Genomic DNA, 60,948 nt, shown 5'->3' on the forward strand with positions numbered 1-60,948 from the left:
CTCAGTGACCCTCCTCCTTTTTACGGGGGTCTTCCTTTCAGGACTGGCCTTTCTTTTAGCCATCCTGTTCTTAGAGTCTGTCAACAACAACAACAACACAGTAGTAAAAAAGAGTGCTCGACATCAGGACTGGAAGGATTTTGATGGCATTCTAATAAGTTTATCCTTTTGATAAAAACAGAGCAACACCAGTCCATACTAGGTCTACTAAGTCTTAGATCTTCATGACACTTGTTGGTCTGTTTTTACTGCTGAGTCCAAGAATAAACTTGTCCCGTTATTTTACCAAAGACAAAGTGCCCCAGTAACCTTTCTTTGATTAGACATGTTGTATTTCTGCTATTTTCACTCAAACACAGGATTCAAATGATTCATTTTTACACAGAGTGTCAACATTTTTAGAAATGTAGATTCTGTTATTTGGGGGATTTTACACAGATTTGATGTATTTGTTTACTTACTTTGATCTCCTGGATCTTTCTTATCTGCTGGACTTGTACTTTTTCTCGTTTCCTTGTTCATCTTAATTTTTAAAATGTTTGAAACAGGAAAACGTAGTGAATATTTCTTCAAATGTGTGTGCTGGTCCTTTCTAAGCTGTTTAAGCGAGTTCTGTAAGTGAGCTTTCAAAATAAACTCAGGAGACTATGGCAACAGAATCTTGCCTTTCAGTGACATCACCGACTGCCAGTAAAAGTGTTCCCAAGTAGTTTAAAGAAAAACACTGTGGCACACGAAGCCATAACATTTCATATAATTGAATAAGTCGTCGATATATCCAGCTATAACAGTTCTTTTTAAATTTTGCATTTATTCTTTATATAGTGAAACTACTAGACCTTATTTCTCTTTTTAAATCTAGAGGCAACCACGCTTTTGAGGTTGTATCACCTTCCATTTTTATATTAAAGTACATTAATTCATGTGTACGGACTATTTTCTAAAATAAAAACATCATAGTTACCCAACACCCAGTTGTTGTGTGAATTGCTAAGGTTAACTAGCTATTGGTGTTAATTTACTGATTAACTTACAAAACACGTACAAAACTCAACTTACTGAAAAAGTTCCACAGTGGCTTCCATCCTTATGTTGATTAGTCCAGTTTAAGGCCTAACACCTCAAACTTGGGGCCCCATGTCACCCCTACTTGCTGCCTGTATATTTAAGTGAAGAAATATAAAGCAATTTGGCGCTTGAAGTTCCTTTTTTGTTAGCGAGGATTTATTTGTTGTTGAGTCCAATGTTAAAATATGTTCTTTAAAAAGCATAAACAAATATATTTAATATATCTTTTTTAACCCATGTGAAATACAGGAAATTATCAAAGTATTAATTCAACAAATCTAAATCTTCCAAAAAGGAAGCAAAATAAGTAGCCTTTTTCTTTTTAATCAAAGTCAAGGATTTAATAAACAGGTTTAAGTCGTTCTTCCAGTGAACTAAGGTTGGTTTGGTCTTAAAAAAAATTGACATTCATGTATATACTCCTTACATAAGATTAAATGTATTGGGTTGTTTTTATTAAAGCTATATTGGCTTTATTTAAAACCAATATAGCTTTAAATAAAATTTCCCTTAAGTCTTCCCTGAAAAATTGAAGAAATTAACTTTAAGCCCATCTGGACCAGGGGATTTATTAAACGCCATTTTCTTAACAGATGCATCTAACTCTTCAATTCTAAAATCAGATTCACAAAATTCCTTAAATGATTCATCAATTTGAGGGATTAAATTATTTATTTGATCAAATCAGACATCACAGTCTGCTTGGGAGAACTGTGAGGAATATAGATTGGAATAGAATGTATAAACTTCATCTTGCAAAATTTTAGGCTCCTCACATTCAATGCCATCAATTAAGAAGGAAGATATAAAATTTATTTTTGCCTACTCTTTTCCAAATTAAAAAAATATATATATCAAATTGCCGTTTTTCTTTAAGCAGCTGTTCATTCGCATTTTCTAGTTTAGCAACTTTAATTTTACAATTGACCATCTATGCAGTGTTAAACTCTACAGCCTTAGCCAAACTGGCGACCATAGCTGCACTCTGTCTGTTTTGCTCTCCTATATCTTCCAGTTGTGTTTCAAATTTCTTCTCAAGTCCCAGAAAGGCTTCAAAGATTGTTTTATTGGAGATACCATCTTCCTCTGAAGATTTTGTTCTTTTCTCCTCTGGCGGTTGTTTGGACAGAGTTGGCGGCGTTGAGTCTGCTCCGCTTTCTTGTTTGTTTAGGCCCACATTAGCCGCTTCGATGTTAGCATAGCCATGATCACTGACTTTAGCATGTGAAGACGTCTTAGCATTACAGTTTGATGGTACAAAATGCAGCTTTGTATGTTTAATAATCTTGTGGGCATATTCAACTGGAAGGAGAATAAACTTACTTAGCAAATTGTGCGCTCTTTCGGTGCTCCTGAAAAAACACACGACCGTTAAAGCCGCCATCTTGATGCCACCCCCTGGCGGTCAAGTGTACTTTCAACAAAGTATGCAGTGCTGCAAAGCAGTTAATGAGACCTTTTTTTTTTTTTTTTTTTACACATAACAGTGCTAATAAGCTGCTCTTTTATTAGGCCCCCGAACTCTGACCCCAGAGGGAATAACATCTGTGGAGTTATTTGTGTTGGAAAATCTCGGTGAGTCACTCGCTTTCGTTAGCTACCTGTTAAGTTTAGATAATGTATTTTACTGGCCGATTAAGCTCAAAAACATTTGGAAAAAAATAATCGGGAGCTATGAGAATGTAGTGTGTTGTTTTACTTTTCTTGTTGTTCCTTACAGTGTGGTATAAGTGTTGAATGTTACAAGCTACAGATGTTACTGCCGATGCTAGGCTAGGTGTGAGCCTAGCCTAGCATGTTAAGAACCCAAGATGGAATGGAAATCCATTGTTCCACTGTATTTCATTCAGCTGGATTATACATAATATATTTAATGTAGGCTCTAGTGCATTATTAATATTTCATATAAAAAAAATCCTCCTGTCTGTGTCAAACAATGCTGTCCAAAGTATCCCTGTTGTAGGTTAAACTTTCCCATTTAACAAACACTCCTGACTTTAATGGTCTTTGCAGCTTACAAAGATTTGGCTTACGTAAGCTGTATCCTTCAAATTATGCAGTTGTTTGAAATAAGTTCATACCACCTGTTTGAGTAGTGTGTGGTATTACTTGACAAATACAAAAATATTTTATGTTTAAAGTCAAAATGTCAGTAGAAGCAGTTGCATTCACGAAAAATGTTCCCATTTGGAGTTGCAACACAACAGGGTTACAGAGGGTATTTGATTGATATAGCACAAAATCACAACAACGGTTGCCTCAAGGCACCTTATATTGAAAGGTAAAAACCTAACAATAATGCAAAGGAAAGAAAGACAGGAACCCCCATGTCACAGACTGGAAATGAGAGTGCAGTTGGACCAAAGAGCAGACGCAATCGCTTGAACTTTTTACAAGATTTATTAATGAGCGGAGTCAACTTAAACAAGAGCACGGTCATAAACAGAAACTCTGCACAGGTGCCGTGGGAAACCTGAGTTAAGTGGTACTTGTGGAGAGTTTGTACTTACTGGTAAATGCAGGCCAGTAGTTATACTTTAACCTGATTCATTTTCAGTTTTCTTCTTTTTTGGGTAAAAAACAATCCTTGAAATGGTAATAAAAGAGTATTCTCACCAAAGTTGAATTTAACAAGTTTTATTTTGATGGAAATTAAATGTTCAGACTTTTACTAAATTTTATTTGATTACATTAAAGTATTTTATTACATTTAACTAATCAAATTAGGCCAATTTTGATGGAGCTCCTGACCCAGCCCAAGCTCTCTATGAAGACGAGGAAAAACTCCCCGGGGGGCCAGATCGATGGGAAGAAACCTCGGGAAAGCCCATTCAAAGAGAGATCCCCTTTCCTGGGACGGCTGGGGGGGGGTTACAGGAACTCCAGGACAACAAAATTTAGAATAGGCCAAAAAAACTAAAAACAATTTTTTCCTGTAAAAAAGACAAAAAAAAAAAAAAAAAAAAAAGACAAAGAAAAGAAAGTTAGGTAATGTATCACACTTATATGACAATATATGAAGTGTGTGTCTGTGTGTGAGAGAGACGGGTTTATCTGAGCCAGGGGTGAAGCTGGAGGTCCCCCAGCGTTGGGCGCTTCTCCGGGACGTTGGTTAAACATGCGTCCAAGAAGTTCCGGCAGTCTGGAGAGAAAGAAAGGAGGAAAAAGATGAAGATGATAGTTCCAGTGATCCAAGCCATCAGTGAATGTTGAAGCGTGACGTTTTCTTACGTGGCGACAGATCCTTGTTGAATTTCAGTTCCTTTTGGAGGAACGTCATGGTATTAAAGTCCCCCACATGAAGCGCTTCATACAGCACCACTCCCATTTGCCACACCGTGGTGGGTCCAGCCCTGTATTTTTTGCGGCCGTAACATTCGGGAGGGGTGTGAATAGGTGTACCTAATAAACAGACACAATGACAATTTCTTGTAAAACAAAAGGCACAAATTGCTACATGTGTGAAGAGCAGGAGCTGAATATGTTACCATAGAAGAGGCGGTACACCGATCGCTCCTTAGCAAAGCAGCTCAGTCCAAAGTCGATGATGCGAACACGAGGCACATCTGAGCCGGTCTCAATCAGAATGTTCTCACTCTTGATGTCCCGGTGAAAGATGTGTTTATCCTCCAGGTGCTTCGCTGCATCAACCAGCTGCTTCAGAATGACCTGGAAAAGATGAAAAAGACAGTAATGAGTCAATGGGTTGACGCTTCTCTGATACTCTGTGCTTTGATTGAATGCTGTACAGTCTAAGGCTCTTCCAGTCAACTTACCTTGGCCTTTTCCTCTGGTAAACATCCTCCATTTGCTGTTATGTAATCATGCAGGTCCACAGCGGGGACGGGTCTCTCCAGCACCAGGATCAGCTCTGTGCCGAGGTCAAACCAGTCCAGCAGAGACACGGGTGCTGACGCTCCCACTGGTCCATCCGCTTCAGCTGCAAGCTTCAGCATAATGGCCACTTCCACCGAGACCCGCTTCCCGTTTTCACCCTGATATATTCCAACAAAGTGGATGATGAGGAAGAGACGTTCCACAGGTGAACGCTGCACTCAGTCCAGGAATGTAAAAACAGTTCAAGTGTTGCACACTTACCGTCACTTTGATGGGGATTCTGTCCTTTGGAATGTGTTTGATGGCTACCTAAAAGACACAGAGCATTGGTGAGCATTTCCTCCGTATGACATCACTAAAGGTGTGAAACAGCACACGTCTCAGCTTACGATATTATCCGTTATCTGCGTTACTGCCTGTCTTACTCCCACCATCTGAACACTTACTGGGCAACGATCCGTTATCCGGTAGCCAGCAAACACTGCTCCACAGCCGCCTCCTCCAAGATGGTGCTCCTCCACGTATCTGGCCTGGAATTCACCTGAAAAGACAAACACACGTGTTGTTTTACTACAGCTGTGACACAAATGACTCTCTGCTGTAGCCTAAATGTTCATTTTGCTCTTCACCAGAGTATAAAAGCCAAGCTGCTTGCTACTTACGTCTCTGGTCAGCTGCTGAAGTTTGGGCGCTGTGTTTGGTTTTGTCCCCTTTCTTTCTCTTGGGTGGCTCTTTGCTGTCTCCTGCAGACTTCCTCCTGCCATCTTTCATGCACCCGTGCTTTGTGCTTTGACTGCAGTCTGCAGATGTGGAAAACACCAAAAGCACATCAGCTCATTAGATCATAGACACAAATATCTCCTTCATCTCCTTAATCTACCCCTCACTCAACTAATTAGTCTACCTTTACCAGCGTCCAAGGAGGAAGACGCTTGCTCCTTGTCACCGCTCGTAGGCTCAGCAAGTTTAGGCTTCTTTGCTGGACTGGTTGTGCCCGCTGCATCTTGCTGGACCTTACGCTTCACTCCTTTGACCTCATGAGCGTCTGAGCTGGTGGAAGGAGCAGCCTGCTCAGTGACCCTCCTCCTTTTTACGGGGGTCTTCCTTTCAGGACTGGCCTTTCTTTTAGCCATCCTGTTCTTAGAGTCTGTACACAACAACAACAACACAGTAGTAAAAAAGAGTGCTCGACATCAGGACTGGAAGGATTTTGATGGCATTCTAATAAGTTTATCCTTTTGATAAAAACAGAGCAACACCAGTCCATACTAGGTCTACTAAGTCTTAGATCTTCATGACACTTGTTGGTCTGTTTTTACTGCTGAGTCCAAGAATAAACTTGTCCCGTTATTTTACCAAAGACAAAGTGCCCCAGTAACCTTTCTTTGATTAGACATGTTGTATTTCTGCTATTTTCACTCAAACACAGGATTCAAATGATTCATTTTTACACAGAGTGTCAACATTTTTAGAAATGTAGATTCTGTTATTTGGGGGATTTTACACAGATTTGATGTATTTGTTTACTTACTTTGATCTCCTGGATCTTTCTTATCTGCTGGACTTGTACTTTTTCTCGTTTCCTTGTTCATCTTAATTTTTAAAATGTTTGAAACAGGAAAACGTAGTGAATATTTCTTCAAATGTGTGTGCTGGTCCTTTCTAAGCTGTTTAAGCGAGTTCTGTAAGTGAGCTTTCAAAATAAACTCAGGAGACTATGGCAACAGAATCTTGCCTTTCAGTGACATCACCGACTGCCAGTAAAAGTGTTCCCAAGTAGTTTAAAGAAAAACACTGTGGCACACGAAGCCATAACATTTCATATAATTGAATAAGTCGTCGATATATCCAGCTATAACAGTTCTTTTTAAATTTTGCATTTATTCTTTATATAGTGAAACTACTAGACCTTATTTCTCTTTTTAAATCTAGAGGCAACCACGCTTTTGAGGTTGTATCACCTTCCATTTTTATATTAAAGTACATTAATTCATGTGTACGGACTATTTTCTAAAATAAAAACATCATAGTTACCCAACACCCAGTTGTTGTGTGAATTGCTAAGGTTAACTAGCTATTGGTGTTAATTTACTGATTAACTTACAAAACACGTACAAAACTCAACTTACTGAAAAAGTTCCACAGTGGCTTCCATCCTTATGTTGATTAGTCCAGTTTAAGGCCTAACACCTCAAACTTGGGGCCCCATGTCACCCCTACTTGCTGCCTGTATATTTAAGTGAAGAAATATAAAGCAATTTGGCGCTTGAAGTTCCTTTTTTGTTAGCGAGGATTTATTTGTTGTTGAGTCCAATGTTAAAATATGTTCTTTAAAAAGCATAAACAAATATATTTAATATATCTTTTTTAACCCATGTGAAATACAGGAAATTATCAAAGTATTAATTCAACAAATCTAAATCTTCCAAAAAGGAAGCAAAATATGTAGCCTTTTTCTTTTTAATCAAAGTCACGGATTTAATAAACAGGTTTAAGTCGTTCTTCCAGTGAACCAAGGTTGGTTTGGTCTTAAAAAAAATTGACATTCATGTATATACTCCTTACATAAGATTAAATGTATTGGGTTGTTTTTATTAAAGCTATATTGGCTTTATTTAAAACCAATATAGCTTTAAATAAAATTTCCCTTAAGTCTTCCCTGAAAAATTGAAGAAATTAACTTTAAGCCCATCTGGACCAGGGGATTTATTAAACGCCATTTTCTTAACAGATGCATCTAACTCTTCAATTCTAAAATCAGATTCACAAAATTCCTTAAATGATTCATCAATTTGAGGGATTAAATTATTTATTTGATCAAAACAGACATCACAGTCTGCTTGGGAGAACTGTGAGGAATATAGATTGGAATAGAATGTATAAACTTCATCTTGCAAAATTTTAGGCTCGTCATATTCAATGCCATCAATTAAGAAGGAAGATATAAAATTTATTTTTGCCTACTCTTTTCCAAATTAAAAAAATATATATATCAAATTGCCGTTTTTCTTTAAGCAGCTGTTCATTCGCATTTTCTAGTTTAGCAACTTTAATTTTACAATCGACCATCTATGCAGTGTTAAACTCTACAGCCTTAGCCAAACTGGTGACCATAGCTGCACTCTGTCTGTTTTGCTCTCTGATATCTTCCAGTTGTGTTTCAAATTTCTTCTCAAGTCCCAGAATGGCTTCAAAGATTGTTTTATTGGAGATACCATCTTCCTCTGAAGATTTTGTTCTTTTCTCCTCTGGCGGTTGTTTGGACAGAGTTGGCGGCGTTGAGTCTGCTCCGCTTTCTTGTTTGTTTAGGCCCACATTAGCCGCTTCGATGTTAGCATAGCCATGATCACTGACTTTAGCATGTGAAGACGTCTTAGCATTACAGTTTGATGGTACAAAATGCAGCTTTGTATGTTTAATAATCTTGTGGGCATATTCAACTGGAAGGAGAATAAACTTACTTAGCAAATTGTGCGCTCTTTCGGTGCTCCTGAAAAAACACACGACCGTTAAAGCCGCCATCTTGATGCCACCCCCTGGCGGTCAAGTGTACTTTCAACAAAGTATGCAGTGCTGCAAAGCAGTTAATGAGACCTTTTTTTTTTTTTTTTTTTTTTACACATAACAGTGCTAATAAGCTGCTCTTTTATTAGGCCCCCGAACTCTGACCCCAGAGGGAATAACATCTGTGGAGTTATTTGTGTTGGAAAATCTCGGTGAGTCACTCGCTTTCGTTAGCTACCTGTTAAGTTTAGATAATGTATTTTACTGGCCGATTAAGCTCAAAAACATTTGGAAAAAAATAATTGGGAGCTATGAGAATGTAGTGTGTTGTTTTACTTTTCTTGTTGTTCCTTACAGTGTGGTATAAGTGTTGAATGTTACAAGCTACAGATGTTACTGCCGATGCTAGGCTAGGTGTGAGCCTAGCCTAGCATGTTAAGAACCCAAGATGGAATGGAAATCCATTGTTCCACTGTATTTCATTCAGCTGGATTATACATAATATATTTAATGTAGGCTCTAGTGCATTATTAATATTTTATATAAAAAAAATCCTCCTGTCTGTGTCAAACAATGCTGTCCAAAGTATCCCTGTTGTAGGTTAAACTTTCCCATTTAACAAACACTCCTGACTTTAATGGTCTTTGCAGCTTACAAAGATTTGGCTTACGTAAGCTGTATCCTTCAAATTATGCAGTTGTTTGAAATAAGTTCATACCACCTGTTTGAGTAGTGTGTGGTATTACTTGACAAATACAAAAATATTTTATGTTTAAAGTCAAAATGTCAGTAGAAGCAGTTGCATTCACGAAAAATGTTCCCATTTGGAGTTGCAACACAACAGGGTTACAGAGGGTATTTGATTGATATAGCACAAAATCACAACAACGGTTGCCTCAAGGCACCTTATATTGAAAGGTAAAAACCTAACAATAATGCAAAGGAAAGAAAGACAGGAACCCCCATGTCACAGACTGGAAATGAGAGTGCAGTTGGACCAAAGAGCAGACGCAATCGCTTGAACTTTTTACAAGATTTATTAATGAGCGGAGTCAACTTAAACAAGAGCACGGTCATAAACAGAAACTCTGCACAGGTGCCGTGGGAAACCTGAGTTAAGTGGTACTTGTGGAGAGTTTGTACTTACTGGTAAATGCAGGCCAGTAGTTATACTTTAACCTGATTCATTTTCAGTTTTCTTCTTTTTTGGGTAAAAAACAATCCTTGAAATGGTAATAAAAGAGTATTCTCACCAAAGTTGAATTTAACAAGTTTTATTTTGATGGAAATTAAATGTTCAGACTTTTACTAAATTTTATTTGATTACATTAAAGTATTTTATTACATTTAACTAATCAAATTAGGCCAATTTTGATGGAGCTCCTGACCCAGCCCAAGCTCTCTATGAAGACGAGGAAAAACTCCCCGGGGGGCCAGATCGATGGGAAGAAACCTCGGGAAAGCCCATTCAAAGAGAGATCCCCTTTCCTGGGACGGCTGGGGGGGGGGTTACAGGAACTCCAGGACAACAAAATTTAGAATAGGCCAAAAAAACTAAAAACAATTTTTTCCTGTAAAAAAGACAAAAAAAAAAAAAAAAAAAAGACAAAGAAAAGAAAGTTAGGTAATGTATCACACTTATATGACAATATATGAAGTGTGTGTCTGTGTGTGAGAGAGACGGGTTTATCTGAGCCAGGGGTGAAGCTGGAGGTCCCCCAGCGTTGGGCGCTTCTCCGGGACGTTGGTTAAACATGCGTCCAAGAAGTTCCGGCAGTCTGGAGAGAAAGAAAGGAGGAAAAAGATGAAGATGATAGTTCCAGTGATCCAAGCCATCAGTGAATGTTGAAGCGTGACGTTTTCTTACGTGGCGACAGATCCTTGTTGAATTTCAGTTCCTTTTGGAGGAACGTCATGGTATTAAAGTCCCCCACATGAAGCGCTTCATACAGCACCACTCCCATTTGCCACACCGTGGTGGGTCCAGCCCTGTATTTTTTGCGGCCGTAACATTCGGGAGGGGTGTGAATAGGTGTACCTAATAAACAGACACAATGACAATTTCTTGTAAAACAAAAGGCACAAATTGCTACATGTGTGAAGAGCAGGAGCTGAATATGTTACCATAGAAGAGGCGGTACACCGATCGCTCCTTAGCAAAGCAGCTCAGTCCAAAGTCGATGATGCGAACACGAGGCACATCTGAGCCGGTCTCAATCAGAATGTTCTCACTCTTGATGTCCCGGTGAAAGATGTGTTTATCCTCCAGGTGCTTTGCTGCATCAACCAGCTGCTTCAGAATGACCTGGAAAAGATGAAAAAGACAGTAATGAGTCAATGGGTTGACGCTTCTCTGATACTCTGTGCTTTGATTGAATGCTGTACAGTCTAAGGCTCTTCCAGTCAACTTACCTTGGCCTTTTCCTCTGGTAAACATCCTCCATTTGCTGTTATGTAATCATGCAGGTCCACAGCGGGGATGGGTCTCTCCAGCACCAGGATCAGCTCTGTGCCGAGGTCAAACCAGTCCAGCAGAGACACGGGTGCTGACGCTCCCACTGGTCCATCCGCTTCAGCTGCAAGCTTCAGCATAATGGCCACTTCCACCGAGACCCGCTTCCCGTTTTCACCCTGATATATTCCAACAAAGTGGATGATGAGGAAGAGACGTTCCACAGGTGAACGCTGCACTCAGTCCAGGAATGTAAAAACAGTTCAAGTGTTGCACACTTACCGTCACTTTGATGGGGATTCTGTCCTTTGGAATGTGTTTGATGGCTACCTAAAAGACACAGAGCATTGGTGAGCATTTCCTCCGTATGACATCACTAAAGGTGTGAAACAGCACACGTCTCAGCTTACGATATTATCCGTTATCTGCGTTACTGCCTGTCTTACTCCCACCATCTGAACACTTACTGGGCAACGATCCGTTATCCGGTAGCCAGCAAACACTGCTCCACAGCCGCCTCCTCCAAGATGGTGCTCCTCCACGTATCTGGCCTGGAATTCACCTGAAAAGACAAACACACGTGTTGTTTTACTACAGCTGTGACACAAATGACTCTCTGCTGTAGCCTAAATGTTCATTTTGCTCTTCACCAGAGTATAAAAGCCAAGCTGCTTGCTACTTACGTCTCTGGTCAGCTGCTGAAGTTTGGGCGCTGTGTTTGGTTTTGTCCCCTTTCTTTCTCTTGGGTGGCTCTTTGCTGTCTCCTGCAGACTTCCTCCTGCCATCTTTCATGCACCCGTGCTTTGTGCTTTGACTGCAGTCTGCAGATGTGGAAAACACCAAAAGCACATCAGCTCATTAGATCATAGACACAAATATCTCCTTCATCTCCTTAATCTACCCCTCACTCAACTAATTAGTCTACCTTTACCAGCGTCCAAGGAGGAAGACGCTTGCTCCTTGTCACCGCTCGTAGGCTCAGCAAGTTTAGGCTTCTTTGCTGGACTGGTTGTGCCCGCTGCATCTTGCTGGACCTTACGCTTCACTCCTTTGACCTCATGAGCGTCTGAGCTGGTGGAAGGAGCAGCCTGCTCAGTGACCCTCCTCCTTTTTACGGGGGTCTTCCTTTCAGGACTGGCCTTTCTTTTAGCCATCCTGTTCTTAGAGTCTGTACACAACAACAACAACACAGTAGTAAAAAAGAGTGCTCGACATCAGGACTGGAAGGATTTTGATGGCATTCTAATAAGTTTATCCTTTTGATAAAAACAGAGCAACACCAGTCCATACTAGGTCTACTAAGTCTTAGATCTTCATGACACTTGTTGGTCTGTTTTTACTGCTGAGTCCAAGAATAAACTTGTCCCGTTATTTTACCAAAGACAAAGTGCCCCAGTAACCTTTCTTTGATTAGACATGTTGTATTTCTGCTATTTTCACTCAAACACAGGATTCAAATGATTCATTTTTACACAGAGTGTCAACATTTTTAGAAATGTAGATTCTGTTATTTGGGGGATTTTACACAGATTTGATGTATTTGTTTACTTACTTTGATCTCCTGGATCTTTCTTATCTGCTGGACTTGTACTTTTTCTCGTTTCCTTGTTCATCTTAATTTTTAAAATGTTTGAAACAGGAAAACGTAGTGAATATTTCTTCAAATGTGTGTGCTGGTCCTTTCTAAGCTGTTTAAGCGAGTTCTGTAAGTGAGCTTTCAAAATAAACTCAGGAGACTATGGCAACAGAATCTTGCCTTTCAGTGACATCACCGACTGCCAGTAAAAGTGTTCCCAAGTAGTTTAAAGAAAAACACTGTGGCACACGAAGCCATAACATTTCATATAATTGAATAAGTCGTCGATATATCCAGCTATAACAGTTCTTTTTAAATTTTGCATTTATTCTTTATATAGTGAAACTACTAGACCTTATTTCTCTTTTTAAATCTAGAGGCAACCACGCTTTTGAGGTTGTATCACCTTCCATTTTTATATTAAAGTACATTAATTCATGTGTACGGACTATTTTCTAAAATAAAAACATCATAGTTACCCAACACCCAGTTGTTGTGTGAATTGCTAAGGTTAACTAGCTATTGGTGTTAATTTACTGATTAACTTACAAAACACGTACAAAACTCAACTTACTGAAAAAGTTCCACAGTGGCTTCCATCCTTATGTTGATTAGTCCAGTTTAAGGCCTAACACCTCAAACTTGGGGCCCCATGTCACCCCTACTTGCTGCCTGTATATTTAAGTGAAGAAATATAAAGCAATTTGGCGCTTGAAGTTCCTTTTTTGTTAGCGAGGATTTATTTGTTGTTGAGTCCAATGTTAAAATATGTTCTTTAAAAAGCATAAACAAATATATTTAATATATCTTTTTTAACCCATGTGAAATACAGGAAATTATCAAAGTATTAATTCAACAAATCTAAATCTTCCAAAAAGGAAGCAAAATATGTAGCCTTTTTCTTTTTAATCAAAGTCACGGATTTAATAAACAGGTTTAAGTCGTTCTTCCAGTGAACCAAGGTTGGTTTGGTCTTAAAAAAAATTGACATTCATGTATATACTCCTTACATAAGATTAAATGTATTGGGTTGTTTTTATTAAAGCTATATTGGCTTTATTTAAAACCAATATAGCTTTAAATAAAATTTCCCTTAAGTCTTCCCTGAAAAATTGAAGAAATTAACTTTAAGCCCATCTGGACCAGGGGATTTATTAAACGCCATTTTCTTAACAGATGCATCTAACTCTTCAATTCTAAAATCAGATTCACAAAATTCCTTAAATGATTCATCAATTTGAGGGATTAAATTATTTATTTGATCAAAACAGACATCACAGTCTGCTTGGGAGAACTGTGAGGAATATAGATTGGAATAGAATGTATAAACTTCATCTTGCAAAATTTTAGGCTCGTCATATTCAATGCCATCAATTAAGAAGGAAGATATAAAATTTATTTTTGCCTACTCTTTTCCAAATTAAAAAAATATATATATCAAATTGCCGTTTTTCTTTAAGCAGCTGTTCATTCGCATTTTCTAGTTTAGCAACTTTAATTTTACAATCGACCATCTATGCAGTGTTAAACTCTACAGCCTTAGCCAAACTGGCGACCATAGCTGCACTCTGTCTGTTTTGCTCTCTGATATCTTCCAGTTGTGTTTCAAATTTCTTCTCAAGTCCCAGAATGGCTTCAAAGATTGTTTTATTGGAGATACCATCTTCCTCTGAAGATTTTGTTCTTTTCTCCTCTGGCGGTTGTTTGGACAGAGTTGGCGGCGTTGAGTCTGCTCCGCTTTCTTGTTTGTTTAGGCCCACATTAGCCGCTTCGATGTTAGCATAGCCATGATCACTGACTTTAGCATGTGAAGACGTCTTAGCATTACAGTTTGATGGTACAAAATGCAGCTTTGTATGTTTAATAATCTTGTGGGCATATTCAACTGGAAGGAGAATAAACTTACTTAGCAAATTGTGCGCTCTTTCGGTGCTCCTGAAAAAACACACGACCGTTAAAGCCGCCATCTTGATGCCACCCCCTGGCGGTCAAGTGTACTTTCAACAAAGTATGCAGTGCTGCAAAGCAGTTAATGAGACCTTTTTTTTTTTTTTTTTTTTTACACATAACAGTGCTAATAAGCTGCTCTTTTATTAGGCCCCCGAACTCTGACCCCAGAGGGAATAACATCTGTGGAGTTATTTGTGTTGGAAAATCTCGGTGAGTCACTCGCTTTCGTTAGCTACCTGTTAAGTTTAGATAATGTATTTTACTGGCCGATTAAGCTCAAAAACATTTGGAAAAAAATAATCGGGAGCTATGAGAATGTAGTGTGTTGTTTTACTTTTCTTGTTGTTCCTTACAGTGTGGTATAAGTGTTGAATGTTACAAGCTACAGATGTTACTGCCGATGCTAGGCTAGGTGTGAGCCTAGCCTAGCATGTTAAGAACCCAAGATGGAATGGAAATCCATTGTTCCACTGTATTTCATTCAGCTGGATTATACATAATATATTTAATGTAGGCTCTAGTGCATTATTAATATTTCATATAAAAAAAATCCTCCTGTCTGTGTCAAACAATGCTGTCCAAAGTATCCCTGTTGTAGGTTAAACTTTCCCATTTAACAAACACTCCTGACTTTAATGGTCTTTGCAGCTTACAAAGATTTGGCTTACGTAAGCTGTATCCTTCAAATTATGCAGTTGTTTGAAATAAGTTCATACCACCTGTTTGAGTAGTGTGTGGTATTACTTGACAAATACAAAAATATTTTATGTTTAAAGTCAAAATGTCAGTAGAAGCAGTTGCATTCACGAAAAATGTTCCCATTTGGAGTTGCAACACAACAGGGTTACAGAGGGTATTTGATTGATATAGCACAAAATCACAACAACGGTTGCCTCAAGGCACCTTATATTGAAAGGTAAAAACCTAACAATAATGCAAAGGAAAGAAAGACAGGAACCCCCATGTCACAGACTGGAAATGAGAGTGCAGTTGGACCAAAGAGCAGACGCAATCGCTTGAACTTTTTACAAGATTTATTAATGAGCGGAGTCAACTTAAACAAGAGCACGGTCATAAACAGAAACTCTGCACAGGTGCCGTGGGAAACCTGAGTTAAGTGGTACTTGTGGAGAGTTTGTACTTACTGGTAAATGCAGGCCAGTAGTTATACTTTAACCTGATTCATTTTCAGTTTTCTTCTTTTTTGGGTAAAAAACAATCCTTGAAATGGTAATAAAAGAGTATTCTCACCAAAGTTGAATTTAACAAGTTTTATTTTGATGGAAATTAAATGTTCAGACTTTTACTAAATTTTATTTGATTACATTAAAGTATTTTATTACATTTAACTAATCAAATTAGGCCAATTTTGATGGAGCTCCTGACCCAGCCCAAGCTCTCTATGAAGACGAGGAAAAACTCCCCGGGGGGCCAGATCGATGGGAAGAAACCTCGGGAAAGCCCATTCAAAGAGAGATCCCCTTTCCTGGGACGGCTGGGGGGGGGGTTACAGGAACTCCAGGACAACAAAATTTAGAATAGGCCAAAAAAACTAAAAACAATTTTTTCCTGTAAAAAAGACAAAAAAAAAAAAAAAAAAAAGACAAAGAAAAGAAAGTTAGGTAATGTATCACACTTATATGACAATATATGAAGTGTGTGTCTGTGTGTGAGAGAGACGGGTTTATCTGAGCCAGGGGTGAAGCTGGAGGTCCCCCAGCGTTGGGCGCTTCTCCGGGACGTTGGTTAAACATGCGTCCAAGAAGTTCCGGCAGTCTGGAGAGAAAGAAAGGAGGAAAAAGATGAAGATGATAGTTCCAGTGATCCAAGCCATCAGTGAATGTTGAAGCGTGACGTTTTCTTACGTGGCGACAGATCCTTGTTGAATTTCAGTTCCTTTTGGAGGAATGTCATGGTATTAAAGTCCCCCACATGAAGCGCTTCATACAGCACCACTCCCATTTGCCACACCGTGGTGGGTCCAGCCCTGTATTTTTTGCGGCCGTAACATTCGGGAGGGGTGTGAATAGGTGTACCTAATAAACAGACACAATGACAATTTCTTGTAAAACAAAAGGCACAAATTGCTACATGTGTGAAGAGCAGGAGCTGAATATGTTACCATAGAAGAGGCGGTACACCGATCGCTCCTTAGCAAAGCAGCTCAGTCCAAAGTCGATGATGCGAACACGAGGCACATCTGAGCCGGTCTCAATCAGAATGTTCTCACTCTTGATGTCCCGGTGAAAGATGTGTTTATCCTCCAGGTGCTTTGCTGCATCAACCAGCTGCTTCAGAATGACCTGGAAAAGATGAAAAAGACAGTAATGAGTCAATGGGTTGACGCTTCTCTGATACTCTGTGCTTTGATTGAATGCTGTACAGTCTAAGGCTCTTCCAGTCAACTTACCTTGGCCTTTTCCTCTGGTAAACATCCTCCATTTGCTGTTATGTAATCATGCAGGTCCACAGCGGGGATGGGTCTCTCCAGCACCAGGATCAGCTCTGTGCCGAGGTCAAACCAGTCCAGCAGAGACACGGGTGCTGACGCTCCCACTGGTCCATCCGCTTCAGCTGCAAGCTTCAGCATAATGGCCACTTCCACCGAGACCCGCTTCCCGTTTTCACCCTGATATATTCCAACAAAGTGGATGATGAGGAAGAGACGTTCCACAGGTGAACGCTGCACTCAGTCCAGGAATGTAAAAACAGTTCAAGTGTTGCACACTTACCGTCACTTTGATGGGGATTCTGTCCTTTGGAATGTGTTTGATGGCTACCTAAAAGACACAGAGCATTGGTGAGCATTTCCTCCGTATGACATCACTAAAGGTGTGAAACAGCACACGTCTCAGCTTACGATATTATCCGTTATCTGCGTTACTGCCTGTCTTACTCCCACCATCTGAACACTTACTGGGCAACGATCCGTTATCCGGTAGCCAGCAAACACTGCTCCACAGCCGCCTCCTCCAAGATGGTGCTCCTCCACGTATCTGGCCTGGAATTCACCTGAAAAGACAAACACACGTGTTGTTTTACTACAGCTGTGACACAAATGACTCTCTGCTGTAGCCTAAATGTTCATTTTACTCTTCACCAGAGTATAAAAGCCAAGCTGCTTGCTACTTACGTCTCTGGTCAGCTGCTGAAGTTTGGGCGCTGTGTTTGGTTTTGTCCCCTTTCTTTCTCTTGGGTGGCTCTTTGCTGTCTCCTGCAGACTTCCTCCTGCCATCTTTCATGCACCCGTGCTTTGTGCTTTGACTGCAGTCTGCAGATGTGGAAAACACCAAAAGCACATCAGCTCATTAGATCATAGACACAAATATCTCCTTCATCTCCTTAATCTACCCCTCACTCAACTAATTAGTCTACCTTTACCAGCGTCCAAGGAGGAAGACGCTTGCTCCTTGTCACCGCTCGTAGGCTCAGCAAGTTTAGGCTTCTTTGCTGGACTGGTTGTGCCCGCTGCATCTTGCTGGACCTTACGCTTCACTCCTTTGACCTCATGAGCGTCTGAGCTGGTGGAAGGAGCAGCCTGCTCAGTGACCCTCCTCCTTTTTACGGGGGTCTTCCTTTCAGGACTGGCCTTTCTTTTAGCCATCCTGTTCTTAGAGTCTGTACACAACAACAACAACACAGTAGTAAAAAAGAGTGCTCGACATCAGGACTGGAAGGATTTTGATGGCATTCTAATAAGTTTATCCTTTTGATAAAAACAGAGCAACACCAGTCCATACTAGGTCTACTAAGTCTTAGATCTTCATGACACTTGTTGGTCTGTTTTTACTGCTGAGTCCAAGAATAAACTTGTCCCGTTATTTTACCAAAGACAAAGTGCCCCAGTAACCTTTCTTTGATTAGACATGTTGTATTTCTGCTATTTTCACTCAAACACAGGATTCAAATGATTCATTTTTACACAGAGTGTCAACATTTTTAGAAATGTAGATTCTGTTATTTGGGGGATTTTACACAGATTTGATGTATTTGTTTACTTACTTTGATCTCCTGGATCTTTCTTATCTGCTGGACTTGTACTTTTTCTCGTTTCCTTGTTCATCTTAATTTTTAAAATGTTTGAAACAGGAAAACGTAGTGAATATTTCTTCAAATGTGTGTGCTGGTCCTTTCTAAGCTGTTTAAGCGAGTTCTGTAAGTGAGCTTTCAAAATAAACTCAGGAGACTATGGCAACAGAATCTTGCCTTTCAGTGACATCACCGACTGCCAGTAAAAGTGTTCCCAAGTAGTTTAAAGAAAAACACTGTGGCACACGAAGCCATAACATTTCATATAATTGAATAAGTCGTCGATATATCCAGCTATAACAGTTCTTTTTAAATTTTGCATTTATTCTTTATATAGTGAAACTACTAGACCTTATTTCTCTTTTTAAATCTAGAGGCAACCACGCTTTTGAGGTTGTATCACCTTCCATTTTTATATTAAAGTACATTAATTCATGTGTACGGACTATTTTCTAAAATAAAAACATCATAGTTACCCAACACCCAGTTGTTGTGTGAATTGCTAAGGTTAACTAGCTATTGGTGTTAATTTACTGATTAACTTACAAAACACGTACAAAACTCAACTTACTGAAAAAGTTCCACAGTGGCTTCCATCCTTATGTTGATTAGTCCAGTTTAAGGCCTAACACCTCAAACTTGGGGCCCCATGTCACCCCTACTTGCTGCCTGTATATTTAAGTGAAGAAATATAAAGCAATTTGGCGCTTGAAGTTCCTTTTTTGTTAGCGAGGATTTATTTGTTGTTGAGTCCAATGTTAAAATATGTTCTTTAAAAAGCATAAACAAATATATTTAATATATCTTTTTTAACCCATGTGAAATACAGGAAATTATCAAAGTATTAATTCAACAAATCTAAATCTTCCAAAAAGGAAGCAAAATATGTAGCCTTTTTCTTTTTAATCAAAGTCACGGATTTAATAAACAGGTTTAAGTCGTTCTTCCAGTGAACCAAGGTTGGTTTGGTCTTAAAAAAAATTGACATTCATGTATATACTGCTTACATAAGATTAAATGTATTGGGTTGTTTTTATTAAAGCTATATTGGCTTTATTTAAAACCAATATAGCTTTAAATAAAATTTCCCTTAAGTCTTCCCTGAAAAATTGAAGAAATTAACTTTAAGCCCATCTGGACCAGGGGATTTATTAAACGCCATTTTCTTAACAGATGCATCTAACTCTTCAATTCTAAAATCAGATTCACAAAGTTCCTTAAATGATTCATCAGTTTGAGGGATTAAATTATTTATTTGATCAAAACAGACATCACAGTCTGCTTGGGAGAACTGTGAGGAATATAGATTGGAATAGAATGTATAAACTTCATCTTGCAAAATTTTAGGCTCCTCACATTCAATGCCATCAATTAAGAAGGAAGATATAAAATTTATTTTTGCCTACTCTTTTCCAAATTAAAAAAATATATATATCAAATTGCCGTTTTTCTTTAAGCAGCTGTTCATTCGCATTTTCTAGTTTAGCAACTTTAATTTTACAATCGACCATCTATGCAGTGTTAAACTCTACAGCAGGGGTGTCCAATCCCAGTCCTCGAGAGCTACCGTCCTGCAGGTTTTAGATGCATCCTTGTTTTGACACACCTGAATCAAATGAATGGCTTGTTATCAGGCCTTTGCCAAACTTGATGGCATGCTGAAGAGGTAATCAAACCATTAGGGATGCATCTAAAAACTGCAGGACAGTAGCTCTCGAGGACTAGGATTGGGCACCCCTGCTCTACAGCCTTAGCCAAACTGGCGACCATAGCTGCACTCTGTCTGTTTTGTTCTCTGATATCTTCCAGTTGTGTTTCAAATTTCTTCTCAAGTCCCAGAATGGCTTCAAAGATTGTTTTATTGGAGATGCCATCTTCCTCTGAAGATTTTGTTCTTTTCTCCTCTGGCGGTTGTTTGGACAGAGTTGGCGGCGTTGAGTCTGCTCCGTTCCCTTTCAGTCGATTCACTCGGTACAACACATAAGTATGGGATATCACGCCCTCGCGTGTCCCGGCTGAAGAAACCTTTAATCACGCCTTTAAGGCAGATGACGTGTGATGACACGCGCACGGCCCCGCCTGCACATATAGCCGCTGTCATCACAGTCATCCCTCAGTTCTTACGCTCTTCACCTCGCTGAGAACACCTCTGCCGAGTTGGGCTAGCTAGCTGCTGCTAGTTAGCTCCGTTGTCTGCCGACTTGAACTTAGCTTAACTGCCCCTGTTGGTGTTAGCTTCCACCGCGCAGTTGGTGTGTAGGCTGCCCGCGGAGCGCTAATTTCAAGTTTTCCCGTGCAGCGTTTTGCTTTGTGTTTTGGAATGGACTCCAAACCGAAGCGAGCAAAGCAGAAATCTTCTGTTCGCCCCTGTCCTCAGGGATGCGGTTTCTCTTTGCACGACAGCGACCAGCACGATGCCTGCCCTGTCTGCCTGGGGATCGTCCACGCTAGGAGAGCGTTGACGGAGCCCGAAGCCTGTGCGTTTTGTCGCCAGCTCCGGCGCTCGACCCTGGAAAGACGGATGACGTTTGTGGAAAAAGTGCTGGGACGCTCGGCTGTCGCACGGCATGACCCTCTCCTTTCCGAGTCTGGAGCCCCGGCTTCGTCCGAGTCCGAAGACGAGGATTTTCCGGTCGATGTCCCTGCAATTAGCTGGGCTGACCACATGGAATATGTTGACGGGTTAGCCGATGACGAGCCGGAACCATGCAGGAGCGCTGACGGGCTTCAGCCTGGGTTGAAGCCCGCCAGCGCTCCCCAGGACGACGATGACGTGCTGGACATCGGCCTGGACATCCATGGTTTGTCGGAGGATGAGCAGGAGAGCTCATTGTTGGCCCAATGTACCGCCGCTGCTGCGCCGGTCGGCCACGACGACACCTCTCTTTTCTCTCTGTTTCGCCGTGCTGCTGAGAAGCTGCAGGTGGACTGGCCCTCTCCTCCGCCAGCTCAGGAGCCGTCGCGGTTCACGGGGTTTTTCCTCCCACCGGAGCGCGCAACGGACAAAAACTGCCTTCCCATGTTCCCAGACTTTCTCTGCGAGCTAACAGCATCATGGGACAAACCTCTGTCTACCCGCGTCACTGTGCCCGGCTATGGACAGTACATGGAATTGGACGGCGCCGAGGGGGCTGGCTTAGCTAACCCACCCCCTATGGAGCCGTCTCTGGCTGCTTATCTGGCCCCGTCCCATAACCATGGTGTCGGCGGCCCCGCAACTCTGCCGTCCAAGCACTGCAGATTCTCTGCTTCGCAGCTGGAGAAAATTTATAGAGCTCAGGCCGGCACTGTTCGTGCCATGAGCTCTGTCACCATGCTCCAGACGTACCAGGCAATGTGCCTGGCGGAGCTCGGATCGCTGGTTCCTGATGACAGCCCGCTGGCACCTCTTCTTAACGAGGTCAGAGTCGCCACAGATTACATCCTCCGTGCGTCTCGCTGTGCAGCGCTCTCCCTGGGCAGAGGGATGGCTTCGACAGTAGTGGCGCAGAGGCACCTGTGGCTGACCCTCTCTGATGTCCCGGATAGGGACAGAGCTGTATATCTGGACGCACCAGTGTCTGCGGCTGGGTTATTCGGACATTCACTTGAAGCCATTCAGGCTAGATTCGATCTGAGGAAGAAGCAGACGGAAGCTCTGCGCGACATCATCCCCAGACGTCAGCCCAAGCCCAAGCCCGCAGCTAGCTCTCACAGGCCCGCCGCTCCTCTGCCGACTGGCAAGAGACCGGCGCCCACTGCTGAAGTGGGTGTGCCGCCAGCGAGAGCACATCCTCCGGCCCGAGCTCCACGCCAGTCGGCCTGGAGCAAAGGCCCACCCTCGGGCCCCCGGCGGGACCCGACGCCCAGGAGGAAGAAGCCTCAGCCCTCCTAGCTGTGGTTTCGAGTGGAGAGGGGGTCCAGCAGCAGGGAGACGCTGTTTTTACCCCTCTGTTGCCGCACAAGAGGTGCCGCTTAAGTTCTGTTCAGGTTGTCAGCCCCAGAAGGCGCTGCACTTTCCTAACACTGTCTCCCAAGCACAAAACCCCTGCACACAAAATGCCTCAGGTAACTCCCTGTTCAGGTGTGTTAAATGTTCAGGTGACCACATCGGGTGTTCCCGCTGTTTTTCATTGTTGTGCCCCAGAAAAGGTGCCTCCAACAAAATGTATAAATGTACATGTTTCCATGTTACAATCAATAAAGAGTGTTGTTTATTCTCAAACAATCACAAATGCTCAGCCTGCAGGCAGAATGAGCCAGGTCAGGCAGGTGATGCAGTCCCCCGCAGACACACTGGGGGGCGACAACGCCCCGTCGACGGTGCTGCAGGTCAGCCGGCTGGCTGCTCACTTCCCTCAGTGGCGCGCTTGCGCCCCCTCTCCGTGGGTGCTGCGAACCGTTGCCATGGGTTACCGGTTGCAGTTCCGGGTCAAGCCGCCTCGTTTCCAAAGAGTCGTAAACACGACTGTCAACACCGAGGCGGCCATGATACTCAGAGAGGAAATAAAGGCGCTATTGCAGAAAAGAGCAATACGAGTGGTCCCCGCTTCGGAGACAAAGGTTGGTACAGCCGTTATTTTGTTGTTCCGAAAAAAGGGGGAGGGCCTCGTCCCATCCTCGACCTGCGAGTCTTGAACACGTATCTACGAACGTACAGGTTCAAGATGCTAACACTCAGACAGCTCTTGAATGCGGTCGGCCCGGGAGATTGGTTTGCAACAATCGATCTAACAGATGTTTATTTTCATGTGGTTATACACCCGAAACACAGGCAGTTTCTGAGGTTTGCATTCGAGGGCGTAGCCTACGAATACCTAGTGCTGCCGTTCGGGCTGTCGCTCGCTCCTCGCACCTTTACGAAATGTGCCGAGGCAGCGCTAGCGCCCCTCAGAGAGAGAGGAATCTGCATCTTAGCCTACCTAGACGACTGGGCTCTCGTACCTTGCTCCAGAGAGCAGGTGGAGACACAGCTGTCGCTGGTTCTGTCACACATTCAGACACTGGGGTTCTCTGTGAACTTTCAAAAGAGCTCGCTAATCCCGAGTCAGCAGATTACTTTTCTCGGTTTGGAAATATGCTCGCTTTCCAGCCGCGCACGTTTGTCAGAGCACAGAGTGGCCGCGTTTCATCGCTGCCTCGCTCAGTTTCAGTTGGGACGCAGACTGTGTTTCCAGACGATATTAAGCTTGTTGGGCATGATGGCATCTATGATCGCCGTAGTGCCACTTGGACTGTTAAAAATGAGAGCGTTTCAACGCTGGACTCTCTCTCACCGTTTGTGTGCATCGCGTCACCTCCGGAGGAGGCTGCCAGTAACCGCGTCTTGCATGCTAGCTCTCGGTCCTTGGAGGGAGCCCGGGCTGCTCCTGTCTCGCTCTCTGCTGTTATGGTGCAGTGTTCATTTTCTGTCTCTAAGAGCCACCCATGTCCCGGGCCACCTGACCCTGGGGCCGGACCTTCTCTCCAGAGGGGATCCTCTGGTGAGAGAATGGAGGTTACACCCTTTAATAGTGGCTCAGATTTGGGACCTATTTGGCAAGGCGCAAATAGATCTTTTTGCTTCCAGGGTAAATACTCACTGCCCCCTGTTCTTCTCCATAATTGACCACGATGCACCCTTGGGCTTGGACGCGCTAGCGCACCAATGGCCAGACGTGCTCCTGTATGCATTTCCCCCAGTGGAAATGATATCTCCAGTTCTAGAGAGAGTGCATCGGCATTCCCTCTCTCTGATTCTAGTGGCCCCTTGGTGGCCCACAAGGTCGTGGTATGCAGAGATAATCAGCCTGCTAGCAGCGAGTCCTTGGCAGCTTCCTCTCCGCAGGGATCTCCTCTCTCAGGCGGGAGGAGAATTGTTTCATCCGCGCCCAGATCTGTGGCGCCTTCATGCTTACCTGCTGAGAGGTTAAACTTGATTGCTAAGGGTTTGCCACCTAGTGTGATAGCGACAATTCAGAGCGCTAGGGCCTCATCTACTAGAGGCTTGTACGCTTACAAATGGCGAGCCTTCGAGCAATGGTGCCAGGACCGCCACACTCTCCCATTTCAGTGCTCTATTGTGGATGTTTTGACATTCCTGCAGGAGCTGCTGGATAAGGGCCTTTCATTTTCGACATTTAAGGTTTATTTGGCAGCTATATCTGCTTGTCATATTGGCTTTGACGGGGTGACACTAGGTGCGCATCCCCTCGCCATACGTTTTCTGAAAGGAGTTCGCCGGCTGAGGCCCGTGCTTAAGTCCAGTGTCCCTGCTTGGGACTTGTCTTTGGTGCTGGAGGCCCTTTGTAGCCCCCCGTTTGAACCCATTGAGTCTGTGGATATGAAATTTCTTTCATATAAGACTGCATTACTTCTCGCTTTGGCTTCGGCAAAGCGAGTGGGTGACCTTCATGCGCTCTCTGTGCATCCCTCCTGCACGCAGTTCTCTTCTGATGGCCACAAGGTCGTATTGCGTCCAAATGCTGCCTATTTTCCCAAGATCATGCCTGCATCTTCTAGCTCAATGGAGTTTGAGTTGCTGAGTTTTTGCTCCCCTCCTTTTGCATCTGAGGAGCAGAGGAGAATGCATTCTCTTTGTCCAGTGCGTGTGCTATGCACCTACATTGAGCGCACTCAGGATGTGCGTTTATGTGACCAGCTGTTTGTCTGCTTCGCTAATCCGAATAGAGGTAGAGCTCTGTCGAAACAGAGGCTGTCCCACTGGATTATAGAAGCTATCTCACTGGCATACGGCACCAGTGGTCTTGCTTTGCCCCATGGGGTGGGAGCTCATTCCACCAGAGGGATGGCAACCTCATGGGCTCTTTTTAAAGGGGTGCCTGTAGCTGATATTTGTGCGGCAGCTAGTTGGGCATCACCGCACACTTTTGTGCGGTTTTATCGGTTGGACGTTACAGCCCCTTCGGAGGCTCATGCTGTCCTTTCTGCTGGGTCTACCACTCACTAAGGATGTGGTGGTCCGATTCCGGTTCGGTGGCTGCTCTGTGGGGCGTGTATATATGTCCCATACTTATGTGTTGTACCGAGTGAATCGACTGAAAGGGAACGAATAATTATGTCTATAACTTCTGTTCCCTGAAGGAGAGGAACGAGGTACAACACAAGGTGGCCCCACTGAGCAGTTTGGCTCGGTGAAGAGCGGCTATCGAACTGAGGGATGACTGTGATGACAGCGGCTATATGTGCAGGCGGGGCCGTGCGCGTGTCATCACACGTCATCTGCCTTAAAGGCGTGATTAAAGGTTTCTTCAGCCAGGACACGCGAGGGCGTGATATCCCATACTTATGTGTTGTACCTCGTTCCTCTCCTTCAGGGAACAGAAGTTATAGACATAACTATTCGCTTTCTTGTTTGTTTAGGCCCACATTAGCCGCTTCGATGTTAGCATAGCCATGATCACTGACTTTAGCATGTGAAGACGTCTTAGCATTACAGTTTGATGGTACAAAATGCAGCTTTGTATGTTTAATAATCTTGTGGGCATATTCAACTGGAAGGAGAATAAACTTACTTAGCAAATTGTGCGCTCTTTCGGTGCTCCTGAAAAAACACACAACCGTTAAAGCCGCCATCTTGATGCCACCCCCTGGCGGTCAAGTGTACTTTCAACAAAGTATGCAGTGCTGCAAAGCAGTTAATGAGACCTTTTTTTTTTTTTTTTTTTTACACATAACAGTGCTAATAAGCTGCTCTTTTATTAGGCCCCCGAACTCTGACCCCAGAGGGAATAACATCTGTGGAGTTATTTGTGTTGGAAAATCTCGGTGAGTCACTCGCTTTCGTTAGCTACCTGTTAAGTTTAGATAATGTATTTTACTGGCCGATTAAGCTCAAAAACATTTGGAAAAAAATAATCGGGAGCTATGAGAATGTAGTGTGTTGTTTTACTTTTCTTGTTGTTCCTTACAGTGTGGTATAAGTGTTGAATGTTACAAGCTACAGATGTTACTGCCGCTAGGTGTGAGCCTAGCCTAGCATGTTAAGAACCCAAGATGGAATGGAAATCCATTGTTCCACTGTATTTCATTCAGCTGGATTATACATAATATATTTAATGTAGGCTCTAGTGCATTATTAATATTTTATATAAAAAAAATCCTCCTATCTGTGTCAAACAATGCTGTCCAAAGTATCCCTGTTGTAGGTTAAACTTTCCCATTTAACAAACACTCCTGACTTTAATGGTCTTTGCAGCTTACAAAGATTTGGCTTACGTAAGCTGTATCCTTCAAATTATGCAGTTGTTTGAAATAAGTTCATACCACCTGTTTGAGTAGTGTGTGGTATTACTTGACAAATACAAAAATATTTTATGTTTAAAGTCAAAATGTCAGTAGAAGCAGTTGCATTCACGAAAAATGTTCCCATTTGGAGTTGCAACACAACAGGGTTACAGAGGGTATTTGATTGATATAGCACAAAATCACAACAACGGTTGCCTCAAGGCACCTTATATTGAAAGGTAAAAACCTAACAATAATGCAAAGGAAAGAAAGACAGGAACCCCCATGTCACAGACTGGAAATGAGAGTGCAGTTGGACCAAAGAGCAGACGCAATCGCTTGAACTTTTTACAAGATTTATTAATGAGCGGAGTCAACTTAAACAAGAGCACGGTCATAAACAGAAACTCTGCACAGGTGCTGTGGGAAACCTGAGTTAAGTGGTACTTGTGGAGAGTTTGTACTTACTGGTAAATGAAGGCCAGTAGTTATACTTTAACCTGATTCATTTTCAGTTTTCTTCTTTTTTGGGTAAAAAACAATCCTTGAAATGGTAATAAAAGAGTATTCTCACCAAAGTTGAATTTAACAAGTTTTATTTTGATGGAAATTAAATGTTCAGACTTTTACTAAATTTTATTTGATTACATTAAAGTATTTTATTACATTTAACTAATCAAATTAGGCCAATTTTGATGGAGCTCCTGACCCAGCCCAAGCTCTCTATGAAGACGAGGAAAAACTCCCCGGGGGGCCAGATCGATGGGAAGAAACCTCGGGAAAGCCCATTCAAAGAGAGATCCCCTTTCCTGGGACGGCTGGGGGGGGGTTACAGGAACTCCAGGACAACAAAATTTAGAATAGGCCAAAAAAACTAAAAACAATTTTTTCCTGTAAAAAAGACAAAAAAAAAAAAAAGACAAAGAAAAGAAAGTTAGGTAATGTATCACACTTATATGACAATATATGAAGTGTGTGTCTGTGTGTGAGAGAGACGGGTTTATCTGAGCCAGGGGTGAAGCTGGAGGTCCCCCAGCGTTGGGCGCTTCTCCGGGACGTTGGTTAAACATGCGTCCAAGAAGTTCCGGCAGTCTGGAGAGAAAGAAAGGAGGAAAAAGATGAAGATGATAGTTCCAGTGATCCAAGCCATCAGTGAATGTTGAAGCGTGACGTTTTCTTACGTGGCGACAGATCCTTGTTGAATTTCAGTTCCTTTTGGAGGAACGTCATGGTATTAAAGTCCCCCACATGAAGCGCTTCATACAGCACCACTCCCATTTGCCACACCGTGGTGGGTCCAGCCCTGTATTTTTTGCGGCCGTAACATTCGGGAGGGGTGTGAATAGGTGTACCTAATAAACAGACACAATGACAATTTCTTGTAAAACAAAAGGCACAAATTGCTACATGTGTGAAGAGCAGGAGCTGAATATGTTACCATAGAAGAGGCGGTACACCGATCGCTCCTTAGCAAAGCAGCTCAGTCCAAAGTCGATGATACGAACACGAGGCACATCTGAGCCGGTCTCAATCAGAATGTTCTCACTCTTGATGTCCCGGTGAAAGATGTGTTTATCCTCCAGGTGCTTCGCTGCATCAACCAGCTGCTTCAGAATGACCTGGAAAAGATGAAAAAGACAGTAATGAGTCAATGGGTTGACGCTTCTCTGATACTCTGTGCTTTGATTGAATGCTGTACAGTCTAAGGCTCTTCCAGTCAACTTACCTTGGCCTTTTCCTCTGGTAAACATCCTCCATTTGCTGTTATGTAATCATGCAGGTCCACAGCGGGGATGGGTCTCTCCAGCACCAGGATCAGCTCTGTGCCGAGGTCAAACCAGTCCAGCAGAGACACGGGTGCTGACGCTCCCACTGGTCCATCCGCTTCAGCTGCAAGCTTCAGCATAATGGCCACTTCCACCGAGACCCGCTTCCCGTTTTCACCCTGATATATTCCAACAAAGTGGATGATGAGGAAGAGACGTTCCACAGGTGAACGCTGCACTCAGTCCAGGAATGTAAAAACAGTTCAAGTGTTGCACACTTACCGTCACTTTAATGGGGATTCTGTCCTTTGGAATGTGTTTGATGGCTACCTAAAAGACACAGAGCATTGGTGAGCATTTCCTCCGTATGACATCACTAAAGGTGTGAAACAGCACACGTCTCAGCTTACGATATTATCCGTTATCTGCGTTACTGCCTGTCTTACTCCCACCATCTGAACACTTACTGGGCAACGATCCGTTATCCGGTAGCCAGCAAACACTGCTCCACAGCCGCCTCCTCCAAGATGGTGCTCCTCCACGTATCTGGCCTGGAATTCACCTGAAAAGACAAACACACGTGTTGTTTTACTACAGCTGTGACACAAATGACTCTCTGCTGTAGCCTAAATGTTCATTTTGCTCTTCACCAGAGTATAAAAGCCAAGCTGCTTGCTACTTACGTCTCTGGTCAGCTGCTGAAGTTTGGGCGCTGTGTTTGGTTTTGTCCCCTTTCTTTCTCTTGGGTGGCTCTTTGCTGTCTCCTGCAGACTTCCTCCTGCCATCTTTCATGCACCCGTGCTTTGTGCTTTGACTGCAGTCTGCAGATGTGGAAAACACCAAAAGCACATCAGCTCATTAGATCATAGACACAAATATCTCCTTCATCTCCTTAATCTACCCCTCACTCAACTAATTAGTCTACCTTTACCAGCGTCCAAGGAGGAAGACGCTTGCTCCTTGTCACCGCTCGTAGGCTCAGCAAGTTTAGGCTTCTTTGCTGGACTGGTTGTGCCCGCTGCATCTTGCTGGACCTTACACTTCACTCCTTTGACCTCATGAGCGTCTGAGCTGGTGGAAGGAGCAGCCTGCTCAGTGACCCTCCTCCTTTTTACGGGGGTCTTCCTTTCAGGACTGGCCTTTCTTTTAGCCATCCTGTTCTTAGAGTCTGTACACAACAACAACAACAACACAGTAGTGAAAAAGAGTGCTCGACATCAGGACTGGAAGGATTTTGATGGCATTCTAATAAGTTTATCCTTTTGATAAAAACAGAGCAACACCAGTCCATACTAGGTCTACTAAGTCTTAGATCTTCATGACACTTGTTGGTCTGTTTTTACTGCTGAGTCCAAGAATAAACTTGTCCCGTTATTTTACCAAAGACAAAGTGCCCCAGTAACCTTTCTTTGATTAGACATGTTGTATTTCTGCTATTTTCACTCAAACACAGGATTCAAATGATTCATTTTTACACAGAGTGTCAACATTTTTAGAAATGTAGATTCTGTTATTTGGGGGATTTTACACAGATTTGATGTATTTGTTTACTTACTTTGATCTCCTGGATCTTTCTTATCTGCTGGACTTGTACTTTTTCTCGTTTCCTTGTTCATCTTAATTTTTAAAATGTTTGAAACAGGAAAACGTAGTGAATATTTCTTCAAATGTGTGTGCTGGTCCTTTCTAAGCTGTTTAAGCGAGTTCTGTAAGTGAGCTTTCAAAATAAACTCAGGAGACTATGGCAACAGAATCTTGCCTTTCAGTGACATCACCGACTGCCAGTAAAAGTGTTCCCAAGTAGTTTAAAGAAAAACACTGTGGCACACGAAGCCATAACATTTCATATAATTGAATAAGTCGTCGATATATCCAGCTATAACAGTTCTTTTTAAATTTTGCATTTATTCTTTATATAGTGAAACTACTAGACCTTATTTCTCTTTTTAAATCTAGAGGCAACCACGCTTTTGAGGTTGTATCACCTTCCATTTTTATATTAAAGTACATTAATTCATGTGTACGGACTATTTTCTAAAATAACAACATCATAGTTACCCAACACCCAGTTGTTGTGTGAATTGCTAAGGTTAACTAGCTATTGGTGTTAATTTACTGATTAACTTACAAAACACGTACAAAACTCAACTTACTGAAAAAGTTCCACAGTGGCTTCCATCCTTATGTTGATTAGTCCAGTTTAAGGCCTAACACCTCAAACTTGGGGCCCCATGTCACCCCTACTTGCTGCCTGTATATTTAAGTGAAGAAATATAAAGCAATTTGGCGCTTGAAGTTCCTTTTTTGTTAGCGAGGATTTATTTGTTGTTGAGTCCAATGTTAAAATATGTTCTTTAAAAAGCATAAACAAATATATTTAATATATCTTTTTTAACCCATGTGAAATACAGGAAATTATCAAAGTATTAATTCAACAAATCTAAATCTTCCAAAAAGGAAGCAAAATATGTAGCCTTTTTCTTTTTAATCAAAGTCAAGGATTTAATAAACAGGTTTAAGTCGTTCTTCCAGTGAACTAAGGTTGGTTTGGTCTTAAAAAAAATTGACATTCATGTATATACTGCTTACATAAGATTAAATGTATTGGGTTGTTTTTATTAAAGCTATATTGGCTTTATTTAAAACCAATATAGCTTTAAATAAAATTTCCCTTAAGTCTTCCCTGAAAAATTGAAGAAATTAACTTTAAGCCCATCTGGACCAGGGGATTTATTAAACGCCATTTTCTTAACAGATGCATCTAACTCTTCAATTCTAAAATCAGATTCACAAAATTCCTTAAATGATTCATCAATTTGAGGGATTAAATTATTTATTTGATCAAAACAGACATCACAGTCTGCTTGGGAGAACTGTGAGGAATATAGATTGGAATAGAATGTATAAACTTCATCTTGCAAAATTTTAGGCTCCTCACATTCAATGCCATCAATTAAGAAGGAAGATATAAAATTTATTTTTGCCTACTCTTTTCCAAATTAAAGAAATATATATATCAAATTGCCGTTTTTCTTTAAGCAGCTGTTCATTCGCATTTTCTAGTTTAGCAACTTTAATTTTACAATCGACCATCTATGCAGTGTTAAACTCTACAGCCTTAGCCAAACTGGCGACCATAGCTGCACTCTGTCTGTTTTGTTCTCTGATATCTTCCAGTTGTGTTTCAAATTTCTTCTCAAGTCCCAGAATGGCTTCAAAGATTGTTTTATTGGAGATACCATCTTCCTCTGAAGATTTTGTTCTTTTCTCCTCTGGCGGTTGTTTGGACAGAGTTGGCGGCGTTGAGTCTGCTCCGCTTTCTTGTTTGTTTAGGCCCACATTAGCCGCTTCGATGTTAGCATAGCCATGATCGCTGACTTTAGCATGTGAAGACGTCTTAGCATTACAGTTTGATGGTACAAAATGCAGCTTTGTATGTTTAATAATCTTGTGGGCATATTCAACTGGAAGGAGAATAAACTTACTTAGCAAATTGTGCGCTCTTTCGGTGCTCCTGAAAAAACACACGACCGTTAAAGCCGCCATCTTGATGCCACCCCCTGGCGGTCAAGTGTACTTTCAACAAAGTATGCAGTGCTGCAAAGCAGTTAATGAGACCTTTTTTTTTTTTTTTTTTTACACATAACAGTGCTAATAAGCTGCTCTTTTATTAGGCCCCCGAACTCTGACCCCAGAGGGAATAACATCTGTGGAGTTATTTGTGTTGGAAAATCTCGGTGAGTGACTCGCTTTCGTTAGCTACCTGTTAAGTTTAGATAATGTATTTTACTGGCCGATTAAGCTCAAAAACATTTGGAAAAAAATAATCGGGAGCTATGAGAATGTAGTGTGTTGTTTTACTTTTCTTGTTGTTCCTTACAGTGTGGTATAAGTGTTGAATGTTACAAGCTACAGATGTTACTGCCGATGCTAGGCTAGGTGTGAGCCTAGCCTAGCATGTTAAGAACCCAAGATGGAATGGAAATCCATTGTTCCACTGTATTTCATTCAGCTGGATTATACATAATATATTTAATGTAGGCTCTAGTGCATTATTAATATTTTATATAAAAAAAATCCTCCTGTCTGTGTCAAACAATGCTGTCCAAAGTATCCCTGTTGTAGGTTAAACTTTCCCATTTAACAAACACTCCTGACTTTAATGGTCTTTGCAGCTTACAAAGATTTGGCTTACGTAAGCTGTATCCTTCAAATTATGCAGTTGTTTGAAATAAGTTCATACCACCTGTCTGAGTAGTGTGTGGTATTACTTGACAAATACAAAAATATTTTATGTTTAAAGTCAAAATGTCAGTAGAAGCAGTTGCATTCACGAAAAATGTTCCCATTTGGAGTTGCAACACAACAGGGTTACAGAGGGTATTTGATTGATATAGCACAAAATCACAACAACGGTTGCCTCAAGGCACCTTATATTGAAAGGTAAAAACCTAACAATAATGCAAAGGAAAGAAAGACAGGAACCCCCATGTCACAGACTGGAAATGAGAGTGCAGTTGGACCAAAGAGCAGACGCAATCGCTTGAACTTTTTACAAGATTTATTAATGAGCGGAGTCAACTTAAACAAGAGCACGGTCATAAACAGAAACTCTGCACAGGTGCCGTGGGAAACCTGAGTTAAGTGGTACTTGTGGAGAGTTTGTACTTACTGGTAAATGCAGGCCAGTAGTTATACTTTAACCTGATTCATTTTCAGTTTTCTTCTTTTTTGGGTAAAAAACAATCCTTGAAATGGTAATAAAAGAGTATTCTCACCAAAGTTGAATTTAACAAGTTTTATTTTGATGGAAATTAAATGTTCAGACTTTTACTAAATTTTATTTGATTACATTAAAGTATTTTATTACATTTAACTAATCAAATTAGGCCAATTTTGATGGAGCTCCTGACCCAGCCCAAGCTCTCTATGAAGACGAGGAAAAACTCCCCGGGGGGCCAGATCGATGGGAAGAAACCTCGGGAAAGCCCATTCAAAGAGAGATCCCCTTTCCTGGGACGGCTGGGGGGGGGGTTACAGGAACTCCAGGACAACAAAATTTAGAATAGGCCAAAAAAACTAAAAACAATTTTTTCCTGTAAAAAAGACAAAAAAAAAAAAAGACAAAGAAAAGAAAGTTAGGTAATGTATCACACTTATATGACAATATATGAAGTGTGTGTCTGTGTGTGAGAGAGACGGGTTTATCTGAGCCAGGGGTGAAGCTGGAGGTCCTCCAGCGTTGGGCGCTTCTCCGGGACGTTGGTTAAACATGCGTCCAAGAAGTTCCGGCAGTCTGGAGAGAAAGAAAGGAGGAAAAAGATGAAGATGATAGTTCCAGTGATCCAAGCCATCAGTGAATGTTGAAGCGTGACGTTTTCTTACGTGGCGACAGATCCTTGTTGAATTTCAGTTCCTTTTGGAGGAACGTCATGGTATTAAAGTCCCCCACATGAAGCGCTTCATACAGCACCACTCCCATTTGCCACACCGTGGTGGGTCCAGCCCTGTATTTTTTGCGGCCGTAACATTCGGGAGGGGTGTGAATAGGTGTACCTAATAAACAGACACAATGACAATTTCTTGTAAAACAAAAGGCAAAAATTGCTACATGTGTGAAGAGCAGGAGCTGAATATGTTACCATAGAAGAGGCGGTACACCGATCGCTCCTTAGCAAAGCAGCTCAGTCCAAAGTCGATGATGCGAACACGAGGCACATCTGAGCCGGTCTCAATCAGAATGTTCTCACTCTTGATGTCCCGGTGAAAGATGTGTTTATCCTCCAGGTGCTTCGCTGCATCAACCAGCTGCTTCAGAATGACCTGGAAAAGATGAAAAAGACAGTAATGAGTCAATGGGTTGACGCTTCTCTGATACTCTGTGCTTTGATTGAATGCTGTACAGTCTAAGGCTCTTCCAGTCAACTTACCTTGGCCTTTTCCTCTGGTAAACATCCTCCATTTGCTGTTATGTAATCATGCAGGTCCACAGCGGGGATGGGTCTCTCCAGCACCAGGATCAGCTCTGTGCCGAGGTCAAACCAGTCCAGCAGAGACACGGGTGCTGACGCTCCCACTGGTCCATCCGCTTCAGCTGCAAGCTTCAGCATAATGGCCACTTCCACCGAGACCCGCTTCCCGTTTTCACCCTGATATATTCCAACAAAGTGGATGATGAGGAAGAGACGTTCCACAGGTGAACGCTGCACTCAGTCCAGGAATGTAAAAACAGTTCAAGTGTTGCACACTTACCGTCACTTTGATGGGGATTCTGTCCTTTGGAATGTGTTTGATGGCTACCTAAAAGACACAGAGCATTGGTGAGCATTTCCTCCGTATGACATCACTAAAGGTGTGAAACAGCACACGTCTCAGCTTACGATATTATCCGTTATCTGCGTTACTGCCTGTCTTACTCCCACCATCTGAACACTTACTGGGCAACGATCCGTTATCCGGTAGCCAGCAAACACTGCTCCACAGCCGCCTCCTCCAAGATGGTGCTCCTCCACGTATCTGGCCTGGAATTCACCTGAAAAGACAAACACACGTGTTGTTTTACTACAGCTGTGACACAAATGACTCTCTGCTGTAGCCTAAATATTCATTTTGCTCTTCACCAGAGTATAAAAGCCAAGCTGCTTGCTACTTACGTCTCTGGTCAGCTGCTGAAGTTTGGGCGCTGTGTTTGGTTTTGTCCCCTTTCTTTCTCTTGGGTGGCTCTTTGCTGTCTCCTGCAGACTTCCTCCTGCCATCTTTCATGCACCCATTTGTGCTTTGACTGCAGTCTGCAGATGTGGAAAACACCAAAAGCACATCAGCTCATTAGATCATAGACACAAATATCTCCTTCATCTCCTTAATCTACCCCTCACTCAACTAATTAGTCTACCTTTACCAGCGTCCAAGGAGGAAGACGCTTGCTCCTTGTCACCGCTCGTAGGCTCAGCAAGTTTAGGCTTCTTTGCTGGACTGGTTGTGCCCGCTGCATCTTGCTGGACCTTACGCTTCACTCCTTTGACCTCATGAGCGTCTGAGCTGGTGGAAGGAGCAGCCTGCTCAGTGACCCTCCTCCTTTTTACGGGGGTCTTCCTTTCAGGACTGGCCTTTCTTTTAGCCATCCTGTTCTTAGAGTCTGTACACAACAACAACAACAACACAGTAGTGAAAAAGAGTGCTCGACATCAGGACTGGAAGGATTTTGATGGCATTCTAATAAGTTTATCCTTTTGATAAAAACAGAGCAACACCAGTCCATACTAGGTCTACTAAGTCTTAGATCTTCATGACACTTGTTGGTCTGTTTTTACTGCTGAGTCCAAGAATAAACTTGTCCCGTTATTTTACCAAAGACAAAGTGCCCCAGTAACCTTTCTTTGATTAGACATGTTGTATTTCTGCTATTTTCACTCAAACACAGGATTCAAATGATTCATTTTTACACAGAGTGTCAACATTTTTAGAAATGTAGATTCTGTTATTTGGGGGATTTTACACAGATTTGATGTATTTGTTTACTTACTTTGATCTCCTGGATCTTTCTTATCTGCTGGACTTGTACTTTTTCTCGTTTCCTTGTTCATCTTAATTTTTAAAATGTTTGAAACAGGAAAACGTAGTGAATATTTCTTCAAATGTGTGTGCTGGTCCTTTCTAAGCTGTTTAAGCGAGTTCTGTAAGTGAGCTTTCAAAATAAACTCAGGAGACTATGGCAACAGAATCTTGCCTTTCAGTGACATCACCGACTGCCAGTAAAAGTGTTCCCAAGTAGTTTAAAGAAAAACACTGTGGCACACGAAGCCATAACATTTCATATAATTGAATAAGTCGTCGATATATCCAGCTATAACAGTTCTTTTTAAATTTTGCATTTATTCTTTATATAGTGAAACTACTAGACCTTATTTCTCTTTTTAAATCTAGAGGCAACCACGCTTTTGAGGTTGTATCACCTTCCATTTTTATATTAAAGTACATTAATTCATGTGTACGGACTATTTTCTAAAATAACAACATCATAGTTACCCAACACCCAGTTGTTGTGTGAATTGCTAAGGTTAACTAGCTATTGGTGTTAATTTACTGATTAACTTACAAAACACGTACAAAACTCAACTTACTGAAAAAGTTCCACAGTGGCTTCCATCCTTATGTTGATTAGTCCAGTTTAAGGCCTAACACCTCAAACTTGGGGCCCCATGTCACCCCTACTTGCTGCCTGTATATTTAAGTAAAGAAATATAAAGCAATTTGGCGCTTGAAGTTCCTTTTTTGTTAGCGAGGATTTATTTGTTGTTGAGTCCAATGTTAAAATATGTTCTTTAAAAAGCATAAACAAATATATTTAATATATCTTTTTTAACCCATGTGAAATACAGGAAATTATCAAAGTATTAATTCAACAAATCTAAATCTTCCAAAAAGGAAGCAAAATATGTAGCCTTTTTCTTTTTAATCAAAGTCAAGGATTTAATAAACAGGTTTAAGTCGTTCTTCCAGTGAACTAAGGTTGGTTTGGTCTTAAAAAAAATTGACATTCATGTATATACTGCTTACATAAGATTAAATGTATTGGGTTGTTTTTATTAAAGCTATATTGGCTTTATTTAAAACCAATATAGCTTTAAATAAAATTTCCCTTAAGTCTTCCCTGAAAAATTGAAGAAATTAACTTTAAGCCCATCTGGACCAGGGGATTTATTAAACGCCATTTTCTTAACAGATGCATCTAACTCTTCAATTCTAAAATCAGATTCACAAAATTCCTTAAATGATTCATCAATTTGAGGGATTAAATTATTTATTTGATCAAAACAGACATCACAGTCTGCTTGGGAGAACTGTGAGGAATATAGATTGGAATAGAATGTATAAACTTCATCTTGCAAAATTTTAGGCTCCTCACATTCAATGCCATCAATTAAGAAGGAAGATATAAAATTTATTTTTGCCTACTCTTTTCCAAATTAAAGAAATATATATATCAAATTGCCGTTTTTCTTTAAGCAGCTGTTCATTCGCATTTTCTAGTTTAGCAACTTTAATTTTACAATCGACCATCTATGCAGTGTTAAACTCTACAGCCTTAGCCAAACTGGCGACCATAGCTGCACTCTGTCTGTTTTGTTCTCTGATATCTTCCAGTTGTGTTTCAAATTTCTTCTCAAGTCCCAGAATGGCTTCAAAGATTGTTTTATTGGAGATACCATCTTCCTCTGAAGATTTTGTTCTTTTCTCCTCTGGCGGTTGTTTGGACAGAGTTGGCGGCGTTGAGTCTGCTCCGCTTTCTTGTTTGTTTAGGCCCACATTAGCCGCTTCGATGTTAGCATAGCCATGATCGCTGACTTTAGCATGTGAAGACGTCTTAGCATTACAGTTTGATGGTACAAAATGCAGCTTTGTATGTTTAATAATCTTGTGGGCATATTCAACTGGAAGGAGAATAAACTTACTTAGCAAATTGTGCGCTCTTTCGGTGCTCCTGAAAAAACACACGACCGTTAAAGCCGCCATCTTGATGCCACCCCCTGGCGGTCAAGTGTACTTTCAACAAAGTATGCAGTGCTGCAAAGCAGTTAATGAGACCTTTTTTTTTTTTTTTTTTTTTACACATAACAGTGCTAATAAGCTGCTCTTTTATTAGGCCCCCGAACTCTGACCCCAGAGGGAATAACATCTGTGGAGTTATTTGTGTTGGAAAATCTCGGTGAGTGACTCGCTTTCGTTAGCTACCTGTTAAGTTTAGATAATGTATTTTACTGGCCGATTAAGCTCAAAAACATTTGGAAAAAAATAATCGGGAGCTATGAGAATGTAGTGTGTTGTTTTACTTTTCTTGTTGTTCCTTACAGTGTGGTATAAGTGTTGAATGTTACAAGCTACAGATGTTACTGCCGATGCTAGGCTAGGTGTGAGCCTAGCCTAGCATGTTAAGAACCCAAGATGGAATGGAAATCCATTGTTCCACTGTATTTCATTCAGCTGGATTATACATAATATATTTAATGTAGGCTCTAGTGCATTATTAATATTTTATATAAAAAAAATCCTCCTGTCTGTGTCAAACAATGCTGTCCAAAGTATCCCTGTTGTAGGTTAAACTTTCCCATTTAACAAACACTCCTGACTTTAATGGTCTTTGCAGCTTACAAAGATTTGGCTTACGTAAGCTGTATCCTTCAAATTATGCAGTTGTTTGAAATAAGTTCATACCACCTGTCTGAGTAGTGTGTGGTATTACTTGACAAATACAAAAATATTTTATGTTTAAAGTCAAAATGTCAGTAGAAGCAGTTGCATTCACGAAAAATGTTCCCATTTGGAGTTGCAACACAACAGGGTTACAGAGGGTATTTGATTGATATAGCACAAAATCACAACAACGGTTGCCTCAAGGCACCTTATATTGAAAGGTAAAAACCTAACAATAATGCAAAGGAAAGAAAGACAGGAACCCCCATGTCACAGACTGGAAATGAGAGTGCAGTTGGACCAAAGAGCAGACGCAATCGCTTGAACTTTTTACAAGATTTATTAATGAGCGGAGTCAACTTAAACAAGAGCACGGTCATAAACAGAAACTCTGCACAGGTGCCGTGGGAAACCTGAGTTAAGTGGTACTTGTGGAGAGTTTGTACTTACTGGTAAATGCAGGCCAGTAGTTATACTTTAACCTGATTCATTTTCAGTTTTCTTCTTTTTTGGGTAAAAAACAATCCTTGAAATGGTAATAAAAGAGTATTCTCACCAAAGTTGAATTTAACAAGTTTTATTTTGATGGAAATTAAATGTTCAGACTTTTACTAAATTTTATTTGATTACATTAAAGTATTTTATTACATTTAACTAATCAAATTAGGCCAATTTTGATGGAGCTCCTGACCCAGCCCAAGCTCTCTATGAAGACGAGGAAAAACTCCCCGGGGGGCCAGATCGATGGGAAGAAACCTCGGGAAAGCCCATTCAAAGAGAGATCCCCTTTCCTGGGACGGCTGGGGGGGGGGTTACAGGAACTCCAGGATAGCAGAATTTAGAATAGGCCAAAAAAACTAAAAACAATTTTTTCCTGTAAAAAAGACAAAAAAAAAAAAAGACAAAGAAAAGAAAGTTAGGTAATGTATCACACTTATATGACAATATATGAAGTGTGTGTCTGTGTGTGAGAGAGACGGGTTTATCTGAGCCAGGGGTGAAGCTGGAGGTCCTCCAGCGTTGGGCGCTTCTCCGGGACGTTGGTTAAACATGCGTCCAAGAAGTTCCGGCAGTCTGGAGAGAAAGAAAGGAGGAAAAAGATGAAGATGATAGTTCCAGTGATCCAAGCCATCAGTGAATGTTGAAGCGTGACGTTTTCTTACGTGGCGACAGATCCTTGTTGAATTTCAGTTCCTTTTGGAGGAACGTCATGGTATTAAAGTCCCCCACATGAAGCGCTTCATACAGCACCACTCCCATTTGCCACACCGTGGTGGGTCCAGCCCTGTATTTTTTGCGGCCGTAACATTCGGGAGGGGTGTGAATAGGTGTACCTAATAAACAGACACAATGACAATTTCTTGTAAAACAAAAGGCACAAATTGCTACATGTGTGAAGAGCAGGAGCTGAATATGTTACCATAGAAGAGGCGGTACACCGATCGCTCCTTAGCAAAGCAGCTCAGTCCAAAGTCGATGATGCGAACACGAGGCACATCTGAGCCGGTCTCAATCAGAATGTTCTCACTCTTGATGTCCCGGTGAAAGATGTGTTTATCCTCCAGGTGCTTCGCTGCATCAACCAGCTGCTTCAGAATGACCTGGAAAAGATGAAAAAGACAGTAATGAGTCAATGGGTTGACGCTTCTCTGATACTCTGTGCTTTGATTGAATGCTGTACAGTCTAAGGCTCTTCCAGTCAACTTACTTTGGCCTTTTCCTCTGGTAAACATCCTCCATTTGCTGTTATGTAATCATGCAGGTCCACAGCGGGGATGGGTCTCTCCAGCACCAGGATCAGCTCTGTGCCGAGGTCAAACCAGTCCAGCAGAGACACGGGTGCTGACGCTCCCACTGGTCCATCCGCTTCAGCTGCAAGCTTCAGCATAATGGCCACTTCCACCGAGACCCGCTTCCCGTTTTCACCCTGATATATTCCAACAAAGTGGATGATGAGGAAGAGACGTTCCACAGGTGAACGCTGCACTCAGTCCAGGAATGTAAAAACAGTTCAAGTGTTGCACACTTACCGTCACTTTGATGGGGATTCTGTCCTTTGGAATGTGTTTGATGGCTACCTAAAAGACACAGAGCATTGGTGAGCATTTCCTCCATATGACATCACTAAAGGTGTGAAACAGCACACGTCTCAGCTTACGATATTATCCGTTATCTGCGTTACTGCCTGTCTTACTCCCACCATCTGAACACTTACTGGGCAACGATCCGTTATCCGGTAGCCAGCAAACACTGCTCCACAGCCGCCTCCTCCAAGATGGTGCTCCTCCACGTATCTGGCCTGGAATTCACCTGAAAAGACAAACACACGTGTTGTTTTACTACAGCTGTGACACAAATGACTCTCTGCTGTAGCCTAAATATTCATTTTGCTCTTCACCAGAGTATAAAAGCCAAGCTGCTTGCTACTTACGTCTCTGGTCAGCTGCTGAAGTTTGGGCGCTGTGTTTGGTTTTGTCCCCTTTCTTTCTCTTGGGTGGCTCTTTGCTGTCTCCTGCAGACTTCCTCCTGCCATCTTTCATGCACCCGTGCTTTGTGCTTTGACTGCAGTCTGCAGATGTGGAAAACACCAAAAGCACATCAGCTCATTAGATCATAGACACAAATATCTCCTTCATCTCCTTAATCTACCCCTCACTCAACTAATTAGTCTACCTTTACCAGCGTCCAAGGAGGAAGACGCTTGCTCCTTGTCACCGCTCGTAGGCTCAGCAAGTTTAGGCTTCTTTGCTGGACTGGTTGTGCCCGCTGCATCTTGCTGGACCTTACGCTTCACTCCTTTGACCTCATGAGCGTCTGAGCTGGTGGAAGGAGCAGCCTGCTCAGTGACCCTCCTCCTTTTTACGGGGGTCTTCCTTTCAGGACTGGCCTTTCTTTTAGCCATCCTGTTCTTAGAGTCTGTCAACAACAACAACAACAACACAGTAGTGAAAAAGAGTGCTCGACATCAGGACTGGAAGGATTTTGATGGCATTCTAATAAGTTTATCCTTTTGATAAAAACAGAGCAACACCAGTCCATACTAGGTCTACTAAGTCTTAGATCTTCATGACACTTGTTGGTCTGTTTTTACTGCTGAGTCCAAGAATAAACTTGTCCCGTTATTTTACCAAAGACAAAGTGCCCCAGTAACCTTTCTTTGATTAGACATGTTGTATTTCTGCTATTTTCACTCAAACACAGGATTCAAATGATTCATTTTTACACAGAGTGTCAACATTTTTAGAAATGTAGATTCTGTTATTTGGGGGATTTTACACAGATTTGATGTATTTGTTTACTTACTTTGATCTCCTGGATCTTTCTTATCTGCTGGACTTGTACTTTTTCTCGTTTCCTTGTTCATCTTAATTTTTAAAATGTTTGAAACAGGAAAACGTAGTGAATATTTCTTCAAATGTGTGTGCTGGTCCTTTCTAAGCTGTTTAAGCGAGTTCTGTAAGTGAGCTTTCAAAATAAACTCAGGAGACTATGGCAACAGAATCTTGCCTTTCAGTGACATCACCGACTGCCAGTAAAAGTGTTCCCAAGTAGTTTAAAGAAAAACACTGTGGCACACGAAGCCATAACATTTCATATAATTGAATAAGTCGTCGATATATCCAGCTATAACAGTTCTTTTTAAATTTTGCATTTATTCTTTATATAGTGAAACTACTAGACCTTATTTCTCTTTTTAAATCTAGAGGCAACCATGCTTTTGAGGTTGTATCACCTTCCATTTTTATATTAAAGTACATTAATTCATGTGTACGGACTATTTTCTAAAATAAAAACATCATAGTTACCCAACACCCAGTTGTTGTGTGAATTGCTAAGGTTAACTAGCTATTGGTGTTAATTTACTGATTAACTTACAAAACACGTACAAAACTCAACTTACTGAAAAAGTTCCACAGTGGCTTCCATCCTTATGTTGATTAGTCCAGTTTAAGGCCTAACACCTCAAACTTGGGGCCGAATGTCACCCCTACTTGCTGCCTGTATATTTAAGTGAAGAAATATAAAGCAATTTGGCGCTTGAAGTTCCTTTTTTGTTAGCGAGGATTTATTTGTTGTTGAGTCCAATGTTAAAATATGTTCTTTAAAAAGCATAAACAAATATATTTAATATATCTTTTTTAACCCATGTGAAATACAGGAAATTATCAAAGTATTAATTCAACAAATCTAAATCTTCCAAAAAGGAAGCAAAATATGTAGCCTTTTTCTTTTTAATCAAAGTCACGGATTTAATAAACAGGTTTAAGTCGTTCTTCCAGTGAACTAAGGTTGGTTTGGTCTTAAAAAAAATTGACATTCATGTATATACTGCTTACATAAGATTAAATGTATTGGGTTGTTTTTATTAAAGCTATATTGGCTTTATTTAAAACCAATATAGCTTTAAATAAAATTTCCCTTAAGTCTTCCCTGAAAAATTGAAGAAATTAACTTTAAGCCCATCTGCACCAGGGGATTTATTAAACGCCATTTTCTTAACAGATGCATCTAACTCTTCAATTCTAAAATCAGATTCACAAAATTCCTTAAATGATTCATCAATTTGAGGGATTAAATTATTTATTTGATCAAAACAGACATCACAGTCTGCTTGGGAGAACTGTGAGGAATATAGATTGGAATAGAATGTATAAACTTCATCTTGCAAAATTTTAGGCTCCTCACATTCAATGCCATCAATTAAGAAGGAAGATATAAAATTTATTTTTGCCTACTCTTTTCCAAATTAAAAAAATATATATATCAAATTGCCGTTTTTCTTTAAGCAGCTGTTCATTCGCATTTTCTAGTTTAGCAACTTTAATTTTACAATTGACCATCTATGCAGTGTTAAACTCTACAGCCTTAGCCAAACTGGCGACCATAGCTGCACTCTGTTTTGTTCTCTGATATCTTCCAGTTGTGTTTCAAATTTCTTCTCAAGTCCCAGAAAGGCTTCAAAGATTGTTTTATTGGAGACACCATCTTCCTCTGAAGATTTTGTTCTTTTCTCCTCTGGCGGTTGTTTGGACAGAGTTGGCGGCGTTGAGTCTGCTCCGCTTTCTTGTTTGTTTAGGCCCACATTAGCCGCTTCGATGTTAGCATAGCCATGATCACTGACTTTAGCATGTGAAGACGTCTTAGCATTACAGTTTGATGGTACAAAATGCAGCTTTGTATGTTTAATAATCTTGTGGGCATATTCAACTGGAAGGAGAATAAACTTACTTAGCAAATTGTGCGCTCTTTCGGTGCTCCTGAAAAAACACACGACCGTTAAAGCCGCCATCTTGATGCCACCCCCTGGCGGTCAAGTGTACTTTCAACAAAGTATGCAGTGCTGCAAAGCAGTTAATGAGACCTTTTTTTTTTTTTTTTTACACATAACAGTGCTAATAAGCTGCTCTTTTATTAGGCCCCCGAACTCTGACCCCAGAGGGAATAACATCTGTGGAGTTATTTGTGTTGGAAAATCTCGGTGAGTCACTCGCTTTCGTTAGCTACCTGTTAAGTTTAGATAATGTATTTTACTGGCCGATTAAGCTCAAAAACATTTGGAAAAAAATAATCGGGAGCTATGAGAATGTAGTGTGTTGTTTTACTTTTCTTGTTGTTCCTTACAGTGTGGTATAAGTGTTGAATGTTACAAGCTACAGATGTTACTGCCGATGCTAGGCTAGGTGTGAGCCTAGCCTAGCATGTTAAGAACCCAAGATGGAATGGAAATCCATTGTTCCACTGTATTTCATTCAGCTGGATTATACATAATATATTTAATGTAGGCTCTAGTGCATTATTAATATTTTATATAAAAAAAATCCTCCTGTCTGTGTCAAACAATGCTGTCCAAAGTATCCCTGTTGTAGGTTAAACTTTCCCATTTAACAAACACTCCTGACTTTAATGGTCTTTGCAGCTTACAAAGATTTGGCTTACGTAAGCTGTATCCTTCAAATTATGCAGTTGTTTGAAATAAGTTCATACCACCTGTTTGAGTAGTGTGTGGTATTACTTGACAAATACAAAAATATTTTATGTTTAAAGTCAAAATGTCAGTAGAAGCAGTTGCATTCACGAAAAATGTTCCCATTTGGAGTTGCAACACAACAGGGTTACAGAGGGTATTTGATTGATATAGCACAAAATCACAACAACGGTTGCCTCAAGGCACCTTATATTGAAAGGTAAAAACCTAACAATAATGCAAAGGAAAGAAAGACAGGAACCCCCATGTCACAGACTGGAAATGAGAGTGCAGTTGGACCAAAGAGCAGACGCAATCGCTTGAACTTTTTACAAGATTTATTAATGAGCGGAGTCAACTTAAACAAGAGCACGGTCATAAACAGAAACTCTGCACAGGTGCCGTGGGAAACCTGAGTTAAGTGGTACTTGTGGAGAGTTTGTACTTACTGGTAAATGCAGGCCAGTAGTTATACTTTAACCTGATTCATTTTCAGTTTTCTTCTTTTTTGGGTAAAAAACAATCCTTGAAATGGTAATAAAAGAGTATTCTCACCAAAGTTGAATTTAACAAGTTTTATTTTGATGGAAATTAAATGTTCAGACTTTTACTAAATTTTATTTGATTACATTAAAGTATTTTATTACATTTAACTAATCAAATTAGGCCAATTTTGATGGAGCTCCTGACCCAGCCCAAGCTCTCTATGAAGACGAGGAAAAACTCCCCGGGGGGCCAGATCGATGGGAAGAAACCTCGGGAAAGCCCATTCAAAGAGAGATCCCCTTTCCTGGGACGGCTGGGGGGGGGGTTACAGGAACTCCAGGATAGCAGAATTTAGAATAGGCCAAAAAAACTAAAAACAATTTTTTCCTGTAAAAAAGACAAAAAAAAAAAAAGACAAAGAAAAGAAAGTTAGGTAATGTATCACACTTATATGACAATATATGAAGTGTGTGTCTGTGTGTGAGAGAGACGGGTTTATCTGAGCCAGGGGTGAAGCTGGAGGTCCTCCAGCGTTGGGCGCTTCTCCGGGACGTTGGTTAAACATGCGTCCAAGAAGTTCCGGCAGTCTGGAGAGAAAGAAAGGAGGAAAAAGATGAAGATGATAGTTCCAGTGATCCAAGCCATCAGTGAATGTTGAAGCGTGACGTTTTCTTACGTGGCGACAGATCCTTGTTGAATTTCAGTTCCTTTTGGAGGAACGTCATGGTATTAAAGTCCCCCACATGAAGCGCTTCATACAGCACCACTCCCATTTGCCACACCGTGGTGGGTCCAGCCCTGTATTTTTTGCGGCCGTAACATTCGGGAGGGGTGTGAATAGGTGTACCTAATAAACAGACACAATGACAATTTCTTGTAAAACAAAAGGCACAAATTGCTACATGTGTGAAGAGCAGGAGCTGAATATGTTACCATAGAAGAGGCGGTACACCGATCGCTCCTTAGCAAAGCAGCTCAGTCCAAAGTCGATGATGCGAACACGAGGCACATCTGAGCCGGTCTCAATCAGAATGTTCTCACTCTTGATGTCCCGGTGAAAGATGTGTTTATCCTCCAGGTGCTTCGCTGCATCAACCAGCTGCTTCAGAATGACCTGGAAAAGATGAAAAAGACAGTAATGAGTCAATGGGTTGACGCTTCTCTGATACTCTGTGCTTTGATTGAATGCTGTACAGTCTAAGGCTCTTCCAGTCAACTTACCTTGGCCTTTTCCTCTGGTAAACATCCTCCATTTGCTGTTATGTAATCATGCAGGTCCACAGCGGGGATGGGTCTCTCCAGCACCAGGATCAGCTCTGTGCCGAGGTCAAACCAGTCCAGCAGAGACACGGGTGCTGACGCTCCCACTGGTCCATCCGCTTCAGCTGCAAGCTTCAGCATAATGGCCACTTCCACCGAGACCCGCTTCCCGTTTTCACCCTGATATATTCCAACAAAGTGGATGATGAGGAAGAGACGTTCCACAGGTGAACGCTGCACTCAGTCCAGGAATGTAAAAACAGTTCAAGTGTTGCACACTTACCGTCACTTTGATGGGGATTCTGTCCTTTGGAATGTGTTTGATGGCTACCTAAAAGACACAGAGCATTGGTGAGCATTTCCTCCGTATGACATCACTAAAGGTGTGAAACAGCACACGTCTCAGCTTACGATATTATCCGTTATCTGCGTTACTGCCTGTCTTACTCCCACCATCTGAACACTTACTATTTATTTTTGCCTACTCTTTTCCAAATTAAAAAAATATATATATCAAATTGCCGTTTTTCTTTAAGCAGCTGTTCATTCGCATTTTCTAGTTTAGCAACTTTAATTTTACAATCGACCATCTATGCAGTGTTAAACTCTACAGCAGGGGTGTCCAATCCCAGTCCTCGAGAGCTACCGTCCTGCAGGTTTTAGATGCATCCTTGTTTTGACACACCTGAATCAAATGAATGGCTTGTTATCAGGCCTTTGCCAAACTTGATGGCATGCTGAAGAGGTAATCAAACCATTAGGGATGCATCTAAAAACTGCAGGACAGTAGCTCTCGAGGACTAGGAGTGGGCACCCCTGCTCTACAGCCTTAGCCAAACTGGCGACCATAGCTGCACTCTGTTTTGTTCTCTGATATCTTCCAGTTGTGTTTCAAATTTCTTCTCAAGTCCCAGAATGGCTTCAAAGATTGTTTTATTGGAGATGCCATCTTCCTCTGAAGATTTTGTTCTTTTCTCCTCTGGCGGTTGTTTGGACAGAGTTGGCGGCGTTGAGTCTGCTCCGTTCCCTTTCAGTCGATTCACTCGGTACAACACATAAGTATGGGATATCACGCCCTCGCGTGTCCTGGCTGAAGAAACCTTTAATCACGCCTTTAAGGCAGATGACGTGTGATGACACGCGCACGGCCCCGCCTGCACATATAGCCGCTGTCATCACAGTCATCCCTCAGTTCTTACGCTCTTCACCTCGCTGAGAACACCTCTGCTGAGTTGGGCTAGCTAGCTGCTGCTAGTTAGCTCCGTTGTCTGCCGACTTGAACTTAGCTTAACTGCCCCTGTTGGTGTTAGCTTCCACCGCGCAGTTGGTGTGTAGGCTGCCCGCGGAGCGCTAATTTCAAGTTTTCCCGTGCAGCGTTTTGCTTTGTGTTTTGGAATGGACTCCAAACCGAAGCGAGCAAAGCAGAAATCTTCTGTTCGCCCCTGTCCTCAGGGATGCGGTTTCTCTTTGCACGACAGCGACCAGCACGATGCCTGCCCTGTCTGCCTGGGGATCGTCCACGCTAGGAGAGCGTTGACGGAGCCCGAAGCCTGTGCGTTTTGTCGCCAGCTCCGGCGCTCGACCCTGGAAAGACGGATGACGTTTGTGGAAAAAGTGCTGGGACGCTCGGCTGTCGCACGGCATGACCCTCTCCTTTCCGAGTCTGGAGCCCCGGCTTCGTCTGAGTCCGAAGACGAGGATTTTCCGGTCGATGTCCCTGCAATTAGCTGGGCTGACCACATGGAATATGTTGACGGGTTAGCCGATGACGAGCCGGAACCATGCAGGAGCGCTGACGGGCTTCAGCCTGGGTTGAAGCCCGCCAGCGCTCCCCAGGACGACGATGACGTGCTGGACATCGGCCTGGACATCCATGGTTTGTCGGAGGATGAGCAGGAGAGCTCATTGTCGGCCCAATGTACCGCCGCTGCTGCGCCGGTCGGCCACGACGACACCTCTCTTTTCTCTCTGTTTCGCCGTGCTGCTGAAAAGCTGCAGGTGGACTGGCCCTCTCCTCCGCCAGCTCAGGAGCCGTCGCGGTTCGCGGGGTTTTTCCTCCCACCGGAGCGCGCAACGGACAAAAACTGCCTTCCCATGTTCCCAGACTTTCTCTGCGAGCTAACAGCATCATGGGACAAACCTCTGTCTACCCGCGTCACTGTGCCCGGCTATGGACAGTACATGGAATTGGACGGCGCCGAGGGGGCTGGCTTAGCTAACCCACCCCCTATGGAGCCGTCTCTGGCTGCTTATCTGGCCCCGTCCCATAACCATGGTGTCGGCGGCCCCGCAACTCTGCCGTCCAAGCACTGCAGATTCTCTGCTTCGCAGCTGGAGAAAATTTATAGAGCTCAGGCTGGCACTGCTCGTGCCATGAGCTCTGTCACCATGCTCCAGACGTACCAGGCAATGTGCCTGGCGGAGCTCGGATCGCTGGTTCCTGATGACAGCCCGCTGGCACCTCTTCTTAACGAGGTCAGAGTCGCCACAGATTACATCCTCCGTGCGTCTCGCTGTGCAGCGCTCTCCCTGGGCAGAGGGATGGCTTCGACAGTAGTGGCGCAGAGGCACCTGTGGCTGACCCTCTCTGATGTCCCGGATAGGGACAGAGCTGTATATCTGGACGCACCAGTGTCTGCGGCTGGGTTATTCGGACATTCACTTGAAGCCATTCAGGCTAGATTCGATCTGAGGAAGAAGCAGACGGAAGCTCTGCGCGACATCATCCCCAGACGTCAGCCCAAGCCCAAGCCCGCAGCTAGCTCTCACAGGCCCGCCGCTCCTCTGCCGACTGGCAAGAGACCGGCGCCCACTGCTGAAGTGGGTGTGCCGCCAGCGAGAGCACATCCTCCGGCCCGAGCGCCACGCCAGTCGGCCTGGAGCAAAGGCCCACCCTCGGGCCCCCGGCGGGACCCGACGCCCAGGAGGAAGAAGCCTCAGCCCTCCTAGCTGTGGTTTCGAGTGGAGAGGGGGTCCAGCAGCAGGGAGACGCTGTTTTTACCCCTCTGTTGCCGCACAAGAGGTGCCGCTTAAGTTCTGTTCAGGTTGTCAGCCCCAGAAGGCGCTGCACTTTCCTAACACTGTCTCCCAAGCACAAAACCCCTGCACACAAAATGCCTCAGGTAACTCCCTGTTCAGGTGTGTTAAATGTTCAGGTGACCACATCGAGTGTTCCCGCTGTTTTTCATTGTTGTGCCCCAGAAAAGGTGCCTCCAACAAAATGTATAAATGTACATGTTTCCATGTTACAATCAATAAAGAGTGTTGTTTATTCTCAAACAATCACAAATGCTCAGCCTGCAGGCAGAATGAGCCAGGTCAGGCAGGTGATGCAGTCCCCCGCAGACACACTGGGGGGCGACAACGCCCCGTCGACGGTGCTGCAGGTCAGCCGGCTGGCTGCTCACTTCCCTCAGTGGCGCGCTTGCGCCCCCTCTCCGTGGGTGCTGCGAACCGTTGCCATGGGTTACCGGTTGCAGTTCCGGGTCAAGCCGCCTCGTTTCCAAAGAGTCGTAAACACGACTGTCAACACCGAGGCGGCCATGATACTCAGAGAGGAAATAAAGGCGCTATTGCAGAAAAGAGCAATACGAGTGGTCCCCGCTTCGGAGACAAAGGTTGGTACAGCTGTTATTTTGTTGTTCCGAAAAAAGGGGGAGGGCCTCGTCCCATCCTCGACCTGCGAGTCTTGAACACGTATCTACGAACGTACAGGTTCAAGATGCTAACACTCAGACAGCTCTTGAATGCGGTCGGCCCGGGAGATTGGTTTGCAACAATCGATCTAACAGATGTTTATGTTCATGTGGTTATACACCCGAAACACAGGCAGTTTCTGAGGTTTGCATTCGAGGGCGTAGCCTACGAATATCTAGTGCTGCCGTTCGGGCTGTCGCTCGCTCCTCGCACCTTTACGAAATGTGCCGAGGCAGCGCTAGCGCCCCTCAGAGAGAGAGGAATCCGCATCTTAGCCTACCTAGACGACTGGGCTCTCGTACCTTGCTCCAGAGAGCAGGTGGAGACACAGCTGTCGCTGGTTCTGTCACACATTCAGACACTGGGGTTCTCTGTGAACTTTCAAAAGAGCTCGCTAATCCCGAGTCAGCAGATTACTTTTCTCGGTTTGGAAATATGCTCGCTTTCCAGCCGCGCACGTTTGTCAGAGCACAGAGTGGCCGCGTTTCATCGCTGCCTCGCTCAGTTTCAGTTGGGACGCAGACTGTGTTTCCAGACGATATTAAGCTTGTTGGGCATGATGGCATCTATGATCGCCGTAGTGCCACTTGGACTGTTAAAAATGAGAGCGTTTCAACGCTGGACTCTCTCTCACCGTTTGTGTGCATCGCGTCACCTCCGGAGGAGGCTGCCGGTAACCGCGTCTTGCATGCTAGCTCTCGGTCCTTGGAGGGAGCCCGGGCTGCTCCTGTCTCGCTCTCTGCTGTTATGGTGCAGTGTTCATTTTCTGTCTCTAAGAGCCACCCATGTCCCGGGCCACCTGAACCTGGGGCCGGACCTTCTCTCCAGAGGGGATCCTCTGGTGAGAGAATGGAGGTTACACCCTTTAATAGTGGCTCAGATTTGGGACCTATTTGGCAAGGCGCAAATAGATCTTTTTGCTTCCAGGGTAAATACTCACTGCCCCCTGTTCTTCTCCATAATTGACCACGATGCACCCTTGGGCTTGGACGCGCTAGCGCACCAATGGCCAGACGTGCTCCTGTATGCATTTCCCCCAGTGGAAATGATATCTCCAGTTCTAGAGAGAGTGCATCGGCATTCCCTCTCTCTGATTCTAGTGGCCCCTTGGTGGCCCACAAGGTCGTGGTATGCAGAGATAATCAGCCTGCTAGCAGCGAGTCCTTGGCAGCTTCCTCTCCGCAGGGATCTCCTCTCTCAGGCGGGAGAATTGTTTCATCCGCGCCCAGATCTGTGGCGCCTTCATGCTTACCTGCTGAGAGGTTAAACTTGATTGCTAAGGGTTTGCCACCTAGTGTGATAGCGACAATTCAGAGCGCTAGGGCCTCATCTACTAGAGGCTTGTACGCTTACAAATGGCGAGCCTTCGAGCAATGGTGCCAGGACCGCCACACTCTCCCATTTCAGTGCTCTATTGTGGATGTTTTGACATTCCTGCAGGAGCTGCTGGATAAGGGCCTTTCATTTTCGACAATTAAGGTTTATTTGGCAGCTATATCTGCTTGTCATATTGGCTTTGACGGGGTGACACTAGGTGCGCATCCCCTCGCCATACGTTTTCTGAAAGGAGTTCGCCGGCTGAGGCCCGTGCTTAAGTCCAGTGTCCCTGCTTGGGACTTGTCTTTGGTGCTGGAGGCCCTTTGTAGCCCCCCGTTTGAACCCATTGAGTCTGTGGATATGAAATTTCTTTCATATAAGACTGCATTACTTCTCGCTTTGGCTTCGGCAAAGCGAGTGGGTGACCTTCATGCGCTCTCTGTGCATCCCTCCTGCACGCAGTTCTCTTCTGATGGCCACAAGGTCGTATTGCGTCCAAATGCTGCCTATTTTCCCAAGATCATGCCTGCATCTTCTAGCTCAATGGAGTTTGAGTTGCTGAGTTTTTGCTCCCCTCCTTTTGCATCTGAGGAGCAGAGGAGGATGCATTCTCTTTGTCCAGTGCGTGTGCTATGCACCTACATTGAGCGCACTCAGGATGTGCGTTTATGTGACCAGCTGTTTGTCTGCTTCGCTAATCCGAATAGAGGTAGAGCTCTGTCGAAACAGAGGCTGTCCCACTGGATTATAGAAGCTATCTCACTGGCATACGGCACCAGTGGTCTTGCTTTGCCCCACGGGGTGGGAGCTCATTCCACCAGAGGGATGGCAACCTCATGGGCTCTTTTTAAAGGGGTGCCTGTAGCTGATATTTGTGCGGCAGCTAGTTGGGCATCACCGCACACTTTTGTGCGGTTTTATCGGTTGGACGTTACAGCCCCTTCGGAGGCTCATGCTGTCCTTTCTGCTGGGTCTACCACTCACTAAGGATGTGGTGGTCCGATTCCGGTTCGGTGGCTGCTCTGTGGGGCGTGTATATATGTCCCATACTTATGTGTTGTACCGAGTGAATCGACTGAAAGGGAACGAATAATTATGTCTATAACTTCTGTTCCCTGAAGGAGAGGAACGAGGTACAACACAAGGTGGCCCCACTGAGCAGTTTGGCTCGGTGAAGAGCGGCTATCGAACTGAGGGATGACTGTGATGACAGCGGCTATATGTGCAGGCGGGGCCGTGCGCGTGTCATCACACGTCATCTGCCTTAAAGGCGTGATTAAAGGTTTCTTCAGCCAGGACACGCGAGGGCGTGATATCCCATACTTATGTGTTGTACCTCGTTCCTCTCCTTCAGGGAACAGAAGTTATAGACATAACTATTCGCTTTCTTGTTTGTTTAGGCTCACATTAGCCGCTTCGATGTTAGCATAGCCATGATCACTGACTTTAGCATGTGAAGACGTCTTAGCATTACAGTTTGATGGTACAAAATGCAGCTTTGTATGTTTAATAATCTTGTGGGCATATTCAACTGGAAGGAGAATAAACTTACTTAGCAAATTGTGCGCTCTTTCGGTGCTCCTGAAAAAACACACCACCGTTAAAGCCGCCATCTTGATGCCACCCCCTGGCGGTCAAGTGTACTTTCAACAAAGTATGCAGTGCTGCAAAGCAGTTAATGAGACCTTTTTTTTTTTTTTTTACACATATCAGTGCTAATAAGCTGCTCTTTTATTAGGCCCCCGAACTCTGACCCCAGAGGGAATAACATCTGTGGAGTTATTTGTGTTGGAAAATCTCGGTGAGTCACTCGCTTTCGTTAGTTACCTGTTAAGTTTAGATAATGTATTTTACTGGCCGATTAAGCTCAAAAACATTTGGAAAAAAATAATCGGGAGCTATGAGAATGTAGTGTGTTGTTTTACTTTTCTTGTTGTTCCTTACAGTGTGGTATAAGTGTTGAATGTTATAAGCTACAGATGTTACTAGGTGTGAGCCTAGCCTAGCATTTTAAGAACCCAAGATGGAATGGAAATCTTGCGTGCTGCACAATATCGTTTATTATTTAGTATCTACTGTTATCTACTGCTAGCTAGTTTATTGTGATGGTGCTGTTTTTATTATGTTGCTCTTAGTTGTTTGCTTTCTCTTCTGTTTTTTTTCTCCATACAGGTGATCCAGGCGTTTTGTTTGTTTGTTTTTTCCTTTCTTCCCCCCCTTCTCACCGTCTCTTCTCCCCTTTGATTTTTTTTCTTTCATTCTTTCTCCCTGTCCTATCCCCCAGTCATGTCTGTCCCGTTTGTAGCAACCGAAAATAAAATAAATACATAATTATAATAAAGGTCAATCAAATGGACCAATATGGCAAGGCCATGATGATCCACTTGGTAAAATAAATCCGCTTTGCATCTTTCTTGGCCTTAAGACAACAATTCTGATGGCTAAAGATCCAAACGGGACACAAAAAAAAAAAAAAAAGAACCCAAGATGGAATGGAAATCCATTGTTCCACTGTATTTCATTCAGCTGGATTATACATAATATATTTAATGTAGGCTCTAGTGCATTATTAATATTTCATATAAAAAAAATCCTCCTGTCTGTGTCAAACAATGCTGTCCAAAGTATCCCTGTTGTAGGTTAAACTTTCCCATTTAACAAACACTCCTGACTTTAATGGTCTTTGCAGCTTACAAAGATTTGGCTTACGTAAGCTGTATCCTTCAAATTATGCAGTTGTTTGAAATAAGTTCATACCACCTGTTTGAGTAGTGTGTGGTATTACTTGACAAATACAAAAATATTTTATGTTTAAAGTCAAAATGTCAGTAGAAGCAGTTGCATTCACGAAAAATGTTCCCATTTGGAGTTGCAACACAACAGGGTTACAGAGGGTATTTGATTGATATAGCACAAAATCACAACAACGGTTGCCTCAAGGCACCTTATATTGAAAGGTAAAAACCTAACAATAATGCAAAGGAAAGAAAGACAGGAACCCCCATGTCACAGACTGGAAATGAGAGTGCAGTTGGACCAAAGAGCAGACGCAATCGCTTGAACTTTTTACAAGATTTATTAATGAGCGGAGTCAACTTAAACAAGAGCACGGTCATAAACAGAAACTCTGCACAGGTGCCGTGGGAAACCTGAGTTAAGTGGTACTTGTGGAGAGTTTGTACTTACTGGTAAATGCAGGCCAGTAGTTATACTTTAACCTGATTCATTTTCAGTTTTCTTCTTTTTTGGGTAAAAAACAATCCTTGAAATGGTAATAAAAGAGTATTCTCACCAAAGTTGAATTTAACAAGTTTTATTTTGATGGAAATTAAATGTTCAGACTTTTACTAAATTTTATTTGATTACATTAAAGTATTTTATTACATTTAACTAATCAAATTAGGCCAATTTTGATGGAGCTCCTGACCCAGCCCAAGCTCTCTATGAAGACGAGGAAAAACTCCCCGGGGGGCCAGATCGATGGGAAGAAACCTCGGGAAAGCCCATTCAAAGAGAGATCCCCTTTCCTGGGACGGCTGGGGGGGGGGTTACAGGAACTCCAGGACAACAAAATTTAGAATAGGCCAAAAAAACTAAAAACAATTTTTTCCTGTAAAAAAGACAAAAAAAAAAAAAAAAAAAAGACAAAGACAAAGAAAAGAAAGTTAGGTAATGTATCACACTTATATGACAATATATGAAGTGTGTGTCTGTGTGTGAGAGAGACGGGTTTATCTGAGCCAGGGGTGAAGCTGGAGGTCCCCCAGCGTTGGGCGCTTCTCCGGGACGTTGGTTAAACATGCGTCCAAGAAGTTCCGGCAGTCTGGAGAGAAAGAAAGGAGGAAAAAGATGAAGATGATAGTTCCAGTGATCCAAGCCATCAGTGAATGTTGAAGCGTGACGTTTTCTTACGTGGCGACAGATCCTTGTTGAATTTCAGTTCCTTTTGGAGGAACGTCATGGTATTAAAGTCCCCCACATGAAGCGCTTCATACAGCACCACTCCCATTTGCCACACCGTGGTGGGTCCAGCCCTGTATTTTTTGCGGCCGTAACATTCGGGAGGGGTGTGAATAGGTGTACCTAATAAACAGACACAATGACAATTTCTTGTAAAACAAAAGGCACAAATTGCTACATGTGTGAAGAGCAGGAGCTGAATATGTTACCATAGAAGAGGCGGTACACCGATCGCTCCTTAGCAAAGCAGCTCAGTCCAAAGTCGATGATACGAACACGAGGCACATCTGAGCCGGTCTCAATCAGAATGTTCTCACTCTTGATGTCCCGGTGAAAGATGTGTTTATCCTCCAGGTGCTTCGCTGCATCAACCAGCTGCTTCAGAATGACCTGGAAAAGATGAAAAAGACAGTAATGAGTCAATGGGTTGACGCTTCTCTGATACTCTGTGCTTTGATTGAATGCTGTACAGTCTAAGGCTCTTCCAGTCAACTTACCTTGGCCTTTTCCTCTGGTAAACATCCTCCATTTGCTGTTATGTAATCATGCAGGTCCACAGCGGGGATGGGTCTCTCCAGCACCAGGATCAGCTCTGTGCCGAGGTCAAACCAGTCCAGCAGAGACACGGGTGCTGACGCTCCCACTGGTCCATCCGCTTCAGCTGCAAGCTTCAGCATAATGGCCACTTCCACCGAGACCCGCTTCCCGTTTTCACCCTGATATATTCCAACAAAGTGGATGATGAGGAAGAGACGTTCCACAGGTGAACGCTGCACTCAGTCCAGGAATGTAAAAACAGTTCAAGTGTTGCACACTTACCGTCACTTTGATGGGGATTCTGTCCTTTGGAATGTGTTTGATGGCTACCTAAAAGACACAGAGCATTGGTGAGCATTTCCTCCGTATGACATCACTAAAGGTGTGAAACAGCACACGTCTCAGCTTACGATATTATCCGTTATCTGCGTTACTGCCTGTCTTACTCCCACCATCTGAACACTTACTGGGCAACGATCCGTTATCCGGTAGCCAGCAAACACTGCTCCACAGCCGCCTCCTCCAAGATGGTGCTCCTCCACGTATCTGGCCTGGAATTCACCTGAAAAGACAAACACACGTGTTGTTTTACTACAGCTGTGACACAAATGACTCTCTGCTGTAGCCTAAATGTTCATTTTGCTCTTCACCAGAGTATAAAAGCCAAGCTGCTTGCTACTTACGTCTCTGGTCAGCTGCTGAAGTTTGGGCGCTGTGTTTGGTTTTGTCCCCTTTCTTTCTCTTGGGTGGCTCTTTGCTGTCTCCTGCAGACTTCCTCCTGCCATCTTTCATGCACCCGTGCTTTGTGCTTTGACTGCAGTCTGCAGATGTGGAAAACACCAAAAGCACATCAGCTCATTAGATCATAGACACAAATATCTCCTTCATCTCCTTAATCTACCCCTCACTCAACTAATTAGTCTACCTTTACCAGCGTCCAAGGAGGAAGACGCTTGCTCCTTGTCACCGCTCGTAGGCTCAGCAAGTTTAGGCTTCTTTGCTGGACTGGTTGTGCCCGCTGCATCTTGCTGGACCTTACGCTTCACTCCTTTGACCTCATGAGCGTCTGAGCTGGTGGAAGGAGCAGCCTGCTCAGTGACCCTCCTCCTTTTTACGGGGGTCTTCCTTTCAGGACTGGCCTTTCTTTTAGCCATCCTGTTCTTAGAGTCTGTACACAACAACAACAACACAGTAGTAAAAAAGAGTGCTCGACATCAGGACTGGAAGGATTTTTATGGCATTCTAATAAGTTTATCCTTTTGATAAAAACAGAGCAACACCAGTCCATACTAGGTCTACTAAGTCTTAGATCTTCATGACACTTGTTGGTCTGTTTTTACTGCTGAGTCCAAGAATAAACTTGTCCCGTTATTTTACCAAAGACAAAGTGCCCCAGTAACCTTTCTTTGATTAGACATGTTGTATTTCTGCTATTTTCACTCAAACACAGGATTCAAATGATTCATTTTTACACAGAGTGTCAACATTTTTAGAAATGTAGATTCTGTTATTTGGGGGATTTTACACAGATTTGATGTATTTGTTTACTTACTTTGATCTCCTGGATCTTTCTTATCTGCTGGACTTGTACTTTTTCTCGTTTCCTTGTTCATCTTAATTTTTAAAATGTTTGAAACAGGAAAACGTAGTGAATATTTCTTCAAATGTGTGTGCTGGTCCTTTCTAAGCTGTTTAAGCGAGTTCTGTAAGTGAGCTTTCAAAATAAACTCAGGAGACTATGGCAACAGAATCTTGCCTTTCAGTGACATCACCGACTGCCAGTAAAAGTGTTCCCAAGGAGTTTAAAGAAAAACACTGTGGCACACGAAGCCATAACATTTCATATAATTGAATAAGTCGTCGATATATCCAGCTATAACAGTTCTTTTTAAATTTTGCATTTATTCTTTATATAGTGAAACTACTAGACCTTATTTCTCTTTTTAAATCTAGAGGCAACCATGCTTTTGAGGTTGTATCACCTTCCATTTTTATATTAAAGTACATTAATTCATGTGTACGGACTATTTTCTAAAATAAAAACATCATAGTTACCCAACACCCAGTTGTTGTGTGAATTGCTAAGGTTAACTAGCTATTGGTGTTAATTTACTGATTAACTTACAAAACACGTACAAAACTCAACTTACTGAAAAAGTTCCACAGTGGCTTCCATCCTTATGTTGATTAGTCCAGTTTAAGGCCTAACACCTCAAACTTGGGGCCCATGTCACCCCTACTTGCTGCCTGTATATTTAAGTGAAGAAATATAAAGCAATTTGGCGCTTGAAGTTCCTTTTTTGTTAGCGAGGATTTATTTGTTGTTGAGTCCAATGTTAAAATATGTTCTTTAAAAAGCATAAACAAATATATTTAATATATCTTTTTTAACCCATGTGAAATACAGGAAATTATCAAAGTATTAATTCAACAAATCTAAATCTTCCAAAAAGGAAGCAAAATATGTAGCCTTTTTCTTTTTAATCAAAGTCACGGATTTAATAAACAGGTTTAAGTCGTTCTTCCAGTGAACTAAGGTTGGTTTGGTCTTAAAAAAAATTGACATTCATGTATATACTGCTTACATAAGATTAAATGTATTGGGTTGTTTTTATTAAAGCTATATTGGCTTTATTTAAAACCAATATAGCTTTAAATAAAATTTCCCTTAAGTCTTCCCTGAAAAATTGAAGAAATTAACTTTAAGCCCATCTGGACCAGGGGATTTATTAAACGCCATTTTCTTAACAGATGCATCTAACTCTTCAATTCTAAAATCAGATTCACAAAATTCCTTAAATGATTCATCAATTTGAGGGATTAAATTATTTATTTGATCAAATCAGACATCACAGTCTGCTTGGGAGAACTGTGAGGAATATAGATTGGAATAGAATGTATAAACTTCATCTTGCAAAATTTTAGGCTCCTCACATTCAATGCCATCAATTAAGAAGGAAGATATAAAATTTATTTTTGCCTACTCTTTTCCAAATTAAAAAAAAATATATATCAAATTGCCGTTTTTCTTTAAGCAGCTGTTCATTCGCATTTTCTAGTTTAGCAACTTTAATTTTACAATCGACCATCTATGCAGTGTTAAACTCTACAGCAGGGGTGTCCAATCCCAGTCCTCGAGAGCTACCGTCCTGCAGGTTTTAGATGCATCCTTGTTTTGACACACCTGAATCAAATGAATGGCTTGTTATCAGGCCTTTGCCAAACTTGATGGCATGCTGAAGAGGTAATCAAACCATTAGGGATGCATCTAAAAACTGCAGGACAGTAGCTCTCGAGGACTAGGATTGGGCACCCCTGCTCTACAGCCTTAGCCAAACTGGCGACCATAGCTGCACTCTGTCTGTTTTGTTCTCTGATATCTTCCAGTTGTGTTTCAAATTTCTTCTCAAGTCCCAGAATGGCTTCAAAGATTGTTTTATTGGAGATGCCATCTTCCTCTGAAGATTTTGTTCTTTTCTCCTCTGGCGGTTGTTTGGACAGAGTTGGCGGCGTTGAGTCTGCTCCGTTCCCTTTCAGTCGATTCACTCGGTACAACACATAAGTATGGGATATCACGCCCTCGCGTGTCCTGGCTGAAGAAACCTTTAATCACGCCTTTAAGGCAGATGACGTGTGATGACACGCGCACGGCCCCGCCTGCACATATAGCCGCTGTCATCACAGTCATCCCTCAGTTCTTACGCTCTTCACCTCGCTGAGAACACCTCTGCTGAGTTGGGCTAGCTAGCTGCTGCTAGTTAGCTCCGTTGTCTGCCGACTTGAACTTAGCTTAACTGCCCCTGTTGGTGTTAGCTTCCACCGCGCAGTTGGTGTGTAGGCTGCCCGCGGAGCGCTAATTTCAAGTTTTCCCGTGCAGCGTTTTGCTTTGTGTTTTGGAATGGACTCCAAACCGAAGCGAGCAAAGCAGAAATCTTCTGTTCGCCCCTGTCCTCAGGGATGCGGTTTCTCTTTGCACGACAGCGACCAGCACGATGCCTGCCCTGTCTGCCTGGGGATCGTCCACGCTAGGAGAGCATTGACGGAGCCCGAAGCCTGTGCGTTTTGTCGCCAGCTCCGGCGCTCGACCCTGGAAAGACGGATGACGTTTGTGGAAAAAGTGCTGGGACGCTCGGCTGTCGCACGGCATGACCCTCTCCTTTCCGAGTCTGGAGCCCCGGCTTCGTCTGAGTCCGAAGACGAGGATTTTCCGGTCGATGTCCCTGCAATTAGCTGGGCTGACCACATGGAATATGTTGACGGGTTAGCCGATGACGAGCCGGAACCATGCAGGAGCGCTGACGGGCTTCAGCCTGGGTTGAAGCCCGCCAGCGCTCCCCAGGACGACGATGACGTGCTGGACATCGGCCTGGACATCCATGGTTTGTCGGAGGATGAGCAGGAGAGCTCATTGTCGGCCCAATGTACCGCCGCTGCTGCGCCGGTCGGCCACGACGACACCTCTCTTTTCTCTCTGTTTCGCCGTGCTGCTGAAAAGCTGCAGGTGGACTGGCCCTCTCCTCCGCCAGCTCAGGAGCCGTCGCGGTTCGCGGGGTTTTTCCTCCCACCGGAGCGCGCAACGGACAAAAACTGCCTTCCCATGTTCCCAGACTTTCTCTGCGAGCTAACAGCATCATGGGACAAACCTCTGTCTACCCGCGTCACTGTGCCCGGCTATGGACAGTACATGGAATTGGACGGCGCCGAGGGGGCTGGCTTAGCTAACCCACCCCCTATGGAGCCGTCTCTGGCTGCTTATCTGGCCCCGTCCCATAACCATGGTGTCGGCGGCCCCGCAACTCTGCCGTCCAAGCACTGCAGATTCTCTGCTTCGCAGCTGGAGAAAATTTATAGAGCTCAGGCTGGCACTGCTCGTGCCATGAGCTCTGTCACCATGCTCCAGACGTACCAGGCAATGTGCCTGGCGGAGCTCGGATCGCTGGTTCCTGATGACAGCCCGCTGGCACCTCTTCTTAACGAGGTCAGAGTCGCCACAGATTACATCCTCCGTGCGTCTCGCTGTGCAGCGCTCTCCCTGGGCAGAGGGATGGCTTCGACAGTAGTGGCGCAGAGGCACCTGTGGCTGACCCTCTCTGATGTCCCGGATAGGGACAGAGCTGTATATCTGGACGCACCAGTGTCTGCGGCTGGG

General features: G+C 42.9%; 8 protein-coding genes across 8 annotated transcripts; all 8 read right to left on the minus strand.

Moving 5' to 3' along the window:
• Positions 1-4,118: 4,118 nt before the first annotated feature.
• LOC146381165 (serine/threonine-protein kinase pim-1-like) lies at positions 4,119-5,339 on the minus strand. Its single transcript, XM_084938593.1, has 6 exons — positions 5,331-5,339; positions 5,167-5,214; positions 4,845-5,063; positions 4,557-4,737; positions 4,300-4,470; positions 4,119-4,210 (listed from the first exon to the last, which is right to left on the minus strand). Exons 1-6 carry the CDS (start codon positions 5,337-5,339, stop codon positions 4,119-4,121), a joined length of 720 nt encoding a protein of 239 aa, XP_084794719.1.
• Positions 5,340-10,095: 4,756 nt separating this feature from the next.
• Positions 10,096-11,316, minus strand: LOC146381166 (serine/threonine-protein kinase pim-1-like). The gene is made up of 6 exons (XM_084938594.1): positions 11,308-11,316; positions 11,144-11,191; positions 10,822-11,040; positions 10,534-10,714; positions 10,277-10,447; positions 10,096-10,187 (listed from the first exon to the last, which is right to left on the minus strand). Exons 1-6 carry the CDS (start codon positions 11,314-11,316, stop codon positions 10,096-10,098), a joined length of 720 nt encoding a protein of 239 aa, XP_084794720.1.
• A 4,755-nt stretch (positions 11,317-16,071) lies between these two features.
• Positions 16,072-17,292, minus strand: LOC146381167 (serine/threonine-protein kinase pim-1-like). The gene is made up of 6 exons (XM_084938595.1): positions 17,284-17,292; positions 17,120-17,167; positions 16,798-17,016; positions 16,510-16,690; positions 16,253-16,423; positions 16,072-16,163 (listed from the first exon to the last, which is right to left on the minus strand). Exons 1-6 carry the CDS (start codon positions 17,290-17,292, stop codon positions 16,072-16,074), a joined length of 720 nt encoding a protein of 239 aa, XP_084794721.1.
• A 10,329-nt stretch (positions 17,293-27,621) lies between these two features.
• LOC146381168 (serine/threonine-protein kinase pim-2-like) lies at positions 27,622-28,527 on the minus strand. Its single transcript, XM_084938596.1, has 4 exons — positions 28,348-28,527; positions 28,060-28,240; positions 27,803-27,973; positions 27,622-27,713 (listed from the first exon to the last, which is right to left on the minus strand). Exons 1-4 carry the CDS (start codon positions 28,525-28,527, stop codon positions 27,622-27,624), a joined length of 624 nt encoding a protein of 207 aa, XP_084794722.1.
• A 5,064-nt stretch (positions 28,528-33,591) lies between these two features.
• On the minus strand, positions 33,592-34,812 carry LOC146381169 (serine/threonine-protein kinase pim-1-like). The gene is made up of 6 exons (XM_084938597.1): positions 34,804-34,812; positions 34,640-34,687; positions 34,318-34,536; positions 34,030-34,210; positions 33,773-33,943; positions 33,592-33,683 (listed from the first exon to the last, which is right to left on the minus strand). Exons 1-6 carry the CDS (start codon positions 34,810-34,812, stop codon positions 33,592-33,594), a joined length of 720 nt encoding a protein of 239 aa, XP_084794723.1.
• A 4,748-nt stretch (positions 34,813-39,560) lies between these two features.
• On the minus strand, positions 39,561-40,781 carry LOC146381170 (serine/threonine-protein kinase pim-1-like). The gene is made up of 6 exons (XM_084938598.1): positions 40,773-40,781; positions 40,609-40,656; positions 40,287-40,505; positions 39,999-40,179; positions 39,742-39,912; positions 39,561-39,652 (listed from the first exon to the last, which is right to left on the minus strand). Exons 1-6 carry the CDS (start codon positions 40,779-40,781, stop codon positions 39,561-39,563), a joined length of 720 nt encoding a protein of 239 aa, XP_084794724.1.
• Positions 40,782-44,433: 3,652 nt separating this feature from the next.
• LOC146381171 (serine/threonine-protein kinase pim-1-like) lies at positions 44,434-46,745 on the minus strand. The gene is made up of 6 exons (XM_084938599.1): positions 46,737-46,745; positions 46,573-46,620; positions 46,251-46,523; positions 45,963-46,143; positions 45,706-45,876; positions 44,434-45,616 (listed from the first exon to the last, which is right to left on the minus strand). The coding sequence occupies exons 1-6, from the start codon at positions 46,743-46,745 to the stop codon at positions 45,525-45,527; spliced, it is 774 nt and encodes a 257-aa protein (XP_084794725.1). The 3' UTR covers positions 44,434-45,524.
• An 8,288-nt stretch (positions 46,746-55,033) lies between these two features.
• On the minus strand, positions 55,034-56,254 carry LOC146381172 (serine/threonine-protein kinase pim-1-like). The gene is made up of 6 exons (XM_084938600.1): positions 56,246-56,254; positions 56,082-56,129; positions 55,760-55,978; positions 55,472-55,652; positions 55,215-55,385; positions 55,034-55,125 (listed from the first exon to the last, which is right to left on the minus strand). Exons 1-6 carry the CDS (start codon positions 56,252-56,254, stop codon positions 55,034-55,036), a joined length of 720 nt encoding a protein of 239 aa, XP_084794726.1.
• Between the last annotated feature and the right edge of the window lie 4,694 nt (positions 56,255-60,948).

The sequence above is a fragment of the Perissodus microlepis genome, chromosome 8 (assembly GCF_051167445.1).
Source record: "Perissodus microlepis isolate ML-2025 ecotype Zambia chromosome 8, ASM5116744v1, whole genome shotgun sequence".
Taxonomy (NCBI): domain Eukaryota; kingdom Metazoa; phylum Chordata; class Actinopteri; order Cichliformes; family Cichlidae; genus Perissodus; species Perissodus microlepis.

Excerpts from the sequence above, each read along its gene's own strand:
- LOC146381165 (XM_084938593.1), bottom strand. Across the intron at positions 5,064-5,166 it reads GAATCCCCATCAAAGTGACG|GGTGAAAACGGGAAGCGGGT; the intron begins GTAAGTGTGCAA and ends GGAATATATCAG. Across the intron at positions 4,211-4,299 it reads CAACAAGGATCTGTCGCCAC|ACTGCCGGAACTTCTTGGAC; the intron begins GTAAGAAAACGT and ends CTTTCTCTCCAG.
- LOC146381166 (XM_084938594.1), bottom strand. Across the intron at positions 10,448-10,533 it reads GGTGTACCGCCTCTTCTATG|GTACACCTATTCACACCCCT; the intron begins GTAACATATTCA and ends TCTGTTTATTAG. Across the intron at positions 10,188-10,276 it reads CAACAAGGATCTGTCGCCAC|ACTGCCGGAACTTCTTGGAC; the intron begins GTAAGAAAACGT and ends CTTTCTCTCCAG.
- LOC146381167 (XM_084938595.1), bottom strand. Across the intron at positions 17,017-17,119 it reads GAATCCCCATCAAAGTGACG|GGTGAAAACGGGAAGCGGGT; the intron begins GTAAGTGTGCAA and ends GGAATATATCAG. Across the intron at positions 16,164-16,252 it reads CAACAAGGATCTGTCGCCAC|ACTGCCGGAACTTCTTGGAC; the intron begins GTAAGAAAACGT and ends CTTTCTCTCCAG.
- LOC146381168 (XM_084938596.1), bottom strand. The coding sequence starts at position 28,527 with ATGCTGAAGCTTGCAGCTGAAGCGGATGGACCAGTGGGAGCGTCAGCA. Across the intron at positions 28,241-28,347 it reads TACCAGAGGAAAAGGCCAAG|GTCATTCTGAAGCAGCTGGT; the intron begins GTAAGTTGACTG and ends CATCTTTTCCAG. Across the intron at positions 27,974-28,059 it reads GGTGTACCGCCTCTTCTATG|GTACACCTATTCACACCCCT; the intron begins GTAACATATTCA and ends TCTGTTTATTAG.
- LOC146381169 (XM_084938597.1), bottom strand. Across the intron at positions 34,537-34,639 it reads GAATCCCCATCAAAGTGACG|GGTGAAAACGGGAAGCGGGT; the intron begins GTAAGTGTGCAA and ends GGAATATATCAG. Across the intron at positions 34,211-34,317 it reads TACCAGAGGAAAAGGCCAAG|GTCATTCTGAAGCAGCTGGT; the intron begins GTAAGTTGACTG and ends CATCTTTTCCAG.
- LOC146381170 (XM_084938598.1), bottom strand. Across the intron at positions 40,180-40,286 it reads TACCAGAGGAAAAGGCCAAA|GTCATTCTGAAGCAGCTGGT; the intron begins GTAAGTTGACTG and ends CATCTTTTCCAG. Across the intron at positions 39,913-39,998 it reads GGTGTACCGCCTCTTCTATG|GTACACCTATTCACACCCCT; the intron begins GTAACATATTCA and ends TCTGTTTATTAG.
- LOC146381171 (XM_084938599.1), bottom strand. Across the intron at positions 46,144-46,250 it reads TACCAGAGGAAAAGGCCAAG|GTCATTCTGAAGCAGCTGGT; the intron begins GTAAGTTGACTG and ends CATCTTTTCCAG. Across the intron at positions 45,877-45,962 it reads GGTGTACCGCCTCTTCTATG|GTACACCTATTCACACCCCT; the intron begins GTAACATATTCA and ends TCTGTTTATTAG.
- LOC146381172 (XM_084938600.1), bottom strand. Across the intron at positions 55,386-55,471 it reads GGTGTACCGCCTCTTCTATG|GTACACCTATTCACACCCCT; the intron begins GTAACATATTCA and ends TCTGTTTATTAG. Across the intron at positions 55,126-55,214 it reads CAACAAGGATCTGTCGCCAC|ACTGCCGGAACTTCTTGGAC; the intron begins GTAAGAAAACGT and ends CTTTCTCTCCAG.